The sequence below is a fragment of the Catharus ustulatus genome, chromosome 2 (genome assembly GCF_009819885.2).
Source record: "Catharus ustulatus isolate bCatUst1 chromosome 2, bCatUst1.pri.v2, whole genome shotgun sequence".
Lineage (NCBI taxonomy): Eukaryota > Metazoa > Chordata > Aves > Passeriformes > Turdidae > Catharus > Catharus ustulatus.
This window is the reverse complement of record NC_046222.1, coordinates 2,046,963-2,117,437: the sequence shown is the minus strand read 5'-3', so window position 1 is coordinate 2,117,437 and position 70,475 is coordinate 2,046,963. Positions and strand designations below refer to the sequence as shown.

Below are 70,475 nucleotides of genomic sequence, written 5' to 3'. Positions count from 1 at the left end.
CCAGGAACCGGCAGAACTTCCAAGGAAGCTCTGCAGCATCGGGAAAGGGACAGGTAAATATTCCAAAGAATTTGCTCTTTTAAACCCTCATCCCCCGGCCCCACCCATGTCCCTGGGGGCACTGGACAGAGTTGCCCGGATTCCAGGTGATTTAATCCCCCTGAGCTCAGGCTCCAGGTGATGTTTTCAAGCAGGAGAAGGCAGGGGCTGGAGGCACTCCCACCCTGTGCCCACAGGAGAACATCTCTCCTTTCAGAAACTCAGTCCTTTCAGAGCCTGAGCAAGTTCTTTTCCCCCAGGAAAGGGTGCACATCCCTGCCTTCAGCACACCTCCAGTGGGACTCACCTGTAAAAGCTTTCTATCCCTTCTGTACTTCCAGCTGGCTTCCTGAAAAACTCCCATCTTCATCCAAACAAAACTTCATCCCACCCAAACCTCTGATTTTAAGGCATTTCTGCAGGCTGTTGTATGGGATTTAGTACCTGTGAGGGAAGATTGCATTGGCTGGAATGCTGCTGCTGAATGATGGCCTCAGGCTGGAAGGGAAGGGTTTTGGGGTGGCTGGAACTCACCTGGCAGCTGTGTGGGACCTCTGCGAGGTTGGAACTGGGAATTGCTGCCTGAGCCCCTCTGCAAGTGTCCCATGCTGCCATCAGCAGGAAATGCCAGCTGTGCCTTGGGGTGCTTTTGGGCTGTGGGTGATCTCCATCCAGGCTGGAGCATCCCCAGGTGCCCGTTCAGAGCAGCCCCTGGCCCAGGAGCCACGGGCAGCCCTGGAGCCGTGTCTGTGCCAGCACTGCCCGGGCACCCCAGTGTCCATCCCTGGGACGTGCTTGGCACAAGCAGGACCCTGCAGAGCCCAAGGACAAGAGGTGCTGGTTGCCTTTCAGGGGCTCCTGGCCTCCTCCTGCCCCACATTGCCAGCTGGGACACACAGAAACACCCAGGAACATTGCTGGCAGGGAGCAGGAGACACAGAGGCCTCTGTGCAGCTCTGGGACCCAAAAACAGCTCCAGGAGTTGCCATCATCTTAGCCTGGTGATACTCACCTGCAGGAAATATCCTATGGACTTGAAAGTCAGATTTTACGATCCCTCTCAACCCCAGTAGATCTTTAACATGTCCTGTGATCTGGATGTAAAGAGAAAAATTCCCAGTTGAATTTTTATAAATGAGGTTTTACCATTGCAGAACTTTTTTGGGTTGCAAAGCAAATCTCACCTGGAGGATGTTGGAGTGGAACTATGCCTGGCCCTGGCAAACAGATCCTCCCGTGCTCCAGCCCCACTCGTTCCACGGCAGGCGGGAGCCCCAGGGCTGTGCAGACACGGGGAGGGGGGAGGCAGGCGCTGCTCCCCGCTGAGGGCTGCGGGGGCTTTGCACACCCGCGGGATTTGGGGTTCCCAGGGCTGGCATGGCGTTCCCGGTGTCCCGGCCGGTTCCAGCCACAATCCAGCGTCTGCACGAGGAGGTTCCGCCGCCGTTCTCCCGGTCCCCGGCAGAGCCCCGGCTCCCTGCGGCAGAAGAGGGATCGTGCCCGGAGTCCCGCACCCGCTGCGGCCGGAGCAGGAGCGGCAGCGCCGGGCTCGGCCCCAGCGCCCGTCCCGGGGCGGCTCCGGCTGCCCGCGGCGATCCCGGTCCCGATCCCAGCCCCAGACCCGTCCCGGCCCTGCGATCCGCACCCTGCCGGCCCGGGGAGAAGCGGCACCGCTGGGACCCCCAGCAGACACCGACAAAACCCAGAACCGGCTCCGGGTCCCACCTGAGCACCTCGATCTCCGCGCAGCTCCGGGAGCAGCCCCTGGGTTGGGTTCGGCGCAGCGCTCCGAGCGATGATCCCGCCGCATCCCGGAGAAGCATCCGCGTGGGGAACGGGGCAGGAGCGGCTCGGCCGCTCTTAAAGGGCGGGGGCGGGGCGGGGCCCGGGGGGCGGGGCCTGCACAGGTGCAGGTGGGCCCAGAGCGCATGCGCGGGGCGGGGCCTGCACAGGTGCGCGGGGCCCCAGAGCGCATGCGCGGGGCGGGGCTTGAGGGGATTTAAACGGCGGGGAGAGGCCGGCGGAGCCATTTGCTCCTCGGAGTTCGTGCCGTGCGGACTGGGCTCTCTCTTATGTTTTTTTTGGGTTTTTTTTTTTTTTTAATATTTCTTTTTCTTTACAATTCTCCTTTCTCCCCACTCTTCCTCCCCTCCCCCACCCCCTACACCCTCCCCCCCCCAAACCCCCCCCCTCCCTCTCCCCCCTAGCCCTCCCCTCCCTCCCTCCCAAACTCTCCCGGCCCGGCGCCCCCCATGCCCCGCCCCTACCCTACCTTACCCTACCCTATTCCATTCCTCTTTCCTGTTGTTTGTCCTTCCACCTTTCCTTCCCTCCAGCCCTGGCTCCCCCTGCCCCCTGTCCGTGCTGCCCTGCCCACCCCGACACCCCGCCTGCCCTCCGTCCTGGGTCACCCACCCCTCTGCCCCCCCATTCCCATCCTCCAGCCCCCCCTTTCTCTTTCCTCCGCAGCTCGGGGTGCCGGATAATAAAGCCCAGAGGGCCGGACCGGCGCCCCCACCGTCCCTGCAGCCCCACACGGGGACTGGCCCGCTCTGCGGGTGTCCCCATTCCGGTCCAACACACCGCCCGACACCGCCGGGGCTCCGGCTTTCCCTACATCACACTGGGGGTCCCGGGGGGGGCGGGTTGGGGGGGTTTAGGGGGGGATCCCCTCCTTAGGAGGGGTCCCCGGGGGGGTGGGGAGGGGTTAGGAAGGGCCCCCTCCGGAGGGGGGGGTCCCGGGGGGGGGGGTCAGGGTGGGCCCCCTCCGGAGGGGGGGGTCCGGGGGAGGGGGGCGTTCCCCCTCCAGGCCCCGCCCCCTCCCCTGGACCCTCCCCTCCGGACGGGGCCCGCCCCGGCCCCCTCCCGGGGACCCCCTCCTCCGGACCGGGGCCCCGAGGGAGGGAGGGGACGCTCGTTCGGTGTTTTTTTTTTTTTTTGTGTGTGTGTGTTTACGCCGCAGAGTGACGTGACCCCCTCTGCTTCCCGCCCCACCCACCCCACCCCACCCTCCCCCCGGGGCCCCGTCCGGGGCAGGGGGTCCTGGGGAGGGGCCCAGGGGGCGGGGCCCGTCCAGGTGGAGGGGCCTGGGTGAGAGGGGCCAGGGGGGATTGACCCCCCCAACCCCTCCCACCCCGCCCCTCCCCCCGGAGGGGCCCCGCCCCCCGCCCCTCCCCAGGGGCCCCTCCCCCGGAGGGGGCCCCTCCCACTCCCCTACCCCCCCCCCCTCCCCCCCTGGGACCCCCTCCTAGTGAGGGGGCCCATCCCAAACCCCCCAACCCCCCCCAGGACCCCCTCCTGAGGAGGGGGCCCCCCGACCCCCCGCCCCGACCCCCCCAGTGTGATGTGGGGACAGCCGGAGCCCCGGCAGTGTGGGGCGGTGTTGTGTGTGGGGGGACCCGCAGAGCGGCTCCGGCCCCGTGGGGGGATCCCGCGAGGGGCGCCGGCTCGGGGCTCTCTGGCCTTTATTATCCGGCACCCCGAACCCCGCGGCTGCGGGGGAACACAGGGACAGGGGACAGAGAGGAGGGACAGCAGGGATGGGGAGGGACAGAGAGGAGGGACAGCAGGGATGACAGGGACAGCAGGGATGACACAGGGACAGCAGGGATGGGGAGGGACACAGAGGAGGGACAGCAGGGATGGGGAGGGACAGAGAGGAGGGACAGCAGGGATGACACAGGGACAGCAGGGATGACAGGGACAGCGAGGATGACACAGGGACAGCACGGATGGATGCGGAGGGAAGCGGGAGGGGAAGGGAAAGGCCGGGTGGGGGGGAGAGGGACGGGGGACACAGGAGGGGGAATAGAAGGGGGTACGGGGTAGGGACAGGAGAGGAAAAATGGGGGGTCAGGTTTGGGGGCAGAGGAGGGGAGGGTTTGGGGGAGAAAGAAAAGGAACACGGAGAGGAGGAAGGAAAGGCAGAGAGGAAAACAGGAGGGGAGGGGAAAGGGAAGGGGAAAGGATCAGCTTTGGGGAGGGGAGGGAAAGGAAGAGAAAGGAAGAGAAAGTAGGGGAACACGAGCAGGAGGAAGGAGGGAGAGAGGGTTTGAGAGGAAGGGAAGCCGAAGTCCGTCCTGTCCTTCTCCGCGGAGCTCCGACAGCAGCCACCCCTCCGCACCGAGCTCAGCCTGAGCAAATGGCGGCCGAGGGGAATGCCGGGAATTAAATCACCTCGGCCCCGCCCCGCGCAGCCGCACTGGGACCCCGCACACCTGAGCCGGGGCCGGGCCCGCCCCTCAATCACCGCCCGGTACCGCCCCTCAATCACCGCCCCGGTACCGCCCCTCAATCACCGCCCGGTACCGCCCCTCAATCACCGCCCCGGTACCGCCCCTCAATCACCGCCCGGTACCGCCCGGTACCGCCCCTCAATCACTGCCCCGGTACCGCCCCTGAATCACCGCCCCGGTACCGCCCGTGAATCACGGCCCCGGTACCGCCCGGCCCGCCCCCGGTACCGCCCCTGCATCCCCCCGCCCGGTCCTTCCCGGTGCCGCCCCCGGTGCCTCCGGGCCCCCCTCACTGAGCCCCGGTTCCGGCCCGAGCCCGCCCCGGCTCCCCGCCCTGCCCGGGCCGAACCGTCGCTCCCGGGCCGAACCGGGGTTTCTGGTTCGGTGCTGCCGGTGCCGGCGGGGGATGCCGAGCGGTGCTCGGGGCTCGGGGCTGTGCCGGGCCGGGCTCGGGGCCCGGCGAGTTCCCGGTGCTGACCCGGACCGGCCGGGCCGCGCCCCCCAAACCCCGCCGCTCCCCGCCGTGCCAGGGAAATGTTTTTCCAGCGCGGGTAGAGAGTTCTTTATGAGAAAACTCAATACTCAAGGATATCAGGGATATCGGAGAGATTCTGGTGTACATTCAAAACACGTTGGGATAAATAAATCTATGGAAGAGCTCATTGGCTCTCCCAGACTGGCTCCTGTGTGATCGTCTGTGATCCCAACTGCTCCCGAGGGCTGTTCAACCTGTAAGCACGGCTGAAAATAGTGGGAAGACTCTGCTCAGGCAGTGGAGCCTCTCAGTCGTGTCCCAAAGGTCTGGCATGGATGGAGTTTCAGGGGTCCCAGCACAGCCCCTCTGTTTTGTTCCTCTGGAGCTGACACTTCCCAGCATCCCTGACCAGGGCTTGGGGGTCCCAGCACAGAGCCCCTGGCACATCCCACTGCTCCTTCCAGTCCCCTTTAACCGGGATGATTTCCTGGCTAGGAGCGCCCAAAGCCAGCAGAACTGGCCTTAACAACTTCTTGGAGGATCTCTCCTCTTTCTTCCTTGTCAAATCCCCACTGCCAGACCCGTGCTGAGGCTCAGCTCCCCCTCCCCTCGATCTCTAAGGAATTGGGCTTGGATTTCCCAGTCCAGCAGGGCAGAAATGCTGCTGTCCTTATTGTATATCCTAAGTGCAGTAACTACTTAAAAAATAATTGAAAGAAATCAAAGGAATGAAGAGAAATTAGATAAGAGCTGCCAGACCCAACCAAAGGATGCTCAAACCCCTTATCAATGTTTTGCTTTAATTAAACAACTCAAAGTAATTAGCACCACATTGATACAGTTTGATTCTTTTTTATTGAGTCATAGAGAAATACGGCAGGATGCAAAAACCTTTCCAAACCCAGGAACTCCTTGAAGAGATCTACAGGGCACAGCTGCAGAGAGACTCTTGGGATTCAGGGGAAAAATCCCAAAGTTTTCAGTCTTTAGCATCTTCCACTGCATCACCATCGACAGCAAACACGGCGTCAGCCTCAGGGAGACGCGGGGAGTCAGAGATTTTACAGATCCTGCCCTCACCTCCGCCTTTCAGCAGGTAGAGTCTGCAGGGAGAGGGAAGAAAATGGATCAGAAGGGACAGCCTACTTCCAGAAAATCACCATCATTCATAAAGCACTAAGTAGAGCTGTAGGAACTTCCCCAGAGGTTCATTTCCCTGTGGACTGAGGGCTCCAATTTGAAGCACAGGCTGGACCTGCCCTGGACAGACTATGGAAACCCAGAAGTCAAAGCTACTGGCAGTTCCATAAAACATTCCAAAATCCGGCTCCTGAGATGTGACCCTCTCTTCTCACCTGGTGGTGGAAGCACAAGAAATGATCTTCCCCCCTGGAGGTGTTTTGGGATCTGCAGTGAACTGCAGGGGGAACAACCAAAACCCAGTTACTTCCCACAGTTGGAACAGAAAAGTGGGGGGAAAGCACACAGGGGCACTGCTGCTGTGAAAAACTGGGATCAAGCCCCTCCAAACCAATGGAAGCAGAGACAGTGACAAAGCCTCTGGGACCAGTTTGCTGGGATTTATAGGAAAAGTGACGAGGTTTATTTTGGCAATAAAGTTGGGCCAGAATTCACTTCATCAGCCGGGTGCAGGAGCATCCCCAGGAGCCTGGCCAGGTGCCTGTGCCTGGCAGAGAGCTCTCCCTTCCTGGGAATCTGTGTGCCACAGGGCTGTGGCAATGGCCATTCAAACACTTCCTACCTGTCCTTTCACAAGGCAAGATGGGTTTTCCCTACAGCAAATGTTCTTTGAATTAAGAAGATAACACTACACTCAACTGGAGAAGAAAAAAGTGAGATCTGTTAATTTTTTCCTAAGCCAGGCAAAAAAGAAAACCAAATTAAATCAAAACAAAACCCAACAACAACAATAACAATGAAAAAAACCAAACATCTTAGGCATATTTCAAGACAGGTTAAATCAGAATGAGGTGACTCGGTGCCAGCACAGCATTAGAGATGGGACAGCAGGAGAGACTCACCAGGCAATATTCCCTGCAGACGCTCCATTGCCAGCGCTCCAGCTGCAGTATCCTCATTGCTCAGTGCTGTTTCCAGGACTCCCATGGGGAAAAGGATGGCTGTTTCCAGATGCAAATCCCCAAGGAATCATTGGCCCCAATCACTGCTCCTCTCCCCCCTGCTCCATCCTTTTACAGCCACGGCCACACCCAGGACACAAAAGGAGGCTCCCAGGTGCCTCCTGACACCCAAATCACTCCAGGTAGGTCAGGACTTTATTTCTTAGAGTTCTGAAATTCACGTGCTTGCCTGGAGAAAAGCAGCCATTTCTCACGTGTGTACACGCTCAGTTTTCACTGGACTCAGGAGCTGTGCTGGGGACAGGAACAGAGATGTTAGAAATCCACCCACACAAGTGTCAGAAGGAACTCAGCTGCTGAGTCTCTTTAGGCAGCCAGCTCTGAACCACAGGCTGCTGCCCTCCACGTGCACGTTTACACCTAGAGGTGCTGCTTGTTGCCAGCAAATCTGATCCATCCTACCAAATCCAAAGTGAAACCCTATGTTGCATAGCTTAACAAAGACAAGAACCCACTTAGACACCACCTCCAGCTTGATAAGCTTTGCCTTATTCAGCCTGCCACCATTAATATGAAGTGAAGGACAGCTCATGGCTCTCTTCTGACATCCAGAATGAGGTCTATTGCTTTTGAGCACCACTCAAAAACTTGTTAGAGCAGCAACTGCCTCACAAATTACACTGCAGTAATGTGAGCTTCTGTGGTCCCTGTGGCAATAACAAAATGTTTTAATTACCTGAACAGAAAAGGATGAAAGAGCCATCACTGCAGGCTAAACTGGAGCACTGCTTCCAAACAGGGCAGTGAAGGTGGAGGGTAGAAAAAGTGCCAACCAACGGGGCAGAATGGTGAAATTAATTCCATGTTTTTGGAGAAAACTTTAAAACACACAATAGTAAAGTTAAATAGTGTTGGGCAACAAAAACAAACAAACAAACAAAAAACCCCAAAGTCAAATCCAAAAAACCCCCAAAACCACTTTTTGAGATCATTCTTGCTTTATACCATAATTGCTTGCTTTTTGTGAAAAACACTAAGTGGCACACTCCTACTGTATGAGAAACACTGACATTTAGTCAAATGCTCAGAAAAGCAAACACAACCAAAAGAGCAGCATTAACACAAAAACCCCCTGCTGAATTAATTGTCCAAATATATACCAAGCCTTGCTGGAAGGAGTGTCACCATCAGCCTAGTTTTGTTTCTTCCTTCTGAAGTTGTAAAACAACTGACCTTCAACACCTCATAGAAAAGCATGTGTCTGTGCTGTGTCCACAAGGCGGCAGCACTGGGAGGGCGCTGGGCTGAAGTGGTTGCAGTACCGGGCTGTGTCCACAAGGCGGCAGCACTGAGAGGGCGCTAGGCTGAAGTGGTTGCAGTACCGGGCTGTGTCCACAAGGCGGCAGCACTGAGAGGGCGCTGGGCTGAAGTGGCTGCAGTACCGGGCTGTGTCCACAAGGCGGTAGCACTGAGAGGGCGCTGCCTGGCGGGGGCTGCAGTACCGGGCTGTGTCCACAAGGCGGCAGCACTGAGAGGGCGCTGGGCTGAAGTGGTTGCAGTACCGGGCTGTGTCCACAAGGCGGCAGCACTGAGAGGGCGCCAGTTCCTGGGTTGTTGCAGTACCGGGCTGTGTCCACAAGGCGGCAGCACTGAGAGGGCGCTGGGCTGAAGTGGTTGCAGTACCGGGCTGTGTCCACAAGGCGGCAGCACTGAGAGGGCGCCGGTTCCGGGGTGGTTGCAGTACCGGGCTGTGTCCACAAGGCGGCAGCACTGAGAGGGCGCTGCCTGGCGGAGGCTGCAGTACCGGGCTGTGTCCACAAGGCGGCAGCACTGGGAGGGCGCTAGGCTGAAGTGGTTGCAGTACCGGGCTGTGTCCACAAGGCGGCAGCACTGAGAGGGCGCTGGGCTGAAGTGGTTGCAGTACCGGGCTGTGTCCACAAGGCGGCAGCACTGAGAGGGCGCTAGGCTGAAGTGGTTGCAGTACCGGGCTGTGTCCACAAGGCGGCAGCACTGAGAGGGCGCTGGGCTGAAGTGGCTGCAGTACCGGGCTGTGTCCACAAGGCGGTAGCACTGAGAGGGCGCTGGCCTGAAGGGGCTGCAGTACCGGGTTGTGTCCACAAGGCGGCAGCACTGAGAGGGCGCTGGCCTGAAGGGGCTGCAGTACCGGGTTGTGTCCACAAGGCGGCAGCACTGAGAGGGCGCTGCCTGGCGGAGGCTGCAGTACCGGGCTGTGTCCACAAGGCGGCAGCACTGAGAGGGCGCTGGTCTGAAGTGGTTGCAGTACCGGGCTGTGTCCACAAGGCGGCAGCACTGGGAGGGCGCCAATTCCGGGGTGTTGCAGTACCGAGCTGTGTCCACAAGGCGGCAGCACTGGGAGGGAGCTAGGCTGAAGTGGTTGCAGTACCGGGCCGTGTCCACAAGGCGGCAGCACTGAGAGGGCGCTGGGCTGAAGGGGCTGCAGTACCGGGCTGTGTCCACAAGGCGGCAGCACTGAGAGGGCGCTGGGCTGAAGTGGTTGCAGTACCGGGCTGTGTCCACAAGGCGGCAGCACTGGGAGGGCGCCAATTCCGGGGTGGTTGCAGTACCGGGCTGTGTCCACAAGGCGGCGACACTCAGAGCTGACGCAAGAAAGGGGGGGCAGCCCCCAGAATGGCTGAAGCTCCTCCCCAGCCCCACGGACACAGTGACAAGAGGCAGAAAGGAGGATTCGCAGCAGAGAGGACAGAGGATGAAAACCAAGATCAGGGTGCAGGATGAAATGGAATAAAAACCAAAAAACAAAAAGACCCTGGGATTCATGGCCCCTGGCCCATGCAGTGCTGAGTTCTCATCACCCTAAGTGGCCACACTGGGGCTTTTGAGTGGCAACGCCCGGCAGAGCACGGTGTGGGGCAGGGTGCAGCGAGAGCCACAGGAGCGATACCTTGTGGCTCTGCCACACACAAGATGGCGGCCGCGGCAGGAGTCCGGCAGAGGGAGACGGTTCCGTGCGGCGCGTCTGCACCCACAGGGTTCCTGCACAACTGCAGTGTCACTGAGCGCACGGCTCGTGTCTGTAAGTCTGGAAATGGCGCCGCGAGGGCTGCGTCAGGCACAGAGACCGCTAGACAGACTGGGGCCCCTGATTTCCCGCCCTTTTTGCCGCTGGCCGCCATCTTTGGTGTGGCGGGAATACCTTCCGCTCGACCGCCATATTTGGTGTGGCAGAACTCACTTCCGGTTATCCGCCATCTTTGGTGTGGCCCGAGTCACTTCCTGTGCGCCGCCATCTTCGGTGTGGCCTGAGTCACTTCCTGTAGGTCGCCATCTTTAGTGTGGCATGAACCGTTTCCGTCCGGCCGCCATCTTTGGTGTGGTGGAACACACTTCTGGCTAGGCACCGTCTTTGGTGGGGCAGAAACCCTACTCCTGTCGGCTGCCATCTAGGACTCAGGGCGTGGGGTCAGCTGCGCCGGTGCCGGGGAGCCGCCGCGCAAGTGGCGGCAGTCAGCGACAGGGACTCCTCCCTCTGGCGCGGGATCCTGCGGCGGCCGCCATCTGGAGCGCGGTGTCAATCCAACCCAGCTCCGGCAGGCGCCGGCACGGCCCCGCCCTCACCCAGCAGCGGCGGTGCCTCCATGAATGGCTGCAGTACCGCGCTGTGTCCACACGGCGGCGACACTGAGAGGGCGCTGCCCGCGGATGGCTGCAGTACCGCGCTGTGTCCACACGGCGGCGACACTGCCGCCGAACTCAGCCCGGGGCTTTGGGGACAGACCGGGGGGGGCAAAAAGGAGAGTCCCAATCCTATAAAAATCCTCGTAAATTAATGCCCAAAAAACCCCGACCAAAATTAAATTAACTTCTGCTTCTAACAGAATAAAAATTAATAACCCCCTTAAGATACATATAAAAAATAAAACTATTTTTTTCATATTTGATATTAATAATCTATACATATTTAATATATTCCATTCCTGAACGACAGGTCATGCCCATGGCAAGAGGCTCCACACCTGGGATTCAACTCCTTGTCATGGCTCCTTCACTGACAGCCCTGAAAATACTGGATTTCCAGCAGCACTTGGCAACTCTTGAAACACCATAACCACCTTCAGGTGCTCTCATTACAAATACAGAAAAGCTAAAAAAATGTTTAGGCAGTGTCCTGGGGCATGCTCAGTGTGAAATGCCAGCCTGGGCAATTTCAAGAGTGTTCACAGCAGCCCAGGTTCATTTACTGACAGGCACTCAGACTTTTCCACCCTAGGCAGAAGCATGTCCATGGAGTATAACTCACCTCCTGAAAATTCCTTCCTTCAGATCTGCTATCTGCCAATTGAGGGATTTCATTATTCAAAACAACAAGCTTAAAGAGGTGGAAGGCAGGGGAATAATTCTGAATCAGGAGTATGAAGTTACTGCCACAAACGAAAGGTCATTTCACCAATTATCTCCTGCACATATTTTGTATTAAATCCTGCACTATTAGGTTCACCAGGTTTTCTTCTGATTGCTATAAGGAGAACTGAATATTTATGTAGAGCAAAAGGTTAAATTATAAGTCACTGAAAAACTATGATGATGGATTTCAGTTTAATAAGTGGTGACATAAGGAATAAAATATATATGCATATATATGAAGTAAATACACTCTGTTTAATTGATTGAAAAAGCCTGCTTTCCTATTCTAGGTGATCTCCCACCCATGCAAGGAAAGCAGCATCAGGAAGGGTTTCAGATTAAGCACTATCCCCTGCAGTGATTATGCACTCCACAGCAAGGCAGTTTAAAAGTTTAATTTCCCTTTAACATTCTGATTGATAAGCCTTTTCTAATTCTATTGTGTTAATATGAAACCACCTCCACTTCCAAATTTTGACACAGAACAGAAGCCTCACTCAAAGCTTTTGTTGGATGTTTTCCCTCTCCCCTTCCCCATTTCTTTCAGAGCAGGTCCCTGATTTTGCAGAGGAGCTGGAGGGCACCAGGCTCACCTGTGACTGATGGGGCTGGGTGGGGGCCAGGGCACAAAGCCCTGGGCTGGCAGTGACAGAGACAGATGCCTCTCTGTGGCTGTGCAGATGGCACCAGCAAGGCTTCTCTGGCTCCTCCAACTAGGGGATGTTATCCCAGGGAGAAGTGTCTCTGAGCAGAGATAAGAGGAGCAGGGGAAAGTATCAGCTTGCCTATCAAGTGGGAGAGATCTGGAGGCAGATTGAAGAGGAGGATAACAAAATTGGAGTGTTCCAAAAGCAGTGATCTGGCCCAGGGGGCTGAGATCTGGGGAAGTGATAAGGAGCTGTAACAGAGTCTATCAGAAGGAGCAGCAGCCTGACACCCAGGGAAACTCACTTGGATGCCTACACAGAAACCCTAGGAGCAGGGGAGAGAGGGAGGAACAAATGGGAGCTCTGATACTCAAACCAGCACTAGAAGAGATTTTCCTGGGCAAACTCTACAGCTGAGCATCACTCACTCTGTAGGAAGAACACATGAATTTTTTTACATTAAATTCCAAGTGTAATTCAATGAGGGAAATGACGGGAAAAGACCAAAAAAAAAGGAAAAATTAAACCCCATGGGTGATGTCACTATTTACTATCACCAGATCTAAAGTACTCCAGAAAAGAAGCCACTGATGCATAAGGCAGAGAACTTCCCCTAGGGATGTTGATGAAGCAGCACAGAGCCACACTGCCCACTTGGAATCCAATGGGATAATCTCTGGATGTGTGCTTCGTTTGATTAATTCCCTTTCTTCCCACCCCCAAAGACCGTGCAGTAAATAAAATGAAGCCCAGTCCTGACAGACACGAACCTTGACTGTCTGTTTATAGATGGTGTGAGTGCCAATATTCCAGCGGGACTGTGCAGAACAAATCTGTCAGGGAATCAGAGCACATGTTACAGAGTGTGAAGGTACATGCTTCACATTAAAAACAAATCCTTCAGAAAGTGCAGAATACCCTAAATCTACATCTGCCACGCTGGTTATTCCTGTTACATTCTTAAAATTCATCCTGAATTTTATATTCCACATTTTGCAAGTGTTAGATCTGCTAAACAGCATTATAAGTGCAGCTGTTGCGAAGTTCAGCTCTGAATAGTTATGTAGCTGAATGCTGCCTGGAATTCTGATTTTTACCTCTGAATATTTTCCCATCTCCTGGAAGGTGCCTAGTTTGAGAAAACTCTCTGCAAGGGTGGTCAGGCATTGGAATAGGCTGCTGAGGGAACTGACGGAATTGCAGCCCTGGAAGTGCTCAACAAGGTGTGGATGTGGCACCTGCAAGTTTTACTCAATCCTACAGTTCTTACAGCAAAGGAGGTGCTGCCACCTCTCCTGGCGGATGATCCCCACTTTATTCACTCATTTCTTACCTGAAAGCTGCTCCTGTCCATTATTTGGGACAACAGACTTCAGTAGCTGAGGAGGAAGAAAGCTCAGATATCAAAGATGAGCCTGTTTTGTTAAATCACAGTCAAGTTATGAAAAATCACCATTTCCTTCAATAGTCTTATGTGGGAAAATGCTGGCAAGGCACCCAAACCTCATCCAGACAGCAGCTCAGGCTTTCATTGGATATAAGCTGAGTGATTTATGTAGCAGCATGTACACCATGATGTTATTTCCCTTGCAATTTATGCTCTCAGAGGGCAGAGAAGAGGTGGCTGTGCAGGAATTACACATCCCTTGCTCCTTCCAGCAGATGCCTCCCTGCACAAACACCACTTTCACAAAAATCTCTGCTGTGTTCTAGCCCACATCTCTAGTTTCTGTAAGGGCAATTACTACTGGCAACCAGACTAATAAAAGTTATAATTTTGTCATTTCTTTAAGATTATCCAGGAAAAGATAGGAGTTTTTTAGTTTTCATTCTGCTGAGGGATTCCCCTCAAGCTTTCCTTTAGATCAAGGCAAGGGGAAACCTGGCAATTTCAGGGCATTTTGTTGCCAGCAAGGAGTGGGATAAAGCAGCCTGTTTTGCACAGTCTGCTCAGGACTGCAGCTCCGGGCAAGTGATGAATCTGCCACCAGATGTCACCCAGAGGCCACTCCTGCTGCCTGCTGAGACTCCAGCAAGGCCCAGGATTTCCTGCAGGCAGCAGGGATGGTCACAGCACTGTGATCTCTCCTGCAGCTACACCCACATTTAACTTCAGATTTCTACTTTGCGCCCTGAAAAGAGAAGAAAAACTTTTAAGAAGCAGTACGTCTTCAAAATGCTTTGAAAACTGAAGTACATGGCATGAGCAAAAAGCAAAATGCTCTGGTTGTCGATATCTTTGCTGCAGGCCTGCATTGCTCCTTTTACAGAATTTTATCACCATGCAGAGTTTACCCTTATCTAACTCTTAGGGGAAAAAGAACAAGATACTGAGACAGATAATGGATTGCAAGGAAACAGCAAGCAATGCAGAAAGATGCAGAAGCACCCCAAGACAAGGGAATAGAAAAGATTTCCTGTCATGATAAAGACAATTATAACAGGAAAAAAAAGTAGAATAAAAAATCATAAAGTTTAAACAGATGAAGACTATTAGATGCATTTTACAAATTCCTGATTATACTTTAAAACTTCATTTCATGGGGACCATCCAAAGAAAGCACAGAGGGACACAATTTCCACTGTTCAACATTCAGAAAGTTCCACATGCTTTGCTACAAATCAAAATTTTGCTTTTTATCAAATTATTTACCAGAGAGAGATCAAGAAAGCACAAATTTAGCATTGCAGCTTCAGTGGTAGTGACAGACACAAGAAACTGTTACTGAAAATATTTGTTGTGATAGGAAACAGAGGGAAACGTACGACAACAGTTTTGAGGCAATTTCACTTAATTCTTTTAATCTCCTAAATACAAGTATAAAATGTATTCCAGTGCTTCCAAGGGTAAATCAACAATTAATTACTTCAGCTCTGAACAGCAGCATCTAAAAAGAGGGATGAAATCACTCCTGCAAATATTTCAGCTTTTTGAAACTTGTCCAGCTCCATTTAAACAAGTCCAGAAACAATTTCAGTTCCATTTAAACAAGTCCTAACTTTTCCCTTTAAGTCAAGGTTCAGCTAAAATTACCTTCTCACATTTGCCACACAGTCAATGTTTTTCTACTTTTAAAAAATTCTGCCTGTGTCAATGATTTGAAAATTGAATCTGGAACTCTCAGTAAGGATGTTTGTTCTTAACAACAGAAAAATTAGAGGCCACAACTCAGCTGTTTATTGAGAAAGAACACACCAACACAGTATCTGAACTTTTGCTTAGAAATTACTTTAAGGAGAAAAGCAAGAATCAGACAGTTCATAAAAATCAGTCCTGTGCATACCTGAACTTTCTTGTTTCCTCTCATCCAGCTAAACTGTACCATGACAAACCTGGCAACAGTTCTTTTGGTTCTGCAAAGTTATGGGAATGCTTATGTTTTCAGAACTTTAAATGGTGAAGCCTGAAATTAAAAAAAGACTCCCAAACAATCCAAACAAGATGCAGAAAAAGAAGTTTTCACCTCATTTCAGCTCTAATCCCCTATAAATAAATAGAGTAAAAAAAAAAAACCCCAAGTTTACACTGGCAATAATTTCAGATATTAAGTAATAATTGAATACTTTCCTTAGTGTGACCTATCATTGTAACCACCCAGTGGTAACAAATGGACTTTCAGTACCTGTAATAAAGCAGCTCAGAGTAAACAAAATACTTATTTTTGAGAAAACATACAAAAATCACAACTATTATATTAAGGACTCTGTTGTAATTATATACAAAATAACTACCAGAGCATTTGGTTCATACAGTGTTGAAATCAAGTTCTTGGTCCAGTGCTAGAAATGGGCAACCATCTTGAGCTTGTCTGCTTGGGGACACAGACAGGACAATTTGTGTGTATTCATGACAAAATTGCAACCACAAGGTAAAAGGACAGGAAGCAATTAATGCAGAGTTGTTTAAAAAAAATACTTGAACAATGCTGAGTTCCCTGCACTGTCCCATCAAACCATGTTTGGAATACCCACAGTACATCCACATTCACAGTGCATCCACCTCCATTCACAGTGTTTTGGTTTGGGATTTCTAGGGACTCAGATGTCCTTTAGACACATACCCCACCCAAATTCCAAAAGCCAGATGCAATGACTTCCTGCTACAGCTCAGATTAAGAGTTTCAACGGGTGTTCTGAAGAGAATTTGCAGTTTGTGAACCCCTCATTACACACTGCTGCAAACTCATGTTTAAATGTAACCAAACTCCACTGTAATGACAGTGCAAAACCTGAAGGAATACCCATGAAATATTTGTTAGCTCTTGGAAAGTGCTCATAAGCATCAGCTGTGTTAATACCCTGTATCTCAGCTTGCCACTCAGCAAATCTTACTCAGAGAAGAAAAACTGCATGGCAGCAACAACCCAGCCCCTCCCACAGCTTGATAAAGCGCTCAGAACTTTTGAGGTTCAAACACAGTCAGGTCATTCCCATCATAGAACTCTCTCAGTTGGTTTGACTCGTATTTTATGGAAGGTTTTTCAATTTGCATCCCAGGCTCCAGAGCGTTCTGTCCTACTATTTTAAGGTTCACCAGTTTTATTTTCCAGGTGTTATTCCTCATGGGGCAGCTGATGAGCCCAAAGATTTGCTCAAAGACACCCAAACAAGTATTGTCTCTGTGCACTGTGCCAGCCACTGCCACCAGCACCAATCCATGAGGGGACATGGCACATTTCAGGCCACTGGAATGCAAATTTGGGTTGAAGAGGAGACATTCTTCTTTAACCAAGGACAGCAGGCGCAGGCTCACCATGGCTGCACCCACATACTGTTCCACGTTTTTCTCCAAAGTGTTGTAACAGAACTTCAGTTTGGCATCCTCCCAAAAATGCTGTGGGCCCCATGTCTCTTCAGATTTTACTCCCAGAGGGTGCTGGGAGTTCAGGAGTTCAAAGTACCACTGGCAGAATTCCCCTCCTAGACCACCAATGTCATCTTGTGGTGACTTCTGTCCATTTCCATGATTCTGCAGTCAAGCAAATTTTTTTCTTAGAACTGTTTAGCAACAACATCAAATCATGCACACATACTTACATTAAACATTACAAGTGTTCTGAGCCAGAGAGCCTGAAGAGAAATACCAAAGTAAAATCCCATTTATTCTTGCAAACATGATTATCTAATGTAGAAAATCAGGATGGGTTTCTTGAATTATCCCTAGAAAGTGCTTCAGTGTCTTGGGCTCTTTACAAACAAAGAGGAAAATCCTGGTTCTACTGAAAAAGGGCAGGGGAAGGATGTAAAGTGACATTTTTTGGAACTAAATGTACAGTTAACTTGCAGGACTTCTCAGTATTTATGACTTGACAACAAGACTTTTTTTTAAAGTAAATCAAATGTCAAGTTTGCTAACACCAAAGTCTAGCAAGTATTAAATTGTGTTGTAAGAATTAAGTAACTAAGCATGGAAAGTTTGGAGAATTCTGTATAGAAATGCTGCATTTCTTTCACCACAAGTTGAAATTAATTTCCAATTATGTTACATATGTCCAGGTTTCCCATTTCTTGGGAAAGAAAGTGGTGAAGAAAGAAGAGACAAGAATTAAGAGAAAACAAATGCAAAGAAAGATGTATGTGATAAATAAATCAACTGACTTTCTTTTAAATTTATTAATGTGTTTTAAGTATTTCATTTATTTACCATCAACCACAGAACTTTGCTAAGAGAAACCTTTTTTTTCTTGAATTATGCACACAGGAAATTGTTTTGAGAACAATTCTCAGCTAAATCCTGTCATCAGTTAATCCCTGAGTGAGAGCTCAGTGCATTAATTTCTCAACAGGGACAGAGCCCTCACAGCCCACGAGGTGGGGCTGCTGCCCGTGAGGGCTCTGAATTACAGCAAGGTGGCCAATCAGAACCACAAATAAACCTCTGAAGTTCATTACACCACGAGGATTTCTAAATGGCAAAGATTTTAACTTCAAAATAACCTATTATTGCCAAAACACATTTCCTTATGCTGTATTAAGTGTTGCAAATACCAAGGGAAAACAAATGGCACCGACCTGTCACTGCTGGAAACTGCAAATTTTACAATATGTGAACTCACTAAACCCACAAGGGCCTCTGCAGGATTTCTGTGCCATTCACATTGTTTTCACTTGTCCCAGAACCCACAAAACTATTTGTGAATATCTTCTATTTTAACTTATAGGACAATTTAAAAATTCAAAGCATGAAGGAGACCCCGCACATCAGAGTGCAAATACTGAGCAAAACAAGAGCAGACACCTTCAGATGTTGTAATTTAAAAACCAATCAAACAAACCCAACTAAAACCAAACCCACCAAGAGTGGAAGAAGTGCTGAGCACCCTGAGGATTTCTGTTGGATGCCAGAAAACTGGATTTTTTGAGCTTTCTGGCACTGATCCCCTGGAGAACACAGCTTTTGACCTGAGGCCTTGGAGAAGGCTCCAAATTTGAGTGATGGAGTTAAAGTCACAGGTGTGTAGTTAAATAGAAGTGTGTGATCTCACATGGTGAAGGGTTTAAGATTTGAGGTTTTTATAACATAGTAATAGGTATGGGACAAGATGGAGGATTTGGGGTGTTGTCCTTCCTTCTTCTCCATTTCAGGTAGCAGTTTCTGGTTGGACAGTTAGTGCTGCACTGAGGGTCACAGGAATTTGGTTATTGGGTCAAAAGCATAAATAATATAGGTGTTATTTCTCTATTGGACTGTTTAGCTTTAAGAGACCTTGTAGCCAGCTAGATTTGTCTCCATTTTGCTCACTTTTAGCTGGTAGCTAGAAGTGCTACAGAACTCTCTGTACTTTAGATAAGATTTAATAAACAGCCAAGCCCAAAGATGAGAAAACTCATCTCCTTTGTGTTTTATAACCCTGGCTGTGAGTGAAGGCAGAAGAAACTTCAGACAAGCCCCTAATTAAGAGGTGCAAACACCACCCATTAGAGATTTCCAGCAGCAGCACTCACCTGTGCAGGTGCTCTGTGCCCTGGCCCCGGGGCTCGTGCCGTGAGCTGCCCGCTCCAGAGCTGCCTCACGCGCTCGATCAGCAGGTGTTTCTCTGAGGAGGGGGGCACTGCAATGCCCTGCTTCGCCAGGTACTTGAAGATGATCTCTCTGCAGACTTTCCTGCGCCTCAGAAGTTCCTCCACGTTTTGGCTGTACACCAGAATGGCATGAATGGCCTCTGCAAACAAAGAAATTGCAGCTGGAGTTAGCTCCCTTCACAATAAAATCCCAAACCTCAGCTGCTTCTTAAACTCCTGACTTCCAAACACAGGACAGGACAAGGCGACATTAGGGACAGCATGAAGAGACTGAAAGTTTGTAGACAAACTGAAATCTGGCCTCATCATATCAGACACAGAATACACCCAAAGGCTTGCAAATTTGCTTCTTGGACGAGTGCTAGAATGAAGTGTTTCAGCAATGCACAGCACTTCATTAAAGTGAGGTTTCACCTCCTTCCTGAAGCTTGCTGGAAATGGAATTAGATCTGTTTTATTTTCACACAACTGTGATTACAACTCCCATGTTCATAAGAAAATGCATCCTAGCACAACAACAGTGCATTGAATGGCAACAATAAATAAAATTCAGCTACAAGGCTCTGTGGCAGAATGAGGAAACATGACAAACTTAAATTCAGCTTTAAAGCAGTTACAGAAGACAGCTCCCACCTGAACTGAGGCTAGCACTTAACATGGGACCTATAAAAACCTTAACTCTAACCAGAAAGAAATAGCTAAAGTAAAACACAAAAATCTTTTAATGTAACCTACAATCACCGCAAAATGTAGGGGGGGAAAAGGAAAAAAAATTACAGCCAAAATACCTTTTAAAGAAACATTTTGGGCACATCTTACAGGTTTTAGTTACATCACGTGAAACATACTCAAGGCTTTAGAATGAGTATTTATCAGGGCAACAAACCCAGTGGCCTCAGATAATTCACATAAAAAATGAAGTCTTATGAAACAAATTTCAACAAGTGATGGGGGAAAGCCACAACTGCAAGTGTCCTGCAAAAAAAAAGTAAGTTCAACGTAGAGTCGTATTTCATCGTTTTAAAACCTGAAAGCAAATGTGAGCGACGCCAACAGCGAGAGACTCTTGAGCTTTCAATATTTTTAAGCACTAAGGGCCCAGCCGTGCTCGCAGCTCACTGCAGCGCTCTGAGAGGAAGAAGATCCGTGTGTAGAGCTGAAGATCTGCTACGAGCCCATCACCACCGCGACCTCCTCGGCCTGAACAAACCCCAAGCTCCAAGAAGCCAAGCCCCGCAGCTGCTGGGCTGTGCAGGAGAAGGCTCCCGGCAGCGACCCCCGCCCCGGCTGAGCCCTGCGAGCCCCGGGCCCGCAGGCAGCCCCGGGCCCGGGGAGGGAACGCGGGGTTCGGGGCAGGGCCCGGCCCGCCCGGCAGGACAGGCCCCGGCGCTGCCCGCGCACCTTGGCGGCTCTCCGGGTGCACCAGGCGGTTGGTGACGGTGTCGGTGAGCGCCAGCAGCTCCTCGGTGTGCAGGAGCTCCAGCAGGTCCCGGCACCCCGCCCGCTCCCGCTCGCTCAGCCCCGGGCCCGCCATGGCCGCCCCGCCCGGCCGCGCGCTGCAGCGCCTGGCGCCGGCTGGAAAGAGCGGCCGGCACTGAGGTTCCGCCCGGGGAAACGGCCGGGGGGAGCACGGGACCGGGGGGAGCACGGCCGGGGGACACCGGCCTGCAGCTATGGCTTATGAATTACACATATGCAGAGATTAGAACTGAGCGTGTCCTTCCCTGCCTGAAGGTGTGCTGAGCTCTGGGGAGATGCAGCACCATGGAAAGGGATGTGGGTGCTAGTCCACGGCCAGCGGGTGTGCCCAGCAGTGCCCTGGAGCAAGGGGTGACATCCCTGTGCTGGGGACATCAGGGACAGCAAGAGGATTGTCCCACTCTGCTCTGGGCTGGGGCAGCCTCACCTCCAGTCCTGGGACACCTTTAGGCCCCACGCTGTCAGCAGGTTATAAAGCCATTAAGAGTGTTCAAAGGAGGGCACAAGGATGGGGAAGGGCATTGAGGACAGGCCTCAGTGCAGTTACAACATCCTCATGAGGGGAAGAAGAGGGACAGACACTGACCTCTCTGTGCTGACAGTGACAGAGCTGAGGGAAGGACCTGCAGTGCTAGGCTGGGCATTAGGAAAAGGCTCTTCTCCCCAGCACCAGCCTGGCAGAGTTCAAGCAGCGCCCTGACGATGCTCTGAGCACAGGGTGTGACTCTTGGGGATCCTCTGCAGGGCCAGGAGCTGGACTCTCTGATCCCTCTGGGTCCCATCCACATCAGGATATTCTCTGATGTCATCCTATGATTTCTACCACTGGTCACCTCACCTGGACCAAGCCATCTCTGGCCATCTGAACTGCAGCCCCATGGGCAGCAAGTCATGCACTTGTGACTGAGGCAGGGACTGCACGTTCCCAAGTGATGCACTGGGAAATCCAACAGCACAGCACCTGTTTAAGGAAACAAAGTCCTATAAGCTAAAGATGCTTTTTTTCCTGAAAGCAAGCTCTCAACCTTGTGGTGCTCCTTTCACCTGGCACTACTTTCTCTGTCAGGAGCAGAGCAACCAGTAAGAGACACCTTTTTGTGCTAAAGGTGCCTATGATTTCAAGCCCTGAAGACCCAAATTCTGTAAAGACACACTAAAGAACTGTATTTGAGTTACTGATGAACTCATCATTATGGTGGGCTCTCTTCAGAGCTGTAGTAAGGAATGCCTGCCCTCAAAATCTGGTAAACCTGCAACAGAACACTGATGGGCACAGAAAACGCATTCCTTATCCCTGCATTTTAGATGATTGTTTCCTCTTTGAGATCTAAAACAAGTCCATGCAGATCTCCCAGGCTGATCAGAAGAAAAACCAATACACATTCAGCTAAGTAAGAGCTGTTCTCTTGAGTTGAATGAAGCAACGAATTCCATATAAGCTAGAAACAGCTGAACAAAATTTACACATGAATTTTAAGTTCAACATTCAGATAAAAATTCAGTCTGGAAGCATCTGGAAAGTTTTAACATAATAATGCTTATTGTCTGCTGTGCCAAACTTCCCCTCAGATGTACACTGATTTAATAGTCTTGATTAGTATCAATCTTGCAAACTACAAATTAGACAATGCATCTGAAAAATATAAATTACCTTTGCTTCATTTTGCTTGTTTCAATAAACCCGTATTTAGATTTGCAGCCTTCAAGGAGTACTATCTATCCAAATCTTCTGAAATTCAGGGGGAAAAAAACCCCCAACCATCAAGATGCCATTTTAAAAATTAGATTGAGATGTTTGCTATGTTTTCAGTAAGAAATGATGGGTGGGAGGGGAAGGGAGGGGCAGGTTGCCTCAGAATGGTCACATTTCCATTAATCCTTCAAGAGGAAAAGTGCACTGGCATCAGGGAGATTGGAGAGACTTTTCAATATTCAGGACTTAGTCTCCCCACAGCTTCTTTCCTGTTCTAAACCAAGACCAGCCCTTTCAGCAGGATTGTAATATTTATAATATATTCATATATTATTTTACTTTGTAAGTGCTTCCCCTTTCAAGGTGATGGGGGTGGAAAGGGGATAACCTCAGAAGTAGGTTTCATTTTTTTCTCACGTGTTCATAACTCAGAATTCCCTTCAGAGTTTGAATAAAAACTTTTAATTGCCTTGAGCATTGAGCAGGAACTGGCATTCCCAAAAGGGAAGAAACAGGAAAATTACTAGCCTATATAAACCAAAAAGCGAACAATACTCTTGTAACAATAAATTGCTGTTATAATTCAAGGAGTTACTACAAGGGCTTTTGTTGTATTTTCTCTCTCCTGTCCATCTGAGGAGGGGCAAAATTTATATTTGGTGTTAATACATTTAACAATGAATTTATTAAACGGCTTGTGTACCTATTGTCATATTGATAAATATTTTTGCTGGCAAAATCTTCTTGAGGCCCCTTACCCTTATACCCACACTTAACTTCCTCAGGCAAGGACTTTGTCAAAATTACCAAAAGCAGAAAATAAAGGTAAGTTTGAAGTTACACACACAAAAAAAATCATCATCCAAATTTTTCCAGAAGACAGTCAAAATTCTGCAATCAAAAACGCCTGGGAATTTACAGGGTTGTGAATAATAAATCTAAATTACCCAGTAATTTCAGATGGCAGTATTGAACTTCCTGAAGCAAAAGAAAAAAGCAGCTACACTCTTTCTGTCTGAACTTGACTACCAATCAAAAGAGGTATCTTAAAACAGCTGCACCCAGACTTGTCTGTGGCCCCAAATCTGGATTTTGAGCCCTAGGAATTAGCTGCTCCCCCATTTTGAAGCTTGGTCTGTTCAAATCCAAATATCCACACACCTGGAACATCAAGACCTGGCATCTTCACACAGGTGCCACGCAACCATCATGTACCAAACAACACAGCAGCTGTGAACATCACAGCAGCATTTCCAGAGTGATTCTCCAAAAGACAAGATCAGTTTCTATCAACAACAAAGACAATGTTTTATTGAACAAATCTATGTACAGTACAAAAGGTTTTTAAAATGAAACACTACTGTAGATTTATTGCAGTTTGATGGCTCAGTTTTAATTTGTACTCGTATATAAAATGCAAAGTAAAATAATTTAACATTCAACAAGGAAGCACAAATTTCCTTTCTTGCTGAACCTGTAACAGCTTTTACAAATTAAGAGTCCCAAAATGCATATGCTGCATTTAATCAGAAAGGTGTTATACAGTACCAAATAAATTAAGAAAATAGTAACACTACCACCCCCTTCGGGTCTTTTGTCCATAGCACTGGTGTTAAACAATAAAAGAAATGAGTACAGCTGAACCTTCCACGTGATATTAAAATCACAAAGTTTAATGTTATAAATTATCCAAACTATACAATTAATATAATTTTAATGAATATGGCTAAATAACCAAAGTACCAGTGACCTTGCCCCACAGATATGACCACTTGCAACTTTCAGTATTCCTTTTTTTTTTTTGGTGAAAGGTGCCTACACCAAGTGGTAGCTTTTTGAAATTAGAAATTACATGACCTTTACAGTCAAACATGACGGGGTTAGAGGAGACACTCTTAAAAGCAAAGTCCAAATCCAACTGGAGGAATTTTATTAAATATAATTATGAGCACTGAATTGCACCAACTTTGAGCCAACAAAGCTCCCAAGTCCATGTATAACTTCAGGCAGCTTTAGGGTAGCTGGAGGTTTACATTACACATGTACTTAAGGATTTATTGAATCAAAGTGATACATCTTCAAGGATTTCCAATTATATCACACAATGCTTAATGAGAAAACGCCTGGGAAAAAAAATCAACCAAAAAACCTCCAACTTTCAAGACTTGTAACCCGTTTTTAGCCTTAGAAGTTGCAGGCTTAATATGGGGTAATACTCAAGATAATACAGAATCCTTAAAAAGCACAGAGAATTATTCCACACATGATCCAAGTATCTCTTTGCCTCTGATTAAAGTTGCTTAATACTGCAACTATCTGAGAATACCAACAGGTATCAGAGAGTAGCTTAAAGAAAATACAATGTCTTTTGAAGTGAAAATAATTATTTTAAAACATTACCACCCACTTGCTGCTTTAAGTCAATTTAACAGATTCCTGATAATTGTTAGGTGATGCTCATCTTCACCTACATAAGAAATCATATTTCCTGCTCTCCAAAGTGTACACACTAAATACATGAGAGAAACAAATGGTGGTGTCCTAGAAAAGCATATTTGAACAAAAATGACTTTAATGCAGGTACAAAAAATTATGGTCACAGTTTATGCATGTACACAGATGCGTTTATCTACACACTTAAACCAAAGATAATACAAGTCTCAGTCATGTTTTTAAAGCATCTTCAAACATATGGAGCTCCAGGGAAAAGGCAAAAAAGCACCAAAGATTAAAAGGTACATTAATAAGATTTTTACACAAACATCTTTGTTGACTCAGTTTTTAGATTTTCAGAATATAATACTTTAAAATGAGCCTCTTTTTTTCCCAAAGATATTTAAGCAATGTCAAGCAAAGAAGGGGGAGCCTGGGAACATTCAACACAGTACCCGGGTCCTTAAAAATTAGTTGGTATCTTGAAAGTAAAAAATGTGAAAGTGCATTTGTCTGATAAGGACCCCATTAACTTTATGTTTAAAACTTTTAATGTATTTATACATTTAAATATATATCTAGTGTGTATATATGTATATATAATGAATGATGCATTTAAATCAGGATTTTTGCAACTGCAAAAAAAATTTCTTTGGTGCCTCAAGCATCATACAAATCTCTGGAAGTGGGTCATAACTGGGATTCATGTAATGCACACATACCTGTGATCATAATTTTATAACCTTTTATGTTAATCCAACTCAAAGTTAAGGCAAAACTCTTCTAGAACTCAAGAGCATGATTTTGCATTTGCATTCTTTTTACCTTGCAGGAAGGGGAAAGAAAGCAGAATTAATGCAAATGTCTGTTTACTTCCACAGAGCATTATTAGCAGAGGCATTACTGAACTATGGAGTTTATGTTCCTGAACTACTTCACAGCCACTCCTACAACAGAGAAACTCTTGGGTTTGCAAGTGTGAGCCATTGCTACAATGGACAGGGGGTTTTATGCACCCCCTGATTTTTTACTCATGAATTTTCACCCACCTGTTGATTTAAGTCCTGCACACACTGTGACAATCTCTTCAGTGACAGCTGAGCAGGAACAGTTGTTCTGTGCTGTCCTACATTTCTGGAATGACTCGGAACATCAGTTTTCCTCCCCTGCCTGCAATCCCACTACAAATTTCATAGAATGGGATCCCAAATAAAATAATACTACATGGCAAAACAGTGTGAGAAATTAGAGGATAAATTAGCACAGTAATTGGACAGTGTGCATGTTTACCACATCTCTGCCTTAGGGTAGGAAGACCAAAAATTACAACAGCATCTTTTTGGTTTCAAAATCTTTTGTAATTCAGTTTTCCATATAGAACTGAAGGACTCCTATTTCCTATCTTCACATTGTGATTGTTTCTATGAACAGTGAATTGTGAATAAAGTGCTTAACATTTAAGTAACTCCTTCACCAGCCTCTGAGAAAGGCTCTCCTTTCAAGGGATGCTACTACATAGGATTGCAGTGTGTCTTCAGGATTGAGAGGATCTCTGTTTTCTACTTTCTAGACAGTGACAGCACTGAGTTGTGGCCCACCACCATTAAGCAACACCACAGATGTGAAACAGGTTCTTCCTGACCTTTTTGTTCACTCCAGCCCGATGTGCTCTGCTTTTGTTTGCCTTCTCAAGTTCTTGTTGGTCCTACCAACAGCTGAGGGACCTCTGCACTTGCATAATTTAACTCTGCAATGCAAGTTTAAGCCTCCCAACATTCTGGATTTGCTTCCATCAGCTGCTGTTAATATTCACTCAATCTATCCCTTGTGTTGGTCTTCCCACACCTACACTGGATGTTTTACAGGACACTTTTACCTCAGCCTTGCAAAGGCCTTCTCTTGCATGCATCTTATTTCCACTGTGTACAAGTCTCACACAATATCACATCAACTCACTTTTTCCTCCTTGCTCTGTATTTCAAGTGTTTGGCTATTCCAGCATCCCATCTATCTCAAGATTTCCTTCCACATTCCTCTTTGGGTTCTGAATAGAAGTTTATGAAACAAGCTCCATGCTTTTGAGCAATAATGGACTCACACACTCAAACTCTGAAAACAAAAGAATTCTGGGTGCATTTATCCACAAGGTAAAAATGTAACACCTTCTTCAATGATTCCTTCTCAGCTGTGTGGACAGATACCCATTAACCACACAAACTAAAGCAGCTTTCAGAACTAGCTGGTTGGATTTCCACAAGGCAATGAACACCTCTGCTTCCTCTGCCTGCTCACCTCTGCCTCATTGTCCTTTACTTTCATGCTAGAAAAGTTGTGCCGTTAAGCTTCAATCACACATTTGGAATGAACATGGCTCTTTTGGATAACTGGTACTTTGGGGGTTTTGTAGCAACTTCTCTGGACTCAAGACCTGCAGAGCTCCTATTACTCTTCTGTGAGTTTTGTCTAGAAAATGTGCTTTGTCTTTATCAAGGTCATGTTTTTCTATAGGAATTTGAGACTGCTTCATGATTAAGGCCAACTGGGAAACAAACTGATGCTGCTTCATGTAGTGTTTCCTTACACCACTCCTCAGCTGATACTTTTCTCCACAACATTGAATCAGGCACCTGAAAAAGACAAAAGATTAGGATATAAATCATTCCTTAATCTAGAACACTGCTTATGTTTTTCACCATATCTAGTTTCAAACATGCAAGGAAAGACAGATTGATTGAATTACCCCGTTCTGTTTCATCAGAAATCTTTTCCATTCTTTGCCTACAAATTCTCATCACCTCTTTCTTATTCCGCACAGCATGTCCAATTTCAATTTCCAATTTAGCAGAGTACTGTGATTTAGTGTCTGTCTTATCTATTCCTGTTTTCAGACCATTTTTCTGATTGCTATTGACTGCCAAAGAAACCAACATGGAAGGACTGCAGGACTTACTTTCATCATCTGAATCGAATCCAAAGAGCGTCTGACACTTCTTTTGTGCAAGGTGAGCCTCAAGTGCTTCTGAATTACAGTAGATGGTCAAGCAGTTGCCACACCTAAATCTTTCTGTTGATTTGCTACAAATTTTGTCTTGTTCAGAATAAGCATCTACTTCATCAGCCAAAATTTTTCTCCGTTTTGGCATGCTAATGTAACGTTCATCAAGGTAACTTGGAGGCAAAGGTCTGACATAGGGTTTTGTTAAGATGACACCATATGAAGTAGTCTCTGTTGTCTGATTTGGTTTAGAAGGTACCTGTGAGGCTGCAGGAGCATTATTTTGTGGTGCATCGTGACAATTCTGTAAAACTGGTAACACTGACCCATTTTCTGTCCTTGTTTCATCTGCTACTCTGTCCAAAGGTACCTGGGCTGCCTTGGATGATGTCTGATCTGGGTCACTGTGCCCATTGACCAGTTGGTCACTAACAACATTACAGTTTTCAGGATTTGGCTGTAACACAGGTGTCTTTTGGTCTATCAAACTTAAAACAGGAGCACTACCCTCTGATGAGCTTTCATTGCCATTGTGAATTACATTATTTGCTTTCTTCTCCACACTTTGAATATATGTCTTTGGTTCTGCAGAATCCTTCCTTGACTTCCAGGTTGGAATTGGTAAATCTACAGTTTCTTTTTCGTTAACAGATTCATCATCATCTTGGAAACTACAGGGTTCTGAAGGATCATCTGAAGAATCCTTTTCACTTGCATCCTCTGAACATTCTGGGGTTTTATTTAAATAATGCTGAGCCTCATGTTCATACAGCAAAGGGAGCTCCTCAAATAGCTCACAGCAGTTTGAGAAATTGCACTGAGCTTTAAACACACTGTGACTTTTTGTATGTTCTGCAAGCTCAGTCGACAGCTTAAATCTCTGATTACAATTAAAGTGTAAACAAAAGTAAACATTTGGATACACATGTCTCTTCAGGTGGTCTATAAAATGTTGGGAATCAGCAAATTTCCTCTGGCAGAAGCGGCATTTTCCTTTATTCCATTTCATTATATGCTGCTGCACCTTCAGATCAGTTGGATGAGTTTTTCTGGCGTGTTTGTTGAGGAATCTTATTTTTCTAAACACTCTAGCACAACCATTAGCAGGGCACTTAAAGGTTCCTTCCTCATCCAAAGCATCAATGTCTTTTTGAGGGCAAAACACCCCATTCACTTTATGCAGAATGGGTGACTCTTTACTGGAGCTCTCATCATCCTCAGGCAAGCTCTCTGTACTTAAAGCATCAGGAATATTATTAAAACAGCTGTCACTACTGCTTTCAGTGGCATCATCCTGGTCACTAAGATGGTTTTCCACTGCATCAAAAATCTGTTCTGCATTCTCAGCCTCCTCTTGGACCTGATCAGAACTTGGAGCTACTGTAGCCTCTGGCTCAGCATCTTTGGAACCCTCAGAATTCCCATTTTCAAGAGACACAGAAACACCAGAACATTGCACTTCATGAAGAACAGGAGCCTCCTGAGTAGCCTCAAGAGCTGCAGCAAGATGTTGCCTTTCTATCTTCCTGACATGATTCCTTAGGTGCTTCAGCATGAGTCCTTTCTGCCTGAACTTCCTGGTGCAAAGCACACAGGAGAAGCTGCCCTTTTTTTGGTGAGCTTGTGCGTGTTTCACTATGTGATCCCCAAGGAACTCCTTGTTGCAGATCACACAGCGGTGCCTTGGTTCAGTCTGATCCAACATTCTGGATGCCTCAGGAGCTTGGTGGTTCTTTCTGGCATTCCCTTTGGAGCGGGCTCCGGAGCAGTTTCCAGCCTCAAGCTCCCCATTGCTGACATCTGTTAAACAGCCACGTTCCTCACCCTGAGCCCTGTACTCTGCTGTTTTCTCTGTGTTTGCAGGAGAGTTTTCCAGTGTACTTTCACTCAAGCCATCCAAAGCTTTATCCCCCAATAACGCTAAACAATTCTGCTTGATCATCAAGAAATTCCAGAACTCGGGATCGAAAAACAATCCTTTCTTCAAGATGGGTAGCAGCTCGAATCGTACGCGGTTTTGGACAGAACTAGTGCACTCATTGTATTCTTCATCTGCACATTTGTACAAGTGTTCAACAGTGTAGTAAGACTCCAAGGTGCGCTCCAGGAAAAAGATGGAGAGAGCACAAATTCTGAGGATCTCCAAGTCATTTGGCAGGAAATGAGCGATTGCTTTATAGATAAGACTTTTCATGTTGGGATCTTCACGGAGGTCCAGCTGGAGGGCACATCCACATATCTCAACACAGATCTGAAGGCCATCTTCACCAACCTGCAGGAAGGAAATAACAGTGTACATAAACAATTCCCCAACATCCCACATATTTACATTCATCTACTGCAAAACTGGAGTCCAGAAAGCATCCTGCTACTGAACTTCACCCAAGGGCATGAACATTAAGTATTGCTCAAACAAGGTTACAAATACAGATAGAAAAATGGTTTGCACTGAAAGCTGTACAGCTCCAAAGCTTCAGCTCTGCCCCATGCAGCTGTATAGTTAAAGACAATTATTTGGGGATATAAACCAAAATTGCAAGAGATCATATCTCATCTCTCAGTATCTTCCACCTGCCTCTTCATTGCTTAGGCTGTTTCACACTGTAATTGGACAGTTCCTCTATATTTTGCTCATTCTAACTTTTCTAGCTTGAATTATATAAAAGCCATGGTAAGATTGCTCACAGTTTTGAACAACCAGCAGGAGAACCATACAACCCATGGCCAAGAATTCCAAAAGGCTTCATTTTCCAAAACTGATGACCCATCCTTCCAATGAGCACAAATCCTATTCCACACTTCAAGCTGGGGGCCCTGCCATGAACATGGAGCTCAGAGGAATGATCAGAAATACGCTGCTCAACAGGCAGCAGATTAAAGTCAAAAGAGGTACAGGAAATTTAGAAATAATTAATGTCGCATATATTTTGATTTTAACAAATACAGATAATGTTCCATAAGTAGGGGGTTATTAAAAAATATGACTCTTCAGATGCAAATAGAATTATTAACATCACCACAAGCATTTCAGAATACATACCCTTGTGAACAGCAGCAAATTATTGCATTTAGATCTGACAAAATAATTTAGAATTCATTTAGGGCACAAAATATGAAGGAGCTGTGTCTAGTCAGGTCAATGATAAATAACACTTGTTGGGAAACAACTCACAGGCCTGTGTGCAAAGCATTGCACATGACTTCTTTTGCAGATGAGGCAGAACAAAACTGAGATCTGAAGCATGAAATAGAGCACAATTTTCTGAAGCAAAATAAACGTCTTCTCCTTTATTATTCTGCCTTTTCCTTTATTATATTAAGCAATTTTTTTTCCAGATTTGATTAGAATTGATAAAAGGATCCAGAATTTAACAAGGATGAAGGGTACATATAATTACACAGATCCTATTCCCTTAAGAGGTCAGGTTGAAAGAAAACCAATAAATCATTCACATTTATTCCATGGACTTATTCCTCTACCTTGCTGCAGAAACAGAAAAGCTCAGAAATCAGTTAAAAAAATAAATCTTAAAACCACACAAGCAATCATAATATCAAAGCTCATTCTGTAACCTGACAAAATTTTTAAGTGTCCTTCCCTTTTTAACTGTCCACCAAAAGTGGTCATTACACAAAATAAACATCACTTCTCTTTACTTTAACTGGTTACCAAAAGAATGGTGGAGGAGGTAAAAACAAACAGAACTTACTTCATCCTTAATGACTTTCATGAAAGGGAAAATTACTCTGACATTTGTAGCAATTCTTAGAAGCTGGTAGCAGTGGTCCACAAATACTTGTTTTGATGGGTTAGACTTGAGCTGCAGTTTACTCCAAATGAAGATCAGGTCCCTATTAGGTAGAGAATAAAATATTCCAATTACATTGAATTTTAAAACTCTCTCAATAAGCACAATGCATTACTAAAGACAATTATTTGCATATTCTGTGACTAAAATCATATTTGAGGGTGCAATACTGATCTAATTAACACCACGACTGCACATAATGTGCACAATGGAAAATGCAACTTAATTACTTTGTTAGAACATTCAGGGTATCTCCTATCACCAGCCAATTAAATATTCAACAAAACATTCATGTATTCAGCTCAGTTTCAGGGAAGTGCACAATAAAATCAGATGGAACAGCACCTAGCCTTCAACACCACAGGCAATAAACATCTGTGTGCTCTTGGGATTGACTTCCAGTAAAAGGATGAAGAGTCCTTCAGGAAAAGAAGCTTTTGAACGTGAGAAATGGAAGCAGCACAGGAAGCTCCTGATGTGGCAGGAAATAGTGATGTTCTCTAGTTATTACAGCACACTTTTCTGCTTAGAGCAGTTATACCAAAGTTTCAGGCTCTACAGCTATCCTACATCTCCATGATCTGCTGTTAAACATTCCTGCCTGAGAAAAGGAAATGTAAGAACAGATTACTGCTAAACTCTGCACAAAGGATGTGCTAGCCTAAAAAAATAGAGCTAATTAAAGTTTACAGCATAAAGTTCTGTGCATTTCAATTCAGAGACTTAGGAAGGCACCTGGGCTAACTTCTAGTCACAAGATTTGCCAGCAGTTAGGTAGCTCTAGCTAGGACTCAGGAGAAATCCCACCACAACACTACAAAGCAGGACCCATTGACTTTCATTTTCTGAAGGAAGACACTTTTCTATTCCTGCAGTCCTCTCCCTCAGAAAACAAACCTGGTTACTGACAAAATATTTGGCTGATTTCCAGATTCAGACAAACCTTTTCAGATTAAGCTTCTCTTAGTGAGCTCAGAGTTCCCTGAACGAAGGGAAGTGACAGAACTGACTATGACAAAACCAACTCCACTTGTAAGTTCAGGACACATCTGGAATTCTGCTTGACATTGAGACCTTGATAATTTTCTTTCATTCAGAACCCAAGAGAAGTAAAGTTGAAACAAAGATCAAGCTTATGGGGAAAACTGAAAAGGGAGATCTATAAGCAGCTCTACACACAAACAAATTAATCTTTCTGGTTTTTTAAAGATACAAACTGCTCACCTCTGCCTTTACCAAACTGGAAACCTGAATTCTACATATTTGCAAACTTCATATGCAAGTTTGAAATTAGTGCACTAAACCATTCTTAACAACTCAGTACAACAAGTCTCAACCTGAAGTACAGAAGTAAGAACCGAGTATTTTTATGTTATATGTTACAATTCAATAATCCATCTCATTCTCTGCTTTGCCTCGTACCATTTCAGAGCAAATAATTTCAATACTAATCCCAGAGAATGTGAGAAAAATCAAATTGTTCTTTTGAGAGATTAGTAGTTAAAGGAGCTTCCTGGATGTTCATAAAAGTGCTGAATAAGGAGAGAAGAAAACTGGAAGTAGAAGTAAGAGCTGCATGGGTGAAGAACAAGTTGTTACCCTCCATTTACCTAGACCCTGACATGAAACAGCATTTTAGTCTTTTAGTTTTATTTTTCTATGTCAATACAATGGCTTCTCCTTTTCAAGTCCATTTCTGACTTTGTTGAGACAATTTAAATTGTTATTAAGTAGGGAACACAATTTACCACAAGACTGATCAAACCTGTGGTAAAAATTCTTTGACTTGCTGAATTTACTGCGTAGGAATCACCTGAAATTGGGTAAAAAAGCATTTAAAAATCATCTGTCAGAGAAGGAAGGCCATCTATGCCAGCTCCATCAAAACACTGTGTGTCTTCCTGAAGAGACAACACTGATACAAAGTAATATGAATTGATTTCTTACCAGCACCTTGCACAAAGATATTTTTAGTATGACCAAGCACAGCTTGCTTGATTTCATTTCAGAAAAATAATTTGTTCATCTCAATCTAGAATTTATTCTTAACATCAGTGAAAATTTGAGGTTTGTGACCAAGCTGCTTAAAGTTCATTTTCCCCCAAGATGAGAGCTAATGGTTTTATCTTGAAGATATCATATAGGCTGTAGCAAACATCTGCTACATACAGCTTTCTAATCTGTTTTGTTGTCTTATCTTTGCTTGTAGTGTTAGCAGCTAGATCTCTCTTAGATCTGCAAGGCCCTCAGTTCCAGAACAAGGTGAGCTGATTTATACTGTGCTGGAGACATTAATATCTTCCCTGGGGAAAAATAGACTCCTTAGGTTAATTTAACCTGGCTCCTACTTCTTCCAAAAATGGCATTACAGTATAGTCATGCCTTCACAAGCTTTGCTGCAGTTTCCATGATCTATTAAGTATTACACAGAGTTCTTGCTGGGAACACAATTACTAAGGCTCAGCATCTGTGAAGAATGAAACATCTGTTTGAGCTGCACAGACATAACTGCTCTGAACTCTCTTCCAAAGATCCTCAAGTTCTATATTCTGAATAAATTAAAATACTGAGAGATGCCAAGATTATTTCCCTGAAAACCAGGTATCAAACAGTACTTAAGCCTCTACTGGAATTTCATCTTTGACATCTGCTTAGCCAGAAACAAGAGTTACATCTTGCTTTGAACAGCAATTTCAAAAATGGATGATGCAGAACACAGTGATCAGCTGGATAAGAGCAAGGTCGACATGTTACTACAGCAAAAGGAGTTTTAATTGGAGTATTAAAAATGCATTTCTTCAAAGACTCAATCCCCCAAACAGAAAGCATTTATCCATGGAGGTTACACCTGTAATTTCCTAGTAAGAAATAGGGAGATGCAGCTTTTGGGCAGGAATCAGCATAGATGGATTCAATTCCCACTGAGCTCACAAACTCTGCCTTTTTGGTTGAATTTCATCTTTTCTATGGGGACAGTCCTGTCCATCTTTTCCTGGACAGACTGGATGAAAAATGCCAGTAGCTATTGCCAACACACTGTACTATAAATGGAAGTCATTATCACAACCCCAATGGTTTTGATTGAGCAATTACTCATCCAACAGTCAAGGAAAAATATTAATATCAAAGCAAACATTATCATATCTAACTTTCATTTGTTTCTCAAGACAACAAAGCTTTTTGATTTCCTGGAATCTGGGAACACAGAATTCCCAGGTAGGTTCTGAACTCAAAATCAGTTAGATTCATAATTTGACCTCTACCAAATCCTTGCTAGGATGTTTTGCTTTAAACTACATAAACAATCAGAGCATATTTTATCAAGGAATGCAGATGCTCCTTCAGGTACAGAAATTATACAGGCTCAACAGAAGGATTATATTCCTTAGCCATCTTTCAGCCCTCAGGATGATGAAATTTGTTGACAGCTCTCTAGAAAACACTCTTTAGCTGTAAAACCAAATCCAGGTATCAAGACAATTGAATGTGTGTGAAGACATCTTCAATGTTTTCTAGAGAGCCCCATCTAGGTGATAGTTCTGTTCATGACATCCAAGTTGCCATATACCAGCACATGTCCAGCACCATACATTCTCTCTTTAGGCACATTGGTGACACATTACACTTACAGAGAAAAATATCTACATGGATAAAGCCTACAGACTGCATTTTGCTAAAAATAAATGCTACATTTCTAGGTAAGGTATGCAAACCTTCACTTTTCTGTTACTATGAAACAGTAAATAAGAGTTATGAGCTATTAGGTTACCCTGCATTTGACTGTGTGTAAAAGGGCAAACAGGCACAACAGAAGCACCAGGAACATTTAAAAATCATTTTCATTTGATAGTTTTAAGTTAGATGAGTTTCATTCTGGCAATAAGCATATATTTTCTGCTCAGCTGCTTCCCCAGAAATAAAGTATTTACCATATACAATACATGTCCCCATTTTGGAGCTGTGGGACTAGGAAGGATTCACAAAGTTGTAAGGCTAAGGTAGTCTTCCCTTCTTTTTCCGTGTTGCAGATGATCTCAATTCCACTCTTGCAATCAGTCCTCAACAAGTGCTATACAATTAAAATAAAATGGATTTAGATCAGTTGCTAACATGAAATCAAAACCAATCAGACCCTGCTCTACTAAAAACTTCAGGAATTACTATTAACACAGGATGTCTTAGGAATGGATTTTGTGTACTTCTATAAGCAAAAATTTTGGAGATATTTTGAGCTCTTTCATATTTCTTAGAGTAATGACCATCAGATGAATTGTCAGAGAAATTAAAATACTACACAAAAGTGCTTTTTTGCTTGTTCTTGCCACTTTTTGGTGGCTTGTTCTTAAAACAAGGTTAAGAAGAGCACAGTTATCTACTACATTCTCTCAGTGATAAAATAGGGCCACATTCAGCTCAAGTGTCATTTTACATATTGGGACTTATTTCAAAACTTTAACAAAAGTATATAATGTATAATTAACATCAATTAGGCTCAAATGCTTTTACTAAAATAGTCAATAGCAAAATAGTCAATACATTGAAATCACAAATATTTAGGGAATATGTCTACAAGAATACTTGACCAAAAAATTGCCTTTAGGTAAACAAGATTTGTAGGCACTTCACATTTAACTTTTCCAAGCTTAAGCCAGCACTAAGTTTAGCAACACGAGTGTGGCTGCCTGATTTTATGACATTTGGTTGCACAAAATCAGAGCTCCACACACTCCTCTTGACAACTCGTACACAGCAAGTATAAAGCAGCACTTCATTTAAAAAAAGAAATGTATACTGACAAACAATACCTCCTGGAATAGCTGATCTTCTAATGGTGACATATAAAGACAGGTGAAAAGAGCTTGATGGAAATACAGATCTTTACTGATATCTGGATGATTTATGCAAGATTTGATAAGAGCCATTGCCTCAGGGATGCGTTCACAGGCAATAAGGTATCTGGCACGGAGTTCAAAGAACAGTGGATTTTCAGAGCTTAGGTATTTGTTAACTGCACAGAAAAGAAAGATTTAAAGGCAATTAGAATATGAAGTCCAAACAACAAATATATCTAAATTTAATGTTGCTTTTAATAACAAATAATATCAAGAAAAAATAAAGGCTCTGCTAAAAAAGTCAAGCAAATATTAAATTAAATACCATAAAAAAATCTATCCTTCTGCTTGGTAACAGAAACTGTTATTTTCCTTAAACCAGTAATCTGTATTTTGTTTTTAACAAGTTAACACAAGGTGCTGCAAAGAATTGGTAAAATTTATATTGTATAGAAGATGTGAGCAATTTAAAGAAAGAAAATTCCCTCCTTTCTCAGCAGCAGAATCCATGTCAGTGTCAGAAGTTTAAGACTGACATCAGTTCCAAAGCTCTAATTACAAATATTTTTAAAAACCTCAAGATACTCATTATCCATTAAAATGTAATACCTCAAAGTAGTGAAAAAAGTTAATGACAATTCAAATGCTATTGCCTTAAGAAGCTTTGAATGCCTTGATTTTGCTTGCTTGGAAAATGCATCTTCCTCTGAAAGTGCTACTGGGCACAAATCCCATCTAAATACTTTTAAATTCTGATTCCTAATTTCTGGAAATCTGTTTTCCAGTTCTAAAATATAATCTTAACATTAAGATTTGAATGAAATAATTTCAAGTGAGATATTGAAAACACTCCACATTGAAGAAACTGGAAATTCAGAAATACTTTGAAGACATGGTTTGCATCTTTAATGTAAAAGATTATAGATTGTAGTAGCTCTTTGGATTAAAAGTTAAAATATCACTCGAGGCTACTACTCTAGGACTTTAGTGTTTCCTGTTTTAAAGAAAGAAAGAATGAGATTGTCAGTTTAAAGTCAGTGAAGGCTGAAACTTCATCCCTTAGAAGCAGTCTGTATTAATTACAACCAACTTAAAGTGATACTTAAGAAACGGTTACTAACAATCACAATCTGAACAAAGAATTTTTTTCCCCCAAAATGAAGACATTACTTGTACAATAAGTTTTCAGTTAAAGCTTTTTTCCAAGGATTGAAATAATCCCTTACACTCAAACCCAAGATTTCTCTAGCAACATTCTTTTTATGCAAGCTAGCAGTGTTCCATGCTAATGAACATTTAAGCACTATTATTCAAGGTGTCAGGTTCCAACTTGATTTGTTAACAGATGCACTGTAGGAAAATAATCATTCCCACTCTCCATTAGCACTTTTGAGAATAAACTCAGAAAACAAGAAGACTAAAAGGAAAGCCAGTGTCTAATGGTGGTGATGAAGTGCAAGAAAAAGTCATTTTATGGAAAAGTCCTTAGAGCCAAGTAAAGGCGTCTCCTTCTGTGAATTAGGATAATAAACCTTTAGGATAATAAACTACATCCTCTGTTTTGCATGCAAGCATTACCCAACAGATTACTGAAAAATAAGGCTGGAAATACTCAGCTTTGGTAAATGCTAATGCTAAGGGAATGTTGCCCATCCAAAAAGTGGCTGTAACATCCTTTTCACGTAAAGGAGGGAGAACTGCACTCCACAGCACAGCTCACCCTGTTCTACCATTCCCACTTGGTGCGGGGAACTCTCAGGTCCCTTCTGCTCCAGAAATGAGACTCTGACAGGCTCCTCTCCCAGGCAAGGGCATCTCCATACCCCACACCACTGCCAGCAGGAGCTCCTAAGGATGGGGGTTCCTACAACCTCCTCTGTATTCAAACAGTTTTGCTGATGCTGCTGGCAGGGCAGTGCTCCCTCCCTGTCCTGCAATGTCCTCTTCTCCCAGGGCAGCACACAGAGCTCTTCTAAACCCCCAAGCCAAAGACAACTGCCAACTCCAGTAGCCTTTGGCCAAGCCTGTGATACACTAAGAAACAATATTTATTCTTACCCAGGCAGTGATGCTTTAGATTTAGAGCAACAGCCACTAACCAACTCCTCAGAATCTCATTAACTGCTCCACCTGACTGCACCTCTGTACTGTTCTCTTCCAGATGCTCACCTTATTTTCCCTAGTCCATTACAAGTTGATTGTTCCTATATTCCAACCCTACTATTTTTGTGCCAACTCAATGACTGCTTTGTTTCCAGCCATCTCCAAACAGATTGTGACATCTCAAAGTTTACTACAACTCGTGTGAAGACAGACACAGAGAGGTTTGTCTTGGCCTAAGCTTCTCCATGGAGTTAATGAATCCAGGACAGGATTATGTCGTTCACACAAACCAATTTTTGCAAGGAATGGTTGGTGATTCAGCAATAATAGGCAGTTTTTCCTATTTAAAATAACCCCTGAGGGAACTACATGGCCAAGTTTCAAAATACACACTAAACACTGCTAGCCTATAAAGCAGCACAGGATGTTAGCTTTGTGTAAGACTTCACAAGAATCAAACTTCAGAGGAAGTAAGAGGAAGAAAGAACAAGCTTTCAAAATATAATTGTCTAAAATAAAATGTTTGTCAGCACAGATGAGATGTGTCAAGGGTGTGTGTGGGGATATCAGAAGATAAAAGGAGAAAAAAATCTCTCAGCAGAGGGGAAGGAGATGCAGCCTGAAATAAAAGGGAATATAAGTGCTCATCAGGTGACAACAGGTCTCATTCCTGCTCTGTCAGGTTAAAAACAAACATCCTCGAACTGATGCCCATCATAGAGAGGATTCATGACAGCCAAGAGAATCATTATAGCAGCAAAGGACTAAACTAATTCCTTACTGGAGGCATGGAGACCTAATTCCACATCATAATCACCAAAACCATGTGATGCAGAACAAAACAAGGTTTATCTTGGTTTTCATTTTGTTTCTGTAGGTATTTGACCAGAACTTTATGAGATATCTAATAAAAATCACGGGGAAGTCCGTTGCTCAAGCAGTTGTTTCACAAGAGACAAAACAAAGGCATAATGATGTGAATTTGCTATCAAAACCCTTGTTCCGGTTAAGGAGGCAGCTCACTGAGCTGTCCTGACTTTAGTGCTCTTTCTCAGTGAAGACACTGTCACAAACACAGTGTGAGTTTGTATCAGGCACTACACCCTAACAACTAGAAAAGAACTGACATTTCCCATCACTATCAAATAAAAACTTTTAAGAGCTCCACTGTAAACACTGTTGCTTAACATGCTACTAAAGACTTCACTGTAGCTTGGGTATTTTTCTTAGGAACTTTCATTAACATTCCAGTGATTTTGTTCCCATGCACTGCACCTTTCCCAGCTCCAATTACATATCCATAAACAGAAAGCAGCTGTCACATGTAGCCAAGGGCATCATTGGAAACAGAACCAAGAAAAGCCAGAAGACCAAGTATTTATAACTGAAGAGAAAAATTAAATGAGTCAGAGTGCCAGGAGACAAATACACATCAGATCCTCTCCAATAGTGTTTCTTCAGGAGTCTAATGGAAGTCAAGTTGGTCTCTGTGCTTTAAGTGTACACTCAGATTTGGGAAACCCACCCTATGAATTTTATTAACTACTCCATAGCTGCCTATGTCTGACCAATCTGATCTCTACATTATAAAAGCAGACTTAAATTAGCACAGAAATTCAGCTTTCTTTCAGAAAAAAAAGGGACCAGCACATTTTACTACAGAAAAATAGTTAAAACACTGTGCAATGACAGCTGATAACACCTGACCCCATATATTTTTAAAAAGCACAATTGAACACATTCTTCAGTACTCTAGAAAATTACTGTGGTAAATGAAGTACCTAATTCCTGTGACACAGGTTTTGCCTTAAGAATTGCTTGTAATACTGGATCCTCCCATGGTCCACCATCTCGAATGATTCGAGTCACTAATTCCAGGTTCAGATTCCTGTATTTATTTAGAAGGTTCTGACACTCCTAAGTGTAAAAAGAGAAACAATTAGAAAGAATTAAAAGATGCTGTCTAAAAATAGTTAAGCTATCCCAAGATACAAACCAAGAAACCCATGCACGGCTGAGTATTTCCTCAGTTTGAGTTACAAAGTCTTTCACTGACCATATACAAAGCTCTAAACCAACAACTGATATTATCTAAAACCAGCAATACAGAGCTGTTGAAGGTCAAATTTATGGCTTCTACAGCCCTCAGAAAGAGCCTTCCATTTGTATAATAGTGCAAAACCAATTTGGATTACAGACATTACTGGCAAACATTGAGACAAGTCTTCACTTCATGGCAACCTTCACAGATTTAGACATGTTGAGTTGGATTTGCGATTTCTGAGGAAAAAAACCTGAATTAAGCCATGAGTCACCAGCCCTCAAGCAACCATTTTTCTCCAGTTTTCTATATAGCAGGAATTATGTTTGCCTGTAATATCATGGAATGCTTTAGCCAGTCATGATTTTCACATGTCAAGTTCCCTCTCATCCCCACACCTTATTTACTGTAAAAGTGTCAACAACACCATTAATCAACAGAAAATTTTAGTAACAAGAGATTTATCTAATATTGAAAGAAAAAATGCAGCAGAAGAATGGTTTCCGTGCACATACAATTGCCTGCTTTTCACTGCCAGGTTTATTACACAACTGATGCAGAAACAGTGCTGGCACATTCATTTGTACAAGCAGTAACAGACAGGTATCAACACAAAAATAGCAAAGGAAGAGCATTTTTCAAACTGCACTTTTCTGAGCAGTATTAATAGAGACAATCTTGGTTTTCATCCTTTCTTTCCCTACAAAGTTTCCTGTCATGGTGGCACAAGCCTAAAATACATTCAGGTATAAAAAAGCCCCACACTTACCTGGCAAAACAAGTTTTTAATCCAGGGTCGTTTATCTTATGCAGTTGTACATAGACATACAAAACTCTGTCCCAATCTACCCAAGAATAGAACAATTTAAACTACCCATGTTTATGTTGACTTGAAGACTTCATTGAGATGAAGTTTCAACTTAAAATTTACTGTTTAAAACCAGAGAGGAAACATGAGATTTCATGTCATGAACTGAATGACAATAAGTTCGAAATAGACATAAACAAGCAGAGTTTCTTTCACTATAATGGCATGTTTCCTCCAAGTCATATATTCACAAAAACTGTCTTTACATCTACTAAAATAATATTAAAAGTTTATATGAAAGTAGACAACACTACCTGGATTGAACCTAAAATATCTTTCAAAGGATCTTCATAGAACTCATCCTTTCCAAAGAACAGCAGCAATTCAAAAAAACTCCTAAAAAACAGAAGAAGTGACAAGTCAAACTAAAAACATTGATTCCAAACATGAAACTACTGTAAGACTCTTTTCACAGCAATCAAACTAAAATTAGAAATTTTGTGGATTCTAAACTTGTGCCCACGTGGAGTCACTCAAAGGTTTTAGGTGGCCAACAACTTATGTTTTCAGGCACTTGCTACAAACACACTTGATTTCACTTCAGCCTGTCTTGCCACAACTGAAGCCTCTCCATGAAGATGTTGGTGTAAAGGTATTAATTAATTTATCTTTTCAAAAGAAGCTTTTGAAGATTATTTAGAAAGGGACAGGTTTTGTGCAAACATGCAAACACAACTATGTTCACTTTCTTTGTGGCATTCAAATTCTTAAAATTAGAAGAACAACCCCAAGAAGAGGTGGTGGAAACAGCTGAAGAAAGGACCAATATGCTGCTTAGATTCAAACTCATTTTTGGCTTCCATGGTCATCTTAAAACACTGATCTAGTATTTTATTTCTTTTAAATACTTTTAGAGAATCAGAGGTTGGTAAAAAGCAGCTATCCAGATCTCCTTTCAATTCAGGTTTTTGTTTATAAAAGTCTCCTTCCAGATAATGCAGTTGAGTCAATTCAATCAAAAACTTGGCAGAGCTCGTGGATCTGCAGTGCAACTGTTACTGTTCTGCCTGAAGATTCTGAGAAATTTCATTTCTACTTGGAAAAAGTACCAGGCAGGCACTGCACTAATGAGCTGCAATTGCTGATTGAGAAAGTCAAGAGCAGCAGACAAGAACTGAGAAACTCAGAGGAACAGGCAGGACTTCAAAAAATATTTTGAAAATTGAAGGCATTTTATTCTCCTCAGTAACATTTTCAGGAATACTGTGACAGAAAAGTCTTAATACTTACAGACAAAATTAAGTTTTCTATAGGAATAATGGAAAAGTACCATAAAATTAGATTTCCAACAGATTATGCTGAAGTAATATTTTTTTCTAACTAATGATTAACTATGCAAAAAACAGGTTTAGAGAAGTAGATGCAAATTTATTATGTTCAGTGACAGAACTTCTCTCAAAGCTAGGTCTTTGAATCTCAATTCAAATATGCAGTGAAAAAACAATCCCAACCCAAATAAGTACTTGGTTCTGAAAAAACATTATCTCATTTCACGTTAAACAAAATTTTGCAGCGTACTTGACTCTCAGGAAAGGTCAGCCATGAGTCATGTCATGATCTGGCAAGTAACCAAACTGGAACTTAAATAATAAGACAAAACTAGCTAGAGTAAGTGATACATGCTTGCATTTAAATTGGTTTTGACTGATTTAAAAATAGGAAGATATTGCAAAAAAGAAAAAAAAAAATCTGGAAATCAATAGTGAACAAGTGAAAACTATGGTTTTCTGCTTTAACAATGCACCTGCTCACAGTCTAATAAAGGAAGCCATCAAAATACTTTTATTTCCTCATCAGTAGTCTCCATCTAAAATGACTACAGTCAGTTCCAACTTTGTTTATCTCAACAGTGTCTGCAGCAGTCCATATCCACATTTATATCCATCTAGATTGATCATGTCACTGCTGTGGCATCAAAACATTGCCTAAAATGGGGTACCATTATAAAGCCCTGACATGAATGCAGATGCTGCTTCATTTGATACAAATAGCAAGGTTATTAAGTATGGGAAATAAACCAGTTACTCCTATTTATTGTCTGGTTACCAAGGAAATCTTACTCAAGGATGACAATACAGTCAGGCAGAGTTTTGCTCTCCAAGAACTAAAACCTAATATATACTGAATTTTCAAAAGAGATTTGATCAAGGTTGCCCAGGTAACTGCAGCTACTAAGCCCTGGGATCCCTTTATATCACATCACATGCAAAACTGTGCCAGCCAGGCAGAAGAATAAATACTCTGAACATCCTAGAATGGAAGCAAATCTCATGGAATAAACCCAGTCTCAAAAACCAAAACAGACAAGGGTGACAGGAATCCAGTGACCAATTTGCTTATCAATTATTAGAATGTATCCATCCAAAACAATACCTGAATTTCCACCTTTTTATCTCCTAAGCTTTGCTATTTAAAAATACATATAGACATGGTTTGAACTTTGAGGTTTTTTTCCTTAAAACTAGTGAAAAAACCCACAGCAACAGATGTCACCATGTTTTGATGTAACTTTGAAAATTGTGGTCTTATGATGCCGTGAACAGTCCTCCTTCAAACAGTTTCACACACAAAACAGGAAATGTCCACAGTGAAGCTTCACCAGCATTTAAAGACAGCATTTATTTTTCCTTATGTCCTTATTACTCTGACACTTGCAGTCTTCATGTGGGAAAATGACCAATGCATCAAGAAAAGTGAAATTAGAGCAAAATTTATGACAACATCCTGTAACTCTTGAAGCTGAATGTGACTTTGGGTCAGCTAACTGCATGAAAAGTAATTCCCATAACCATTTTGATGACTCAAACATAAAAAACCATGCAATTTTAAAGTAATTGAAATCTTTCTTAAGATATTTATCTTAAGAAGTACTTGGCTTATTACATCATTAGAAGTACAGAAGTAAAAAATTGAGATAAATGATTTAAAGTTATCTACTGGCAAAGGTTGGTCTTCACATACTCCAAAATAAGGTTATGATGACCACTTATTTCTTAGATGATTGATTTTGCCAGACATCCCTTATGACAAAACACTGTCATAGCCAACTTGAATATTTAACAAGGATACAAAAAAATGAAACCGAATCCTAGTTGGCAATTCTTGGTTCTGTGTAGCTACACCACCTGTAAAACCCCTCAGAGGACCTGGAGCCCTTTTGCTCTGCTATTGTAAAGGAAGGAAGAATAGAAATGAAGAGGTACTCACAAAGCAAGGCTACTCAGTACGTACTGTACGTGCTCACATTCGGCCGGGAAGGACACGCAGGCAGACGTGAAGCAGCACAGCGCCGTCTGCAGCACCTGCAGCTGAGGCAAAGGGACCTGCCATCTTCCAGCATAGTCTTCAACAACCTAGGCAACCACATGCAAACACACATTGTTATCCAGCATACTCTCTTTGGTCACAAAGAGGAAGCAGATAACTGCACCTGCTGTAACTCCCCTCCTTCTCCCTCAGGCAGAGTTTGGAACCCAAAATATTTGACTGTTTTCTGGTTTATGGCCTATATAATGAAAGGAATATCACAAGGGACCTTCAACCATTCTTTTCAGAGCATAAGACAGGAAATACTTTCTTTTTATGCTGTACCACAGTAGATATTGCACTCTGCATTAAACACAAGTTTTTATTTTGCAAGGGGATGCAAATTAGAGAGTCTGTAACAACATCCAGACATTCTAGTCTGAAAACTTTCCAAGGTGGGAAAGAGTAACCTGCACTCTTCCAGCCTTTATGTCAGCAGAGAGCCACAAACATTGCAGTCACTCTTCCTTATCTGATCAAGTGAGTAAACTTGGCTTTATTTAGACATAGCATAGATCTAAGGCAACAGCAGCCAAGATGGATTAATACTTTGTATGTAGATTTTAAGTTTTCCAAACTTATTTTAATAATTTGTTTACAAAACTGTTAGCTTAATATGCAGCAAATATCTAGGTCAACTGAAGAAGAATTAGCAGACTTGTAGACAAATACTCTTCCCCTTAAGAAGACTAAACATTTTATAAGATAGTCCTGCCTCACAGATCTATTATGAGTTCCCTGAAATAGTTTTAGCCAAGCCCCTAATATAGAAAACCACAAAAGCCTTAGAAAAACAAAGTAGACAGAGAGACAAAACATCCTTTAGAGGTGTGAGCCTCCAAAAGGTCCAACAAAGCGGAAATAAAGCATCACTTCCCACCAGGATGTTTCACAATGCTTGCACCTGAAGGGCACAGTACAGATATGTTCATAAATTATTTCAAGCAATAAAACAACATTTTGTGTCCTGCTGTACCAGCCCTCACTGCACCTCCAGCACTCATCTGAACCCACTGTAAGCTCAATTATGAATTAATGGGTGGGGAACAAACTCTCCCCAAAAAAAGCCATCAGTCCCAGTCTGCAGCAGCTTCCTCTGCCACACAAATATCAGACCCAGCAGAGAAAGGAACACAACAGCAACACCACCTTGGCCTGGCAGTTGATGTGCAACTCAAATGCACCCAAACAGATTCACAGCAATGGTGCATCCCATCCCAAAACGCCCAGGATAAATAGCAAACCTTTTCCTGAAGGAGGATAACCTAAAACCATGAATTCATCAGTCACAAGAGAAGTCTAACTAGTCAATTCTCAGAAGACTTGCAACAGTCAGGAATAGATTGGGGTATGGGGAGTGTGCGGACGAAAAGCTAAACTAAGTATAAAATAAATTCCAAACCATATTGCACACATTCTATATAGGAGAAGCAGGGAATAACGTATACTTCAGTGTCTGTTTTTAAGTAATGTGGAATTTTCCTGAAATAGAAACCAAGCTCTTCTTTTGTACAAAATACTCAAGATTCCATGCTCTGAAACAGAGCTGCAAAGCAGAGCATAAGTAAAAGTCTATCAGTACATTTGAACAGGCACACTAATTTCAATATAATGAAGTCAACCAGAAAAAACCAAAGAACATAATACTGTCAAAGCACAGTGGCCTGTTCCTTGTCCAATACACAGGAGACAAAACCAGAAGGGAAACAACCTCTTATGTGACTTTCTGCAACAGTTGCTTTCCAAGTCCCTGTTAGGGTGCAATTTTTAATACCCTTAAAGCATCTCCCCCAGTCTGTCTGTGCCTGCCATTGCTAATAACCGTGAAGGGACTGGGCCTTTTTGTTTTCCCTTTCATTCAGAGCAGATAAAGGTACTGAAAGGAGGCTGAAGCACCTTCCCGACACCAGCCCCTCCAGTCAGCTCCGCCTTTCTCCCACACCAATACACTACCTACCCTCCTTTAATAGGTTTTAGTTTTTGTAACTCAGAGGAAAATCCAGAACTCAGATGTGTCCCAGTAAAACAAAATCAAGACTAGATTTATCAAAAATTTCTGAGCACGCAGCTAAGGCAGCCAACCCCAAAAACAACAAGGTAGTAGTTCAAAATCTGAACTAGTGAAACAATAGCTTTTCTTGGAATATTATGTTTTAACTGATTAATTATACACTCATTTTAAGTAATTAAATATGCATATATAAAGTTACTTGGCTGTATTTCAAAGACTTAAAAGAAACAACATTGCAAATAATTAGATTTGCAAATACACAGAACACAAACCCCAAATGTTATGCAGTGTTAGGCTGGAAGTTGCTACAGTTTTTTCTATTCCTCCACACAACAAGAAAAAAAAAACCCCTACAAATCCCATCAATTTTAAAAGTTTATCATTACTAGAATTTCAAACAAAGTTATTCCCATAGTTTCTTGTGAGATTTAACAGTAAAGTCATCACAGGATTAAAACCACAATTTTGTGAGTTATTCTCTTTCTAGTTTTCAAACACAGAAAGCTTCTTGGCAAATATAATGGTTGTCATTCATTATAATAAACATATGTAAGAGTTGTCACATGAGAGGACAAGCCCAAAAAGGGCAAGCTTAAAAAAACCAAAGTTTCCTGAAAATTAAAATCCATAATTAAAAGCAACATCCACCACAGTTGCCTGATCAGCAGAAATACCAGAGTAGCTCAGATACCAAAGTTCAGCTCTTAAAATTTGAGTAATACTACGTTTATTCTTCCTAGAAGCATCACCAGAAATAAGCAGTTTTTAAACTGTCTTTTGAACCTGTTCAGTAGATGGAGAGCATTTTACTTTGTTTCCAAATACAAACAAGCCAACCATGTCCTTACAAATAAGGATTTTACTATCCAAATGGAAAGTAGGAAAAGTCTTACGATTTTAGGGTAATATGAAATATTACTTAACAGGTAAAAGTTTAAAATGGCATTATAGTAAAATATGTTAAGCAATGGGTTTACTGCAATTCACATGTGAATATTACATAATGAGTAAGCAAACACAATCACACTTCTGGCAAAAGAAAACATCACTCAGCAACAGCATGACGCATTCAATGAGACAAGTTTCTACCCTTAAAGCTAAATGCTTTCCCCCTACTCTTAATCACCAAAAATCTCATCAATCCCCTCAGGCTGCTTGAGGCAAGAACAATTCCCAAAATTGGGTACCCTATGTCCATTACATTTAGCAAGCCAAAAAGTTTGTACAGTTTATTGTCTGTCACTTGCACAACAGTGAAAACCATACATTAATTCTAGAAAAGCAGTTTGGGCTGATTGGAGCACTGTAGTAAGTGTTCCTGTGTATGATTTATGGCTGAGAGATAAATACCTACACTGAAAAGTAGAAATATTCCTCCTCATCGACTGATTAGCACCTCAGCCCCCAAACAAAAGTCAGCCAATGAAAGGAACTGTTGTGCTCACACATGAAAGTGAGAGCTGACAACACACAAATGCTCACATCCACCTCACTGGCAACCACTAAAATAGAATTTATTAGGTGTATCAGGGAAGAAGCACAATTACTTGCTTTCCTCATCTAAACAAAAGGACCTAAGTTTTAGATTTTTTGACTCACCTCCTGCACTAGAGCGTGCCTTCACTAACTTGAACAAGCCCATGGAGCAAAGCTAGCAAACAGAAGCATCACTCAATGAAGATCCTTCCTTTAGGTACAAAAACCTACAACTCCTTACTAAGTTATAATCTTGATACATTTTTCCAAGGAAAAATCATGAGATAATTTTCATACAAAATCTATACTTAATGACAAGGCATTAAAACCTGGAGAAGCAGCAATATCAGGATGTTTCAAAGTGTCAAAAAGTGACATTTCAGAGTAGCAAAAAGATGTTACAATGATCAGGAAAAGCCTGTAACATATTGCACTAATGTTTCTTTTGGAAAACAGTAGCTCCTTAATCCCACTTGTAAAACAGGGAGATCATTTCCTGGGGTAAAGCTATAAGGACAGCAGGCACAGAAGCTGATGAGAACCACCCTGAGTATGTGAATAACAAAAGATTTTATGATGCTAAGGACAAGAGCACTGAAGACTGGAAGCCTGGAGGAGTCAATCTTTAGAATAAAGAGGTTGCAAATCAACTGCTATTGTGAATGCTCATGACCTGACCGAGCAGCCAAGTGCAATTCACCCACCACAGCCCAGTTTTGCACGAAGAACTTTTATTTTTCACCTATTTATATGAAATAATTTTTGCATGATAAAAATTTTGCATTTTCCCCATCAAGTGTCAGAGGAGAGAGTGACACAGCCTAACCCAGGTGAAGGACACCCTGCTGCACACACAGGTAAATCCTCAGCACAGCTGGAAGCTCACCTTGGCATCCAACCTGGCAATAAACACCATGTGGTTTTGCCACATCTATTTCATAAGGATTTCCTTTTAAATGTGATTTTGCTTGAATCTCAAGCAGCACAATACTAAACTACCAATAAGTAAACTGAACACACTGGTTTCCACCAGTTGCACATATAAAAAAAACAAAAACACCATGACAGGTTAATTTTTGAATTTAAATAGTCTGAAGTAATTACGGCACTTTTTGAAATTTAGTTAGTGGAATGTGTGACTGGCCCTTCACAAGCTTTATATAATGAGCATTATCAACATTCAAAAACATGAAAGAGTCAAATACTATTTACAACAGTATTATTAAAATTTCAGCCATTAACAAGATAAAGTATATTTGTTCAGGATGGTACAAAATCCCCAAAACATCAACACCACAAATTATTATACAAGCAAATAGGTGGTAAAAAATTACAGATTCTGCCTCTTCAAGCTTCAAGGATGCTGAAGAAATCACTTTTCGCTACTAATATTCATGTGAGCAAGACTTGTGTAGCTGAGGCTTAAAATGGTGTATGGAAATCAAATATGGATCCCAAAAGTCCAAAATTGGATAAAATAAAAGTCTGGCATAACCTAAAGGTTTGGAGAGGTTTTCTTTGCAGTTGTTTTGGTTTTGTTTGTTTGTTTTTTAATACAAAAACAACTTAACCAATATTGATTTGAAGTCCAGAGTAAGAGACCAAAGCAAATACTTTCAAATTCAGGCACAAAAAGTGTGAAACTATATTAACCCCAAAGTTAGAAGAACAAACATCTAAAGTTGTAACTTTTTTACTTCCATCACCACAAAGCAAGACAAACACCAGTTGAGTCACACACCCCTCCCTGCCTTTTTCTGCCTGCTAAAATAAATCCAGGAAACACTATCTTCTCTGGTGTGTTACTATATTTTACTACTTAACTTTTTTAGAAGCCCAAGAATTGTTTTTCCACCAATTAATGTAGGCAAAGGCTTTCTTTCAGGAGTGGGATCATCCTGGAAGGCTGTAAGCTGATGCCACAGGAAGAACAGATCGAGGAGTGTTCACTCCTCACAGCATCACCTTGTTACTTGAGATGAACTCACCTGGTGTTTATTCCAGTCAGTACCAACAACGTAAAATAACAACCAATACAATTATGCAGTCCTGACGACAACTACAGAAATGCTGGAAGCAACTTGTAATATTGTGATAGTATTTAATGTTAGGAGAAAATATCCTAAAATATAAATTAATTTTTTTTTCTTAACAAAACTGTACCCACTTTCAGTGCAATGAAGGAAGCTATATCCATTTTCCAGCCATTAAAGTTTATTTTTGAGCCAAGTAAAATTGGAAATTCATCCTTCTAATTCAAAAGTTTTCCCCTTAACCCTCCTACCAAAAAACTCACCATATATGCTGTTTTCACTGCTCTTCACCATTTGTATTTTAGTCTCACAGGAACCTCTCATTGCCTACAGGTCCTAAGAAACCTCACGAAAGAATTTCCAATTCTGCATACAAACACAAGCTGAAACTCTTCCAAATGTTTAGGCTGAGGGAGTTTCTTCTAGGTACCACCTTACAAATGTCTTTAACTTCCAAAGTAGTTACAGATGCGCTGTTCTTTTGCCTGCCAAAGCTGGGAACAGCAGATTTGTTTTTCCCAACCTCCAAATGGGCTTGGAAGTCCACAAATGAGAAGAAAAGCCACATCAGCAAATTGTAGAAAGTAACACAGAAACAGCTGGCAAGATGCATAAACTGGGCACTTGACTCATCTTCCAAGTGTCTTTTTTCCCTTCCTGCCACAGAAAGCTTGATTTTTGCTTTGCCCATGTAATCAATCTCAAATAACATTCCAAGAAAACATCTTATTCCATTTTGCCTAGAAAGATTCAGGCTGTAACAACTCCCTGTGACCACAAACACCTACAAGATACAGATCCCAAAACTACCAATGGGTGTCAGGATGCTACATGCCAACTGCACTTTGTATCACTAAATTGTGATTAACCAGAAATTTATGGAAAATGTTCTCATAATCCTGACAGGTCATCTTTTTAACTGGTACTTAATCGATCCAAAAGTGAAGTTGAGCTACAATACTCCAGGCCTCAAGAGAATTGAATCTGTTCTGAAAACTGTTTACAGCAGGTTTTTTTACCCAACATCATTCAAGGGTGAAAGATGTGCCCACCAATGCATTTTAAGCTGTAAGCCACTCTCTTAAAGATCAGTAGGATTTTCAGAAAACAGGTCTACAGACTGAAAAAGGCTTTATTTACACCATGCTTCATCTCTCCTGAGAGATGCTCGCAGACTTCATCAGCTTAACTACAAGCTATTTAATCAATATCATTTTCAGGTGACAGCAAGCTTCAACACCATGCCTGAAGCACAGCCACACATTTTGATAGGTTGTTATTCTGAAAATAACAATGTTTCTTTTGGGGAGGCCAAACTCACTGCACCATCACTAAGCAACTATTTCGACAACTCCTATTCCACAAAACCAGGAGCACAGGAGGCAAACTAGGACATCCAGAAGGGCCAAATGAGTAGGAACACAAGCAAAACTGTGTTATCAGTGCAAAGTGGAGTGAGGTGGAAAGGCTCAGTCTGCACAGCAGCCAAATACGTCCTTCAGAAGATCTAGATAGAAAAGTACAAATATATATTACGTGTATAATTACACAGCACCAATCCCATGAGGGGAAATGAGTTCACGTGGAGCACATACAACTTCATTTGTTGTCAATCCATAAATGTCACAGCTACAGGCTTTTCATGCCAGCACACCCCTCAGGATCTCGTGTTTGTGTAGTTAAATCAGTAGAAAAACCCATTACTAAAAAATCATGCTTAAACAAAACACTGATTACCTTGAGCGAGCACATGACTGCTGTTCACACCAGGCCAAATTTACATGAAACAAGCAAAAAAAAAGAAACCCTGGGGACAAACTACTAATATATTAACTTACTCTCATCAGGATTAATTAAACTAGGCATTATTAAAAAGAAAGTTTAAGAGAAAAGGAGCAGAGCCCTGTACCTACTCAGAACACTGGCTGCTTTTCTGGAGAGTTCATCTACTCAAAGTAGGGGAGAGGGCTTGGCAATCTCCCTACACAAAAAAACAAAACTGCAGGGGAATTCAATGCTACATATATAACACATAAAAATACTTGTGATATAACTATTTCACAAGGAAGTTCTCCCCTTGCTCTTATCCTCTTCTGTTTCCTACTAATTCATACCTTTCCCTGGGACTGGCATTAGCACATGAAGCTATCACCTCGTCTGCACTTCCTCAACACAATAAATTCAATGCAGTAAGCACAGAGAGAAAAATTTAAGATAAAATCCACAGAGTTAAACAAAAGTAAACGTCTTTCCAAACAACCAACATAATCAAACATGGTTGTCATTCCTTACAGTTGTAGAAAATGTCAGACTTCCAAAAACACTTGTTCCTCCTTCTACTGGCTCTGCAATTTTTGACAGATAATGAAACAGAAGAAAATATGAAAGGATCAACAGCCCCAAAAGCAACCTACGGGCTCAGTGAGCAGAATGCCCCGCGAAAGTGTTGTAAGCACGTCTAACAGCAAACAACATTTCAAACAGGATGTTTCACTGAACGATAAAACAGGAACAAAGTGACAATATGGCAGCACGTTTCTACAGATGGCAGAAGATAACTGTAGCGGCGAGGTAAGTCAAAAAGTTGATAGAATGAAGCAATTCTGTATAAAATGACCTCCAGGCTGTGTTTTGGGAAGCAGCAAGTGGCGTGGCTGGAATACACGAGAGGTAACTAATGATGGAAACAGCCAGGAAAAGCAACCTGTTGGTGCTTGTTACTTTGCAAGGCACACCTAAAGGGCTCGCGAGGAGCACAAGAATTCCGGGCCCGCATGAAGAAAACGCTGCTCTTCCAAGCACAAAACCCTAAAAACCATAAACCACCCTGGTCGTACTCGGCCAGCCAGACGAGAACTGCTCCCGAGGCCCTTCTCGCCTCTCAGCCTCGCTCCGCCACGCAGGCCAGGCCGGCCGGATGGTTCTGCCCGCAGCACCGGCAGCACCACGCGTGTCCCCGCACCGCCCCCGGCTGTCCCTGCCCGCTCCGGGAGCCGCCTTCCCTGCCCTTCCCCCTCGGAGCCTCCCTGCCCGCCCGGCCCGGCCCGGCCCCCACTCCCCGTGGCCGCGCCCCGCTCCTCACGGCCCGGCAGCGCTGCGGGCCCGGCCCGGCTCCCTCCGCCGCTGCCCCCGGCGCTGCCCCCCGCGCCGCGGCGCTCACCTGGCAGAAGCGGCGGCAGTAGTACTGGCTGCGGAGCAGAGCGGGCAGCCCGGCCGGGAGCCCCGGCGCCGCCAGTGCCTCCAGCTCCTCGCTGAGCCGCTCCGACTCCTGGTCGCTCTCGTCTTCCGCCATGGCGGCCCCGCCGCCCCGCGCGTACCGAGCGCCCCCGCCCCGCCCCGCCGCGCCGGAAGAGCCACCCCCGCCGCGCCGCCCAGCGTCCGGCGACGCCCCCGCCGCGCCGCGCTCCCATTGGTCCACCTGCCCTGCCCATCAACGCGCCGCTCACCTCTGCCTCCGCCCCTTCGCAGACGTGCGCTGCGATTGGTGAAAAAGTCTGGTCGTTACTTCGGCCGCCCCTTTCCATTGGCTGCTCTCTCCGTCTGTCACGCCCCCCTCCGAACCCGCCTGCTCCATCCTCCGTCCGCTGCGCGCCACCGCCCACTCTCTGATTGGTGAGCGCACGTCTCTATCAGCGCTCCGACGCCCGTCCCCCGGTCCCTATTGGGCGCAAGCCTCGCACATCTCCGCGGCGAACCAATCAGCGAGTGACTTCCGGCGGCGGGGGCGGGCCGGAAAAGTAGGCGGGGCCGTGCGGCTGCGGCGGAGCGGCGCGTCCGGCCCGGCCCGGCGGGGCCCAGCGCGGAGCGGCGGCGGCGGCGGAGCCCCGAGGCGGCCCCGGGCGCGGGCGGGCGGCGCGGCCGCTGCGGGTAATGGTGCCCGGCACGGGGCCTGCGCGGATCCGCGCGTGGGGAGGAGGCTGCGGGGCCTCCCGGGGGAACAGCCGCGCTGCGGGGAAGGGCCGCGGCAGTGGGGCCTGGGGTGTGCCGGGCCGGGCGCTGCGCGTTTAACCCGCACGGGCCCGCAGAACAGACCCGGGCAAGGAACGCACCGAGTTCTGGTCTCGGTACCCGGGCCGAACCCGCCCGGTGCTCTGATCCCGGCTGGCTGTGCTCCTCACCCAGCGGCTCCGGGTGCAGTGACAGCGGTGACACCGAGCGGGTCCCGGAGAGCGGATCCGTGTGCGCCGCGCACCCCGCTGGGGAGGCAGCAGCCCTCGGCAAGGACACCAAGCCAAAACTTGACACCCCCCGCCCCGAAAAAATAGGCCTAGCAAAAATCCTGTGTTCAGCTGCTCTCAGAATCCCGAGGGGTTCTGCTGCGGTCGGACTGCAACGCCTGGTTTGATGGGGGAATTTTGGTTTGGCCTTTCAGAAGCCAAAGCAACAAGTTTGTGTTGGGCTGGGACTTGTTTTCTGCTCGATTTCAGGAAATGGTTGCTTCGGAAACTCATGTCTAAAGCAACAAAAAGAATGAAGAAGGTTACACTAATGCTGGATAAAGAGTGTTTATCTTTGTATCAGTCTAAAAAAATTTTTTTTTTTTCTTAGAACATTGTAATCTCTTCGGGTAGCAATGGCTTAAGAAAAAAAAAGACAATGTTGAAGACAGAATTCTCTATTCCTTTAGTTACAGGGTGGGCAAAAACCTTTATGGACAGCAGAAACTGTATTCAACCTTTTTTTTTTTTTTTTTTTGAATGTTGCAACAGCAAACTGGTAACAAAAGAAAACAAGTACAGAGAAGTAGTGGATACTTAGAAGAAATATTGTTGCCTTTGGGGATTTTTTTGTTTGGTTTTTTGGGGTTTTTTTAAGGAAATATGTAGTTAATGTGATGACCACTAATTTTGCTCAGAAAACCCCAAATCTGAACAGAGCTATTACTTGACTTCAACTTTACTTTAAAAAGGAGTTAAATTACCTTTAATTGAGATTTGTAGTAGCTGCTCCATACCTCAGAAACAAAAGGACACAGGTCCTGGTTGATTTCAGAGCACTTAACTGGGTTATTGCCTGTTTTGGTGACATGGTCTAGTTTAGAGCGATGTTAAACCTCTTTGAAAACAGAGTTTCTAATTTTGCATGGCAATATATGCAATTCTATGTTCCCATTAGGCTGTTCCAGCAGCAATTGCAGTGACAAAATTATTTGCTCTAAGCTCCAAGTTCAGGTTCAATCTAATAGCTGTGGTTTAAAAACCAGGGCTGTTTCCAAACAAGTGCTGGCAAAGCTTAGGTTTGGTTTGGGTTTTTTTTTTTTTTTTTGCTGGAGGTTACTGGCTTTTATAAGTGACCAGTAATGGTTTTCTTGCTTGCTATGGACAAAATACACAGAAAAATACTGACTCAACATAATTAAGAAATACATTGAAAATCCTAAGAAGAAAGTACCCTTTGTCGTAAAGCATGAAGGATAAAAAAGTTTCTTCTAGAAAAGCAAAAAGTGTTTCTGTTAGACATTAAGTGATGAACAGATTGAGTTTTGAGGGTTCTGTTGAGAAACTAAAAAGTGTTTTACTCTGACCCACAAGGACCTTCATTCTCCCAATTTCTTTGGACTTCCAAATGAGGAGTCTTTCCCTAAGAGCGTCCCAAGGATGTTTTATGTGTAATCGATGCTATTTAGGTGTCAGCAGGCTGGATAGTGAATGTAACACTTGTTTGGTTTCCCAGCTTTGCCCGGGTGGAGGCAGCCATGGAGCGCTTCGGGGTGAAGTCGGCGCCGTCGCGGAACCGCTCCAAGACCGCCCTGTACGTGACCCCCCAGGACCGCGTGACGGAGTTCGGCAGCGAGCTGCACGAGGACGGGGGGAAGCTCTTCTGCACCTCCTGCAACGTGGTGCTGAACCACGTCCGCAAGTCCGCCATCAACGACCACCTCAAGTCCAAAACGCACACCAAGAGGAAGGCGGAGTTCGAGGAGCAGAACGTCAGGAAGAAGCAAAGGACTCTGACTGCCTCCCTGCAGTGCAACAGCACTGCCCAGACAGAGAAAAGCAGTGTGATCCAGGACTTTGTGAAAATGTGCCTGGAAGCCAATATCCCCCTGGAGAAGGCTGACCACCCCTCCGTGCGGGCCTTCCTGTCCCGCTACGTTAAGAACGGCAGCTCCATACCCAAGTCGGAGCAGCTAAGGAAAGCCTACCTGCCTGATGGCTATGACAATGAGAACCAGCTCATCAACACTGAAGACCGTTGAGAAGAGAACTGTTTTCATCCTTGTTGTGAAGTTTTACATATTGATGGTGTGGTTTATTTTTATATTCATGCATATATACAGTGTTACATATTGATTTTACAAGCTATTTTGTATTCTTGTAGAAATGACAATCTACTCCTGAACTTAGCGGTGTGCCACAGATTGTTGCTAACCCTGCTGTGGACTTGAGAGCTACATTGATGTGGAGCTCGTGAGGAATGTAGGGAGCATCCCTGGCATACACCTGATCTCTGTTCAGTCCAGCTGTAAGTGAGGCTGAGAAGAAGGCACTTCAGTGGAGGACAGCACTTCAGAGTGCATCTAAGAAGATGATTTGCGAGGGATTGCTGCTCGTGGCAGTGGATTTCTTTGTCCAGTATCCTGTCCCTGAGTGACCAAGAAGAGGTGCTGCACTTTGGAAATGCAAGAAGCTCTAGGATGGTTGGTTAAAATATCACTGCTCTGTTGGGGAAGGACTATTGCAACTTTCTATTCAAGCTTGGTTTACGTTTTGAAACAGGAAACATTTTTCTTCTAGAACTCTCTTATGCTGTTTGGTGCAACTGTGGATGTATTCATTATCCAGCTTAACCAGCCAGTCTGTTGTACTGACCTCTGAACTCCACTATTCTCATAAGGCTGGGAGTTCTGCAGGTTTGCCATGTCTCCTTTTCTAAAATCACTTTGTCTTGGTTTCACATGCCCTCTTCCATTTCAGTGCCAATATTTGAAAGCTGAGTAGACAAACCAGTAACTGAGTGTGGTTTGCAGTGCAGCTGCTGTCAAGTGAAACTTATGCTGGACCAGTTCTTAGCAGAGAAGATTAATGCCTTTTTCCTGCTAGCAGGACTAAGCTAAATCCAAATTGGGGATAGCTGAGGCACTAGATCGAGGAGTTGGGAGGAGTTGTTTTCCCATTGAGTACAGGAGAAGAGGCTTCTCCATCTTTCCCTGAAGGTCCTTTACATCTCTGGCCTTGTCATCAGCCTTTCAGTCAAGGGAGGTGAAGTGATTAAAATAGTTTTTAAAGCAGTTAGTGCAAAGGCTCTTCAGTACTTGTAAACACAAGTAGGAAGGCACATACACTTGGAACTTACACTGGAATTACAGACCTGGGCTGTATTTCTTACTCTGTGCCATGGCCACATCTATTGGACTGGCAAAAAGCAAAATGGGCAATTGAAGAATTTCAATAATGTTACTCTCTCCAAAGTCTACTAAACTGCTACTAAGCTATTCCAAATGATGATGCCAAATAGTTCACCTGACACGAGTGTTCTATAAAGGTTTTGAATGAAATGAGGGAGTACTGTGCAAAGTGCTGGAATACAACTGACACTGACCTCTGCCTGCTCTAGATCTCCTGGAGATCTCTGGGTCCAGAGAGGTGCCAAGCACCTCCTGGAAGCACAGGAATCCTCCCTCTCCATGGGTACAATGTCATGAGGATGCTTTAACTCCTGAGGGTGGAGCCAGTTGTCCAGTTTCCTTTCCCCAGCAGTTTCATAGCAGTTTATTTACAGCAATACCAAGAAATTCCTGAAAAGAGACAAAGTGACCAGATTATTTTGGGGTTGGAGCTATTTTCCCAGCTCTATCTAGGGCAGTCTCCTTTGCTGGGCTCAGAGAGACTTACATACTTAGTAACAACTATTTTTTTGTGCAATTACTCTGCAGAAATGCACTTGTGTTCCATGCTACGAAACCTGCTGGAATAAATGGACAAAGCTAAAAAGCAGAAGGTTTCTTGCCCATGTGCATCAGTCCAGAGATGCTCAGCCCACTGCTGGTCTAGGACTTCAGATAGAAAAAACAGCAACTTTTTAATCTAATCCTAGAGATCAAGATATGCCTTCCTAAATATCATTTTTTTTATTGCACAAGCTTGGGTTTAACTCAAAATCCTTAACTGCCTTGGGCTAGAACTGTTAAATAAATTTTCTGAAGCCAAGAAAGGTAAACTGCCAATAGCCTTTTCTGTCCTGACAAGAACTGAAAGTATTTTCTCACAGCTGCTGTTTCCTTACAGTGAAACAACATCCTGGCTTTAATTTTTAATATTTTTTGAAACCTCAGCAATGCTATCTTAGAATTGAAGCAAATAGAGAATGATGGGATATTGAGAAAACAAAAGCAGCTAGAGAAATGGGATGGTCAAAAGGCAGGAATTTGGGCTAGTTCACTCAGTTTTTGCTAATATGGGATTTTCCAGGCTGCACCCCATAACAATTTTATATAGGATTAGATGCTGTATGCTCTTCCCTTGACTGACAGACTGACAGACATTTTGAAATGCTTCATGGGAACATTAAATATGCTTCTGCATAACTGGAAAAAAAAATCAAGTTGGTTTCAAAGTTACAGTTTTATATTAAATAATTGGCAAATGTAATGAACTCAATTTGCAGGACACTGCAGTCTTGGTAACAGGATCTTTTCATTTAAAAATAATGCCACAATACTTTTCAAGTTTTTTGAAAATCAAGACATTGATCCATTGCAACAAACATTAATAATGGAGTAAAGCTATGAAAAATAAAGCACTTCCAGGTAATCTAGAAAGAATGAGCAAGTTTAGAATAATGAACATAACCCAAATCATCACACTTTTAGAGAAAATATGAGTAGGTGGTTGCATTGTGTCATGAAACAGAGTCCTGCAAACACTCAAATTCAGAACATAATTTTGCCAGTATGGTTGCAGTTGGATAAAGCAAAACTTTCAGGGAAGATTTACAGCAGAAATTTTCTCATCTATTTAAACCTAAAGAATAACTAAATCCTAATTTTGAGGCTGTGATGGAGTTGTTTGAACAGTCACCATGGGGTTTAATTTCTTGTGCAAGAATGTATTTCCTGTAAAGAAGAAAACTCTCAGAAGTAAAGGGAGGATGGCAACAATGTCAGCTTTTCACTTTAAGTACAAATGCAGAGACAAGCTCTACAGGATACTTTCTGCTAGGTGGTTTTAGGAAAATACTTGAACTTTAATTTTAAAAAATTAAAAGAAGAAATATTTTCTTTTCTGACCAATACTTAAACTGATTTAGCAAAATTAGCTAAAATTGCTACCAAATGTTTTTCTTGAAACAACACTTACAAAGGTAAAATACAAACAGGAGCACTGTCTGTTCTGTGACTCCTTATGTGAAAACACCATGGTAGTTTCAGCTTGCATGTTCTTAAAAAAACATGAGTAAGCTTCAAAATTTTTAATTATTTTTAAGCTTGTAATTTGGCAAGTCCCAAGGGAAGGTGAAGCATTCAGCATAATGAAAGGGAAATCTTTTTCAACAGAGAGAGAAACTTGTTCTGCACAGTATGGGATATTCTCATGATAGAAAAGCTGGTTTTAGCCACAGCCCCTTTTAGCAATTCTGTTGAACTGAAAAGTGAGATGCTCCCTGTTAGGTTTTGCAGCATAATGAGCTCCTTTTCAGGAAAAGGGAAAAAAAAAGCTGGAAGTTTGGCAAGGATAATCTCTATTTATATTTACATATAAAGAGAGGCAAGGCTTACTGTTGTTGCATTCACATTGTACTCACTGCTACTTACTCTGTGTAATTTGAGTGCTTGTTGTCTTTGTACAATTTTAAAGTCGTGTCTAACTTTCAAAATATTTTTATTTTAACAAAGCTTCTCACTGTAATAGTGCTGTTAGAGTTTAGTCTCCTGGTCTAATGAAGATGCTTTATTTTTGTTTTGGTGGTAGGAATGTTTTGTTCATGGTGAGTGGCCACAGAAATGGTTTTATTTAAAATAAAAAAAAAAGTCATGAACTTATGATTAGATACTAGAGTGAGGCTGAAAATACCTGGGTCCTGCAGTGCCACAAGACTTCCTGTAGGAACAGTAAGACCAGAGTAAGTGATTTAAGTTTTTATATTAAAACAATACTGAAGAGAAATACTTTACATTGTAAAGTTTTCACTTGGTAATGAAAAAACAGTCTCTTTAAAAAAAGAAAAATAAAGGTATTCCTTTTTTTATAGAATTTATGCATGATCTCTTATTTTACCAATCAAGTGGATTAAGAACATGTGGTAGTTCACAGTGTGATGTAATATAAAACAGAAGAAATGGATGGGGACAGGAAAAATTGAGAAGCTGTAGCTTAAGGTAATATCAGATATTGAAGCAACTGATTGATTTATCTGTGCAAGGACACTGAAGTCTGTTTCAGGACTGATTACACAAAACCTCTGCCTCCTGTCAATTCCTGACTTTCTTCATGGTGACAGAAATTCCCTAATGATGCCTTCTACTCCATGTGAATACCAAGTGGAATGATTGTTGTGCATTTTGACACTGCAGTAAACCATTTGTAGGTGCAGGATCCTGCAGCTATCCAAGGCCTCAGATCTTTTCAGGAAGGGCTTCTGCAATGTGGAAAAATCCAAAAAGGTCAGTTTGATCCCTCTCCCTTGGGAACTTCATAAAAATTGAACAAATAACATCAACCCATCAAAAATTATCATCAAGTGTGGGTTTGATTGTTTACACATTTCTTCTGAATTCTTGGCCTGTCTTGACATCTCAGGCTGGATCAATGATAAATTCAGGCAACCTCTTGACTGATGAATTTATGAACCATTATTTTCTCATTTTCAGTCATATGCAGGTCAGAGCACATTAGATCAAGTGCTTTATGTTGTGAAATGGAAAAACAGAACAGAAATAAACATGCCCTTTGTAAAATTTCCTTGTGTGGACAGTTCGTGTATGAAACAGCACAAGCACACTTACAAAACCAATGTATCAGTCAAGATTTGTGTGGAAGCTGATGCAGATCCTATTTAAAGTTTAGTAATTAGGCCATGCTAAACTCTGATGGTGCCATTTTACCTTTTTAACTGAATCAAGGCAGTTCAATCCATATCCGTAACAAGTACACACAGCTGTCAGGTCCCAGTGATATTGATAACTAGGTTTGACATTTGTTATTTGCATAGGCTGGAGGAGAGACAATCTGTGGCAATTCTGCTTTCTTTTCTTCTCATCCCACCACCTTTTTTCCAAGGGGTTTGGAATTTGTAGTTTGTGTGCATCTCCAAACGCACATCTCAGGTAGAAGCAGAAAGTACAGGATGAGAGTTGGAATACAGACAGCCACTGCAGCTCAACCGAAGATATTGTTCAGTAGTTCTGTTCAGAGCTGGAAGAAAAGTATTTAGGGACTTTAGAGGTTCTTAGGAGGGGTATGTGTATTGGTTTGCCTCAAGTGGTTTTTTTAATCTGTCCTCCAGTGTACAAAATCGCTCAAATTCAGCATTGGATTTCACTGCAGTAATTGACACCTTCTCACCTTAATTCTTCTATAATTAGTTTTAAATTGCTTCCTCCCTTCCCTTATTTCTGAAGCCTGTCATTACCTCAAGACAAATCCAACAGCTGCAATACCCATGGTTGCACTTAGAGAAGTGTTTTACAGACAATAATCTCTGAGGGGAGCTTTAACCAGCTCTGGACTGAATGAACTGAGCCCCCTTGTGAGAGCACCCAAGCTCAGCCTGCAATTCAGAACCTGGCTCAAGATGTGTGCTTTGGTTTAACAAGGCTCAGCTCACCTCTTGAAACTGAAATTGCGGAAGGGAAAGTGGGGAGATGCAAAGAATCTCGTGAAGAACTTGCATCAAGATGAAGGAGCTGCTCCCTCCTTTAACAGGGAATTGCAGGAGTAAAGCTGCAGGGCCGACTTGGCTGGTGCAGCAGCAAATCCTGAGCTCTGTGATCATCACGGACAGGCAAGGAGCTGATGGGACACTGGAACATTGCTGTACCTTTAAGGCATTAAAACCTCCTTCATGCACTGTTAAAAGGTAATTTTCAGCAGACTTCCTGGAGCCCACTCTCAGAACGCTGTGTCTCACTCTGTGGTTTCCTGCAAACAGGAAAAGTGTAGCCCTGAAATAGAACAGTGGTCTTGTCAGAAGAACAACTGAGGTGGGACAGAAGGAACATTGCACAGGTTATGGTTGGGTTTTTCTTTTCACTTTCATTCAGTAAAGTAGCAACAGTCAGACTGAGCAGTAGCAACAGAGGGGAGTGAATCAGGTAAATAAAGTTTCTATTTATAGCAATCCTCAGGCCTGAATTTCAGTGTTTAAATTGATTTAGTTCTTTGCATTCAATTGCACTGAATGAAGGTTTTTAAATACCTGATTAGGATTCAGCAAAGAAGTCACTGAGTTATGCCATCTCCCTTTCCTAATTATACAGTTTAGGATTAGGACTCTCATTCCTTACTTTGACAAATACTTATATTATATTTATTTGGCATTTACTACCCCTTGAAACATGCTTTTAAAGCAAAACTAGACTCTTGCAGTGTCTCAAATCCATGGACTGATTAAAAAAAATAAAATTTAAAACCAAAAAATCTAAATTACTATTTGGATAGCAAAAAGATCTCATTTGTGTCTTAGTGATATCATAAAAATAGAATGGCTCAAGATGGTAATTAAGTCTCAACAAGAGAAAAACTTCCCTAAAAAAACAATTTTTCTCTTGGAGCTGGCTGTGGATGCAGCCACCAGGTGTCTTCAGTGCACAAAAATGCAATTTGTGGTAGGAGTGGTTTGGCTCAAGTGGAGCCCTGCTGTGTGTGCAGTTACACTCAAGGAGTTTTCTTCCATAAATATTTTCCATTTAGGCTGCATTGGAATTTTTGTCAGGCTTTTTCAATTCCTCACAAACATCAGCAGGATTCTCCTGATCATTGCACACTCCATCCAAGCACAAAATTTTTGACAGAAAAACGAAATCCAAACATAACATTTCAGAGAGTTGTTCCATTATTTTCTCAAAAATATTACTCTGGGGAAAAGAATCCAGGTAATTTAGGCTTTGGTAAGCATTTCCATCGTAAGCAGAGGTGACAATTGCTATATAAAACTTCCTGTTTGCCTTCAATTTGGGTTTAACCTGGTGAAGAAACTTTGCTTGGGCAGAAGTTTTTGGGAAGGTTCAGCTAAGTGCTTCACTGTCTTAAAAGTATTTAGGGGGAAAAATATCTTAAAGACATGCTGAGAAAGGAACACACAAAATCCAAATTACTTGTCCTTATGAAGATGCTGAGAACAATCAGCTGAAACAATCACCCCTTACAGTGCAGATTGTTGTGTGAATAGTGAATTTTTTCAACTTAACTGATTGATGCTGAATTAGTCATGCAGAAGCACTGACAAAGTTTAAAATCCTGATTTGCATCCCTCCTCTCTGCTATCTTGCTTCTTGTAAAATCAAAACATCACTTGCAGGAGCATCTCTCAAAAAAAACCAAAAAAAACCCTGCATCTTTGTTCATTGCTCTGTGAGGGGAGCCAGGAGCCAGAGAAGGGGAGATGTTTTTTAAACCCTCAGGATCACCTTCTCTTTCCAATGATCAGACAATAAAGGTTTCTCCAGTCATGTTGATAAAAAGGACATTCCTGTACATTCTTGGGTAATGCTGGCTCAGAGCAATTACCAAGTTTACAATAAGATATGGCTTCCTAATTAAATCTGTCTGTAGCTATTAAACATCACAGGTGGAGAACAGAAACCAAAGCAGTGCTCAGTGCACCCTGGAGATAATGGATCTTATTTTATTACTATAGCAGAGCCTCCTAATTTAATTGAAGAGGATGGTAATGATAATAACTGAGAAGTACTCAGTAATTGGCTAGATAACTTCAGCACCTGAGGACACTTTTGAACCATGGCCAAAGATTTTGGTAGTATTCAACCCTGAGCTTGAAATCTGAAAATCCTACAAGCTCTAGGTCCAGTCTGCAGTCAAATTATCTCAAATTTCACAGTATACCTGCAATTATTTAGCTCAACCACACCTAATTATCATCCCACTTTCAACTTTGAATGCCACAGTTTTTGACAATGAGGCTCTGCTAACTTGGGCTGATACGAGGACTGGACTGTGCCCAGCACCCTCCTGTGATAAAGCACTGCTAAAATGACACAAACTACTACAAATATCAAAATAATGTTTATAGAACCACTACACAAACAAAAGTCTTGCAAGTCAGTCTCTACAGAACCATGATGGAATTTTTTTTTTTTAAATGGGCTTCTATCCCTTCTAAACTTGTTTGGAGGTTTTTTTGGTCAACAGTAAGCTGGGAGTTGAAGCCAACTTATTTAAGCTCTGTATGTTGCAAAGCTATTCACAGACAAAACAATGAGAGCCCCAGAAAACTCTCCAGTGTACACCAGAAACACTACATTAGTGTTTCTCTAAAATGGGGGGAAAAAGGGAAAAGGACTAAAATTCCATTTCTATTTGCAAAATCGCACTCCTCAGAAAAATCCCAATGGCAATATAAATACACACAATTACTAAAATTTTTCCATCATTCCTTGAGAAGCCTTCTCTGAAGCTCAGGGAAGATGTTCAACAAGTTGCAGAACTGTTGTGCTCATTACAAGGGATTGAAGAATTGGAGAATCCTCCTTGTCTGCTGCTGGAACATCTTCATATGATGGAAGAGATGAGAAGTTCAGTACCCCGAGTAGCACAGCAGCAAAATATTTGACAGGTATGTGAGAACAAGTGAAACAACTCTGCCTTCACATTTTGCATTGTATAAAGTGCCACTGTATTTCCACCTGTGCACAGATCCAAACTTCCTCCAAATGCTTTTGTGGTGAGCTCTGAGCATCTGTGTATTTTAACCAGGCTCTTCCTTCTTCTCTGAAGGTCAAAGGGATGTGGGAGACTCTGGTCCTTAATCATGGCCAAAGTGATCCATGCTGAGAACGCTGATCCTGGGAGAGGAAAGAACTTTTTAAGCCAACAGAAGGGTATCTTAATAGTGCTGCTTGTAAACTTGCAGTTTGTTGTGAATGCTGATGCTGAGAAATGACCCTGGTTCTGACCAATGACTACTGAAGACTACAAATTAAAAGTAATACATGTGCATGGCTTGTAGAAGTGAGACTTCAGTGCGTGGCACTGGTTATGTCAGAGGATATGAGATCATTATGAACCCATTGACATTTTGTTCCCTAGTTCAGTTGTTGGGTTAATTTCTCTCTTGATGTTTTGCTTGTATGAGTAAGTTCCTGCCATTAACAGAGGGCAGACTGCATTCACCTCAGTGTTTTCCAACTGAGAACTCTGTGTTCAATTTTCTTCATGCCTAGTACCTGGCAGGTGAAGAGAAGTTATCAAGACTTCCTAAATCTGAGGATTGTCAGCATCTCTTGTCCTGCTTGCCTGGAAAGTACTTGTGTGCCTTTCAAGCCACTTTTCTTCATTGTTTCCAGAATTTCATCTGTAATGGAAAGTGCAGTGTTTACAAATGAGTTGAAATTGGTTCTAGAAGATAGTTCTAAGGCATCTGTCAAACTGTAAAGCAAGGTTTATAAACTCTGTCCTCCAGCTCTTTCAGACAGGAATTTTTATGCAAATCAATCTTCCACTAAGCACAAATAAAGGTCACCATTTACAAACAGAAGTTCAGTATTTTGCTAGAATTCTTTATGAAGCTAAACTGCAGCAGAAAGTGAAATCTCTGGCATCTTCTCACAAAAGCTGCCTAACAAATCAGGTGCAGAATAATCTTGACATTACATGATAATTTGTGGCCATTACGCATTAGACCAGAAGGAACAAGTCCAAATCTTTTCTCTACACTTGTAAAATGAAAGAGATCACATTTCCCACTATGCCTTTTAGGTTAACCCCACCATTCTCTTCCCTAAGAAAGAACTGCACAATTAATTCAGACTTCGTTAATCTACCTTTCAGACTTGGGACTGAACTCCTGCAGAGCTGCTGGGGTCCCACACACTTTCACTTTCCAAACTAGCTTGGGGACTTCTTAGTTTTGATAAATTTGCTTGCTTTTTTGGTCCAGCTGTAATCAACATTTGGATTTATACCATGTTAAATCTGATTTGGCACATTTGAATGTCCAAGGACTGTGACCACCTGGATTATTTTCTTTAATTGTGACCAAGTAGAATAATCCTCCTGGAGAAAGCAGGTCTGGTACTAATGGGAACACTCTATCCATTACTTCTCTGCCCTGTTTGCCCCCAGCCCAGGATGCCTCTATTCCACGGCTTTTCACCTAGGAAGAAGGAAAGCAAAGATTATCATAATACAGAATGACAGAATTGTCACAGCAACAGACAGTAGCAACACTATTTTTTCAACATTTTCCTACCTCCTCTGAAGGTGTTACCACATATGGTGGGTTAAACAGCAGTAGATCAACCTTCCCATTCAGTCTTGGGGATAATCCTTTGACCTGTAGGTGAAGTTGATCATTGTGTGGAGTTTCTTTTGGGGAACATGAAGAATGCAAATGTTTTGTAAAAATACAGTTACACAGTGCAGTTGTTCAGCCATTTAAAATCCCATTTATTGTGGCTTAGCTACATCATCTTTTATAAACATATAAAAGTGCTAAAGAGATGAGAAAAATTAGCTTTTCTCCACATCAAATTTTATAAGACACTAAAAGTAACAGACACAAGTTCTAATTAAATCAGAAAAGGTTGAAAACCAAGAACTGCATAACTTTAGACAAAGGGCTATGATAATGTCAGGCCAGTATAGAATTCCTTGTCAAGCACTTTCCAAACTATATCTACAGATTTTTTTTTTTTTAATTAATACAATTAATTTTCAAAGCTTAGTTTTGAATTTTAGAGCTTGAGTAGTTGGCTGGGGGTTTTTTGGCAGGGGGTGATATCCAGAGGTCCCTTCCAACCCTAACTAATGTGTGACTCCATAATCTCCAGTAAGTATTAAAATATTACACAAACCATGAAGGAGATACTATTGAAACTTCTCTCTTACCAAGTCAGTAATGACAGGCTGCAGGTGAACATTGTTAAGCAGAGCTGTCTCCTGGGTACAGTAAGCTGCCATAGGGTTGATATCTGTGCATCTAAAAGGGAAATATTACAAAGTGTAAGTTATAGGCTACTGCACCTGGAAGTTGAACTCAATGAACCACAAGCTAGTTTACAGAATCACAGAATGTTCTGACTTAAAAGGGATTCACAAGAATTAAACACAGCAAACACAAGTGCAGGCTTAGCAATTTGTCTGAGAAATGGGAAAATGGATTTCCAGTCACACCACTACTCATTTGTTACAGAACCTGAAGTAAATAATTCAGACTGCACCATAAGCTCAGAAATGCTCAACAGGCCCTCTTTGCTCTATGCATATCTACAGAACTGAGAAAATAATAGTTTTTAAAATGTGAAAATGAGAAATATGTATGAGACAGCTAAGCATCCCAGGCTAAGCATCCTTTATTATTGCATGCAATAGTTCAGGTGCTGTTATACTTACATGTACAGTGCACTGGGTCCGAGGATGGAAGAAGCCACAAATGTTGAAACCACACCAGATCCAGATCCTATTTCAAGGCAGATCTCAACTCTAAAGCGAGAATACTCTGGATGACTTTGGTTTGTAACAGACACAGAAACTGGTCAACACAGCGTTATAGAACATGCTGTCCTCCCAAACACACTGAGGTACAGAGTCCCAGAATATCCTGAGAGGGATGGGACTCACAAGAACCGTGCAGTCCAACCTGCACAGACACCACAATAATCCCACCCTGTGCATCCTGGAAGCGTTGTCCAAAGACTTTCTGAGCTCTGTCAGCCTGGTGGTGCGCCCATTCCCTGGGGAGCCTTTTCCAGTGCCCCACCAGCCTCTGGGAGAAGAAGCTTTCCCTGATACCCACCCAGCCCTTCCCCACGCAGCTTCAGGCCCTTCCCTCAGGATAGAGAGCAGGATCAGCGCTGGCCCCTCCGCTGTCTCTCAGAGAAAGCTGCAGATTGTGATGGGGTTCCCTCTCCTCCAGGCTGAAGAAGCCAAGCGCCCTCAGCCCCTCCGGCTTCCCCTGCAGGCCCTTCCCCATCCCCTGCAGGCCCTTCCCCACCCTGCAGCCCCTCCGGGCGCTCTCCTATGGCTCCACCACCAGCCATCCCCTCAGCGCGGCCCTGCCGTACCCGGCCTCCCGCAGCCTGCCCGCGTCCCGCTCCAGCGCATCGAGCAGCAGGAAGGTGTCCTCGGCCGGCTCGTACACGTCCCGGAATGGCCCCCGCGGGCCCAGGTGCCCGTAGAGCGGGGTGGGCAGCGCCATCCCGGCCCGCCCGGCCGCATCCGGGGGAAGGGGAGGGACCGGGGCAGGAACGGGGCGGGACGGAGCCGCTGCCATCGGCCCCGCTCCCCTCAGCATCGCTCCGTGGCGCTCGGGTGTGCTCGCCGCGATCGCCTGGATCCATTAAACACTTAATGTTTAAGAGCATTAAACACCCCGAGTGTTTATTGTGAACCTCTTCGGGCGGGAGGCAGCGCGCTCTGCTCCCGGTGCCGCTTCACAAGTCGCGTTTGCACCACGAGAGCGACCACAGGGAGTCAGCACGAACCCGAAGGAAGGAGGTGCTGATGACGTTTCTGAAACGCACGGGGAAAACCCTTATGTTGATATCCAAAAAAGCTCTATTTTCTGTTAATTACCAAGCATCTGAACTTCAGAGTCACAGAAACACAGATCGGTTTGGGTTGGAAGGGACCGTAAAGCTCATCCCATTCCATGCCTGCCATGGGCAGGGACACTTTCCTCTGTCCCAGCTGCTCCAAGCCCTGTCCAACCTTGAACACTTCCAGGGGTCCAGAGACAGCCACAGCTGCTCTGGGAACTCTGTGCCAGGGCCTCCCCACCCTCACTCAGTAAAATAGTTTCTTCCTAATATTCACTCCAAACCTACCTCTCTATCCATTTGAAGGCATTCCTTACTGTTCTGTCACTCCAGCCCCTTGTAAATAGTCTCTCTCCATCTTCCTTGCAGGCTCATTTCAGGTACTGAAAGGCTGCGAATAGATCATCCTGAAGTCTTTTCTTTTCCAGGCTGAACAATCCCAATTCTTTCAGCCTTTCCTCCCGTCCCTCTGATCACCCTGGTGCCTCCTCTGAACTCTCTCCAGCAGCTCCAGGTCCTTGCTGTGCTGGGACCCCAGAGCTGGAGGCAGTACTTGAGCAGAAATGAGGCTCTGCAAAATCAAGGATTGAGGAAAAATTTCAGGCCACAGATTGGATTAATAATTTTCTCTACTCACCAAAACCCAAAGACATTCTGATCAAAAGCAGAAGAAAGAGCTGAACAGATTCTAATTCCCATTAAATGTCTGTTGGATTGTTAATGCCCTGAACACTCAAATTCTGACTGTCTAGGTCAATGAAGGAAAAAGGTGATGTTAACAGTCAGTGCAATCAGACATCAACAGATTGATATTCATAGGTCCAAAGATGAGGTTTTGACTCAAGGATTTGTTTTTGTCCTGTTATGGAAATAAAATCACCAAGCTTTATCTTAAAATAGGCTTCTTGCTCCACTTTCTTAAAAAAGTAATTCTAGAATCTCAGAAGTTCAGAAAATTTCAGTTTCCAGATTAAATTTATTCATGAACCTGATCTTGTACTAATATTACCTTTTAATTTAAAAGGTTACTTTCTCTTCAGGAGACAACACCATCTTTTTTTTTTGCTCCAAAGGAAATGTAGTGATGCTCTTTCATTTTATCTGCTTTCCCAAAGATTGGCTGCTGTGCCAGAGAAACAAGTACTTGTAGAACATATTAAGCCTGCATAAAATTCCATTCCTTTGGCCAAATGAAGTCATGTTAAGACACAGAATTTTGCACTGTGCCCATATTAGGAAAATTGATTCTTTGGATATATTTTTTTAGTCTCTCCAGGTGGTCAAGCTTTGGAATGCAGTAGGAGAAATGACTTCACCTCCTTCAGCTGTACTAGTTATTATTTTTGGCTGTTTCATACTTTGTGAAATCTGGTTAATTATTATTGGGGGTTTTTTTAATACTTCTAAGTCCTTGTGGGTGAATTTTATAAAACATTTATTTTTACTGCTTATATAACTACCTACCTAAAATGTTTTTCTTGGTAACCAGCTGCACTGTTTTTGCCAAAACAGATTCTATTTCAATTTGGGGAAATTGTTGGAAAGCTGATATTCCCATTCTTCAGTGGTGCCTGTGCCATGTTATTAAACTGGGCTTTATGGAGATGAAAAATTGATCTTGACAGGAATCATAACCATTTGTTTACACTAGGCTGTATGGCTTCATCCCATCTGGAATTCTGTGCCATGCATCTCATACAGAATCCTTAACCCATCATTTCCTGCCAGCCCCCAAAGGCTTCCTCTATAAATTCTCAGACATTTCATAGATGCATCTCCTGGAAGAGACCTTGGCCTATGCTGGACCTGGGAATTCTCCTGTTCTGCTGCATTTGAG

The 70,475-nt window shown here is 43.6% G+C and overlaps 5 protein-coding genes across 6 annotated transcripts in view; 2 read left to right on the top strand and 3 right to left on the bottom strand.

Annotated features, from left to right (window-relative positions):
* The window catches only part of LOC117010953, a 7,930-nt gene extending 6,756 nt beyond the window's left edge, over positions 1–1,174 (top strand). The window contains exons 7-8 of the mRNA XM_033086094.2: positions 1–53; positions 300–1,174. The exon at positions 1–53 is cut by the window's left edge and continues 56 nt beyond it. Of these exons, the coding sequence (XP_032941985.1) occupies positions 1–53; positions 300–392 (146 nt within the window). The 3' untranslated portion in view covers positions 393–1,174. The remainder of the gene's footprint in view (positions 54–299) is intronic.
* Positions 1,175–15,036: 13,862 nt separating this feature from the next.
* C2H3orf38 (chromosome 2 C3orf38 homolog) lies at positions 15,037–20,444 on the bottom strand. The gene is made up of 3 exons (XM_033052150.1): positions 20,306–20,444; positions 18,827–19,044; positions 15,037–16,850 (listed from the first exon to the last, which is right to left on the bottom strand). The coding sequence occupies exons 1-3, from the start codon at positions 20,436–20,438 to the stop codon at positions 16,275–16,277; spliced, it is 927 nt and encodes a 308-aa protein (XP_032908041.1). The 5' UTR covers positions 20,439–20,444; the 3' UTR covers positions 15,037–16,274.
* A 2,911-nt stretch (positions 20,445–23,355) lies between these two features.
* On the bottom strand, positions 23,356–53,275 carry ZNF654 (zinc finger protein 654). Its single transcript, XM_033052143.2, has 9 exons — positions 53,144–53,275; positions 44,365–44,510; positions 41,412–41,493; positions 40,030–40,165; positions 36,119–36,321; positions 35,243–35,382; positions 31,215–31,356; positions 27,460–29,776; positions 23,356–27,136 (listed from the first exon to the last, which is right to left on the bottom strand). The coding sequence occupies exons 1-9, from the start codon at positions 53,273–53,275 to the stop codon at positions 27,129–27,131; spliced, it is 3,306 nt and encodes a 1,101-aa protein (XP_032908034.1). The 3' UTR covers positions 23,356–27,128.
* A 543-nt stretch (positions 53,276–53,818) lies between these two features.
* On the top strand, positions 53,819–60,176 carry CGGBP1 (CGG triplet repeat binding protein 1). The gene is made up of 2 exons (XM_033052154.1): positions 53,819–53,850; positions 55,657–60,176. Exon 2 carries the CDS (start codon positions 55,679–55,681, stop codon positions 56,180–56,182), a length of 504 nt encoding a protein of 167 aa, XP_032908045.1. The 5' UTR covers positions 53,819–53,850; positions 55,657–55,678; the 3' UTR covers positions 56,183–60,176.
* A 3,968-nt stretch (positions 60,177–64,144) lies between these two features.
* N6AMT1 (N-6 adenine-specific DNA methyltransferase 1) lies at positions 64,145–68,330 on the bottom strand. 2 transcript variants are annotated; one of them, XM_033052152.2, is made up of 7 exons: positions 68,165–68,316; positions 67,494–67,583; positions 66,990–67,080; positions 66,352–66,435; positions 66,114–66,255; positions 65,327–65,454; positions 64,145–64,945 (listed from the first exon to the last, which is right to left on the bottom strand). In XM_033052152.2, the coding sequence occupies exons 1-6, from the start codon at positions 68,296–68,298 to the stop codon at positions 65,348–65,350; spliced, it is 648 nt and encodes a 215-aa protein (XP_032908043.1). In that variant the 5' UTR covers positions 68,299–68,316; the 3' UTR covers positions 64,145–64,945; positions 65,327–65,347. The 2 variants fall into 2 exon arrangements, with proteins under 2 accessions (XP_032908043.1, XP_032908044.1); XM_033052153.2 differs by having other exon boundaries at positions 64,145–65,454; positions 68,165–68,330.
* Between the last annotated feature and the right edge of the window lie 2,145 nt (positions 68,331–70,475).

Coding starts and splice junctions, on each gene's coding strand:
- C2H3orf38 (XM_033052150.1), bottom strand. CDS start 20,438: ATGGCGGGCCCGGGGCTGAGCGAGCGGGAGCGGGCGGGGTGCCGGGAC. Junction 19,045..20,305: donor GCACCCGGAGAGCCGCCAAG/GTGCGCGGGCAG, acceptor CTTTGTTTGCAG/AGGCCATTCATGCCATTCTG. Junction 16,851..18,826: donor GGCACAGAGCACCTGCACAG/GTGAGTGCTGCT, acceptor GCTTGACTGCAG/AATCATGGAAATGGACAGAA.
- ZNF654 (XM_033052143.2), bottom strand. CDS start 53,275: ATGGCGGAAGACGAGAGCGACCAGGAGTCGGAGCGGCTCAGCGAGGAG. Junction 41,494..44,364: donor GTACTGAGTAGCCTTGCTTT/GTGAGTACCTCT, acceptor TCTGTTTTTTAG/GAGTTTTTTTGAATTGCTGC. Junction 36,322..40,029: donor ACCTGTGTCACAGGAATTAG/GTACTTCATTTA, acceptor TTTTCTGTGCAG/TTAACAAATACCTAAGCTCT.
- CGGBP1 (XM_033052154.1), top strand. CDS start 55,679: ATGGAGCGCTTCGGGGTGAAGTCGGCGCCGTCGCGGAACCGCTCCAAG.
- N6AMT1 (XM_033052153.2), bottom strand. CDS start 68,298: ATGGCGCTGCCCACCCCGCTCTACGGGCACCTGGGCCCGCGGGGGCCA. Junction 67,584..68,164: donor GGCAGGCTGCGGGAGGCCGG/GTACGGCAGGGC, acceptor TTCTCGCTTTAG/AGTTGAGATCTGCCTTGAAA. Junction 65,455..66,113: donor AATTAAAGAAAATAATCCAG/GTGGTCACAGTC, acceptor TTTCCATTACAG/ATGAAATTCTGGAAACAATG.